Here is a 62,525-nt window from a genome sequence, read left to right as displayed (position 1 = left end):
ACAACTCTCAAACTACTTCCATCTCTCCACCTGCAAAAGTTTTATTATTACATATAAATAGTGTTTATAGTATCAAGATAAGCTATGATATTGTCCATGGATACTTAATTGAGTCTAATAAGCCATTTATGACCATATTGGCTTATATCAACATCGATTGGCCTTTTATTGGTGTTGCTGATAAGGTGTTGAATAGTATGTCCTTTTGGAATCATCTTATGCTTTGTTTCGTAAAATCAATGATTTTGATTTGTTTTTTGTTAATAAATAATGGCCATGGGATATGATGGGCCCATTATGGTGTATAGGAGGCGATGTCCAAACTAGTTGGATGTTTAAGAAGTTTGACTTCATCAAAGTCATATTATAGCAAAAGTAGATTGTAGGAGTTACTTGTTGATAAATAAACCTTGTACAATTGCCCCAAAGAGATCCCTCTATAATAAGAAAAGTGACACAAGTTACACATGAGTTGAAAATTTTTCATGCATGTGATCTACGAGTCGCCTACGATTTATTTGTTTGGTTCTTATGTTGATTGAAGATTTCGATCAGATTGAACAATTTTTGCCTTAATAGTGGGCTCCACGGGCCTCAATTCAATTATAGACCATCATAAGTGATCCATCCATTCAAACATTATCTCAATGTGTATCCCTCATGCACTTGTTTCAAACCATCTAAAGGCCCGAGTTCCCATGGACTGTCAACAAATTGCTGATTATGATCTCCGTGGGCCGTCCATTGCCAACAATGGGCCCTATGGCAGACGAGGACCACTTCACGTCAAGAAGCCCAAACTCACACTATAACATGGGTGTTGAGAAGGAATTTTGCGTCAAGCTTGCACTGAACTTTTCGAACAGGCCACTTTGGATTCTTAGATCTCTCTCATTTCACATCCATTTGTGATGATTTTTACGACATTATGAAGCTCACATGGAAGAGAAAAGAAGAATCATATCTGCATATGATGAGTGGGCCCCACAAAGTGGTGAAGATCCTGTAATGTTTACCAAAATTGTAAGTTTCTTGCTGGTATAGCTTCCTAGATGACGTGCGAAGGAGGCTGGCCTATTGACAAACATTCCACCACCTTCTACATGAACATCTTCTCAAATCTCTATATGATTTTGAAGACCATGTGGCAACGTGTTAAGAGGATGTAAGTATTAAGGTTTTGGTGTGGCCCATGTAGATAATACAAAGTAGTAAGTTGAGAGAAGAAAATTACAACGATTTAATAGATGTTATTTTTCACAAAATCGATGGCACAACCTTAATTCTTCCTAATTTTCTTGAGAGGAGGCATCTCCATACACTATTTCGAATCTCTCTTTGTATATGTGGGGCATTTCTATTGAAAGAGAGAACATGAACCTCATATGGAGCCAAATCCAATGAAAACTATTACGTTTCCTCACTGAAAACACAAATATTATCCTGATTCAAAACTTTTGTGGACCCACAAATATTTTAACCATGGATGTTCAATCCTCACGTTTTCAGCCCACTTGAGTATTAAATCCGGCTCATTTATCGTTATATGTCCTAAAATGAGTTCACGAAATGGATGAATGAGGTGGATGTCTCACACATATCACATTGGGCCCACCTAGGTTCCACGGGAACTTCCTGCCAAAGCCTTTAGCAGGAAACGTGTCCCCACATGACAAGAAGCAATGGGATTGAATCAGCCTAATTTTAGGCCATGCCCTAACAAAACGATTGAGTGACACCACTAAAACATCATGGGGCCCACTTTGAGCATTGGATCAGCCTCATTTTAGGCCCATGCCCTAACATATTCCAGGAAAAGAAAAGGATGGGGTGGATTTCTTACAAACATTAAGGTGGCTCCACTTATGGTCAGGGTTGGGTCCCACATCAATTATTCATTAGTCTTTGGCAGCGACAGATTAATTACATTTTAAATGAAGGGCATTTCGGTCTTTTAGAAAATAGGATTCTAAAACCTAATATAATTGACATGGAATACGACGTAGCCATTCAAACATCCAATGATGGAAAACTTAGGCGAGTTAAAGGCAAGCGGTTATATAAAAAAGAATACAGAATTATACACTACCTTCTTGTTCTTATTATAATTCCCCTTGTGATTACATGATTTTACATGCACGCTCACGTAACAAATTAGTGACATGTCAGACGTGTGCGACACTCAAATACCAATGAGCGGTCTTCATTTTCTACAAAAAAGAAAAAAGAAAAATTGTAGTAGAATGTGTCATGAACTAAGAAGAATCTCGCTATGTTTGGAACCATCCTCCATCCTAATCCATGATTTGAGGGAGAAGGGTTGTTGAGTCATCTCAATGATCCTTGCACCCCTCGCCCAATTCCCATAGCCTCCATAACCAGTATGGCGTGCAAAGCACAACCAAAGCTTCTTGTAGGGACAACACCAGTCCAGTCCATGATTGTGGCCCACAAACACTGCCTGCCCAATGTCAAGTAAACACATAATATCTCAATAATCTTTTATCAGGTAGTTAAATAATTATCACGCGTAAAAAATTATATATCAGTTACTCAAAAAAATTAAACCATATAATATGAAAGGATATGTAAAGGATTTTTTAAACAATTAAAATGATATTTAAATAATTTTTGATACAGCTATGGCATGTTCTTCTCTATATCAAAAATGATATACTTTTACAGGAAAAATTGTTTCTCTAATAACTCTCCCACAACTCTCAAACTACTTCTATCTCTCCACCTGCAATAGTTTTATTATTACATATAAATAGTGTTTATAGTATCAGGATAAGCTATGATATTGTCCATGGATACTTAATTGAGTCTATTAAGCCATTTATGACCATATTGGCTTATATTGACATCGATTGGCCTTTTATTGGTGTTGCTGATAAGGTGTTGAATAGTATGTCCTTTCGGAATCATCTCATGCGTTGTTTTGTAAAATCAATGATTTTGATTTGTTTTTTGTTAATCAATAATGGCCATGGGATATGATGGGCCCATTATGGTGTATAGGAGGCAATGTCCAAACTAGTTGGATGTTTAAGAAGTTTGACTTCATCAAAGTCATATTATAGCAAGTAGATTGTAGGAGTTACTTGTTGATAAATAAACCTTGTACAATTTCCCCAAATAGATCCCTCTATAATAAGAAAAGTGACACAGGTTACACATGAGTTGAAAATTTTTCATACATGTGATCTATGAGTCACCTACGATTTAGTTGTTTGGTTCTTATGTTGATTGAAGATTTCGATCAGATTGAACAATTTTTGCCTTAATAGTGGGCTCCACGGGCCTCAATTCAATATTATAGACCATCATAAGTGATTCATCCATGACCATCATAAGTGATCCATCCATTCAAACATTATCTCAATGTGTATCCCTCATGCACTTGTTTCAAACCATCTAAAGGCCTGAGTTCCCATGGACTGTCAACAAATTGCTGATTATGATCTCCGTGGGCTGAGCATTGCCAACAACGAGCCCTATGGCGGACGAGCGGACCACTTCACGTCAAGAAGGCCAAACTCACACTATAACATGGGTGTTGATCAGAAGGAATTTTGCATCAAGCTCGCACTGAACTTTTCGAACAACTTTGGATTCTTAGGTCTCTCTCATTTCACATCCATTTGTATCGACATCGATTGGCCTTTTATTGGTGTTGCTGATAAGGTGTTGAATAGTATGTCCTTTTGGAATCATCTTATGCTTTGTTTTGTAAAATCAATGATTTCGATTTGTTTTTTGTTAATCAATAATGGCCATTGGATATGATGGGTCCATTATGGTGTATAGGAGGCGATGTCCAAACTAGTTGGATGTTTAAGAAGTTTGACTTCATCAAAGTCATATTATAGCAAGTAGATTGTAGGAGTTGTTGATAAATAAACCTTGTACAATTGCCCCGGAGAGATCCCTCTATAATAAGGAAAGTGACACAGGTTATTCATGAGTTGAAAATTTTTCATGTATGTGATCTACGAGTCGCCTACGATTTACTTGTTTGGTTCTTATGTTGATTGAAGATTTCGATCAGATTGAACAAATTTTGCCTTACTAGTGGGCTCCATGGGCCTCAATTCAATTATAGACCATCATAAGGGATCCATCCATGACCATCATAAGTGATCCATCCATTCAAACATTATCTCAATGTGAATCCCTCATGCACTTGTTTCAAACCATCTAAAGGCCCGAGTTCCCATCGACTGTCAACAAATTGCTGATTATGATCTCCGTGGGCTGTGCATTGCCAACAATGGGCCCTATGGCAGACGAGCGGACCACTTCACGTCATGAAGCCCAAACTCATACTATAACATGGGTGTTGAGAAGGAATTTTGCGTCAAGCTTGCACTGAACTTTTCGAACAGGCCACTTTGGATTCCTAGATCTCTCTCATTTCACATCCATTTGTGATGATTTTTACGACATTATGAAGCTCATATGGAAGAGAATAGAAGAATCATATCTGCATATGATGAGTGGGCCCTACAAAGTGGTGAAGATCCTGTAATGTTTATGAAAATTGTAAGTTTCTTGCTGGTATAGCTTCCTATATGACGTGCGAAGGAGGCCGGCCTATTGACAAACATTCCACCACCTTCTACATCAACATCTTCTCAAATCTCTATATGAGACCATGTGGCAACGTGTTAAGAGGATGTAAGTATTAATGTTTTGGTGTGGCCCATGTAGAGAATACAAAGTAGTCAGTTGGGAGAAGAAAATTACAACGATTTAATAGCTGTTATTTTTGACAAAATCGATGGCACAACCTTATTTCTTCCTAATTGTCTTGAGAGGAGGCATCTCCGTACACTATTTCGAATCTCTCTTTGTATATGTGGGACATTTCTATTGAAAGAGAGAACATGAACCTCATATAGAGCCAAATCCAATGAAAACTATTACGTGTCCTCTTTGTTTTAGTTGTCTTTCTTTGATTTTATTGTGGTTGGGAGAGTGATGCAGGACATGGAAAATTAAATATGATATGCGAGATTTCAGGCTTAAGATCATGTTAGTTCAGAAACAATCACACAAATTTCATTTCCCACATGAAAATCCAAACATTCAATTAAAAAAGGGAAATCTATGTGGGTCCAAGCCGACACAGGTTAGGACTGGACCAATAAAAATTATAAACCAAATGATGTTAAAGGGAAATAAAATCAACTACTCATGCATAAAAATCAGTCCCTAATCCAAGGGATTCCCTAATTTCAATTCGAGGAATCCTAAGGTGATAAAAATGGACAAATCAATTAGGGATCATGTAATCTAGGGTTAGGATTCATGAAAAATGGCTATGAGAGGATAAAAGAGGATAAAAACCTGAACCAAAAGATAATCCTGCGCGTGGACAGCAACAATGGCCCAGACGGACGTGCGTGTGATCCCGGCCGCACGTTTGTGGGGGCCACTATTCAGAAAAAGGCCACCTTGGCCCTGGTCGGCCACGAATGGACTCCAAAACCCCCAAATCTCAGCTCGATCCGATGTACGGTTTGTGCGTGGTACTCCGCCGAAGTTTCAGCTCGCCTGCGGGCCGAAATTTGGAAACCTGCTGTAATGAAGAAATCTGATGTAACAAAAGGACAAATTCGAAGTACGGATGGTGGGGGAAGATGGAAAAAAAGATGATGGAAGATGGGGGTGAATTGAGATCGATGTGGCTTCGCACCACGGTAGCTAGCCCTTCGAAAAGGGAGGGCTTCGCACCCACTTTTAAATTCTTCCACAACTCACGAAGAGAGCAGAAAAATAAAGTAGGAATTTTTTATTAACTTCAATGAATCAAAAGAACTACAAGGGGTGCCTATTTATAAGGAAAATCTTATACCCCAAAACTCGCACCATGTGCGCAACCTATTAGTTGGCGATGAAGTAAACTAAAATAAAAACCAAACAGAGAAATCTAAAGCGTTCATAATGTTCTAAATAATAACAATAAGTAAAACCTAAAATATGAAATCAATCCGACGAGTAGGCCACGATCATGAATCCCATAATGGGCTTTTCTTGATTATCGGGCCCAATCTTTTGAACCAAACTTCGTCTTCTAGGTAGGAGGCCCTCCCTGGACGTCGTCATCGAGACAGATCGATGGTGGGGCCCTCCTACTCCGTGCGTACGTGCGTAGGTGAGGCGGCGTGCGTGCCCGTATGCGCGAAATGTCCCCATCAGAGAGCTGTTAGACTGTAATTGGTTAATAGTTTTAGGAGATCTTATTGGTGAGTTGATAGCTTATATATATATATATATATATATATATATATTTCATGACAATGCAGATGTCTTTTTTAGGAAGATTTTACTGGTCTGATTATAAAAGGAGTCCTTAAATGAGGTACACCCCAGTTGATTGAGTTAATGTAATTTTATATTTGCTCTTAGTGAAAGATAGAAAAGTGAAGGATTTATATCTTCTTTTTTTTTTTTTTAAATTAATTAATTAATTACTTTAAAATAAAGTTTTCAAGAGCACGTTGCTTATAGGATCCCAAATCTAAATCCAACCGTTGTCGACCGAATATGCAGAATTTGTCTATCAATTGACAATTTCTATTGTCAATATTCGCCATCATCGAAGATTCCCGCATATGTCGCATCGACAGTACAAATGGTCATCATAAAAAAACTAAGTGGCAGTGAGCCACAAGTTTAAAATACAAGTAAGCTAGGAAGTACAAAGTTCCATAACCCTGAATAGCTTCCTTTCCACATTGAGTAACAAAAAATCTAGGCGTGCTAGTTGCAGTGATTATAGGAGGAAGAAGAAAAGGTACTGAGTCAATCATCTTCTACGACCTTTAAGGTAAGAGAAATTTTTTCCTTTTTTCTTTTTTATTTAAGCTAAAATAATGCATACCTAGAAGTAGATCTCATTTGATTTCACCATGTTTAACCAATGATATATCAGTGTATTTTGGACGATACGGACCAATATGGCCCATTTATTGAAATGGAACAATTAACTCCTGTTTTGCATCAGTGTTGGATATGGACCCATGAGGCCCACTTATGGGCAACCACTAGTGGTTGGTTCCCGCATGATTTTTCCTTCGAAATTCCTCTTTCGATTTCCTATTAGATTTAAAAATTGAATTTTAAATTTAACGAGGAGAGAGAGAGAGAGAGAGAGAGAGAGAGAGGAAACATAATACCCTTTTGTCCACGAGGTCCATCTCTAGGTGATCTAAACAATTGATCGTAATTTGATGTCCATCTTAACTATAGAATCAGGTGAGTGATTACTTTCTCTATGCTCTTGTAGTGGTTTGGCGAATCATTAGCCATAAACTGTCCATCTTCAGTTTTGTGTGTAGTTCTCAAGATCATATAGATATCATTAGAGCCCACCCATCCAGGCCGCTTACCTACGACAAATCTCTAATTTTGTGTGGACAAAAATTGAGGTAAGTTCCCTCTTCCCATTTAATTCAAAAAATTTATCATTTAATGCCTTTTATTTAATATGTATATTGATCATGATTGTCATAAGAGATCTGGAGAATTAATTACCACGCCATCAAATAGATCTCGCTGAAAATCCTATAGTTACTTTTCAAGTCATGGCTAGGATCAACTCACAAATGGCTGATTAAGGCCCTCACTAAGATTCTCTCAATCTTTAATGGAGAAGGATAATTGGCATAACTTGGGTCCATTACATTTTTTACACAAATGTAGGGCCCACCTGCGCTATCTAGATGCTCGTGAATAGTGAACTATAGTTCTTACATTTTGGTATAAAAATGAAATTAGATGGTATCATCAAAACCATCAAAATGCCCGTTAAGCATTAAAGGGCTTGTGCTACTTGATTAAAAGAAACATGGAAAGTATTTAAACAAAAATTAATGTTATCCATGAGTTTTACTAAGTGGGGCCCACAATCTACTACAGTTTTAGGATGTTGAATGGGTTAAAAACCCACTCCAACAATCATAAAATCAAGTTAGGCCCACCAAGCCCAACACCCATGCCCATTCCCATTAGTTCTTATGTTGGAGTTAACTGGCCCTCATCTCACACCACTATAATGTAATTCCGAGCCACAACAAACTAGATCAACCGTTAAGCATTAAAGGGCTTGTGCTACTTGATTAAAAGAAACATGGAAAGTATTTAAACAAAAATTAATGCTATCCATGAGTTTTACTAAGTGGGGCCACAATCTACTACAGTTTTAGGCTGCTGAATGGGTTAAAAACCCACTCCAACAAGCCTAAAATCAAGTTAGGCCCACCAAGCCCAACACCCATGCCCATTCCCATTAGTTCTTATGTTGGAGTTAACTGGCCCTCATCTCACACCACTATAATGTAATTCTGAGCCACAACAAACCAGATCAACCATAGGTATTAAAAATTTGAAAATAATACCACCATTAATTCGTGCACTTTGTGGAAGCACGTTCAACAAAGATAGAATAATTAAAATAACCAGAATAACTAAACAAGTAATCAAAAAGACAAAACATAGATTTTATGTGGAAAATCCTAGCAGAAAAAAACCACAGCATAAAGTGGAGAAATCTCTACTATAATCAAAAGCCTTAGAGTTTACACTACTCATCTTCTCTGATTATAAAATTACCCGATCTCCCATTGCGATGCACGCCTAAGAAAATCCTAACCTCTTGGAAAAATCCCTACCTAAGCCCTTAGAAGTGTAGAGAACCCTTTCACCTCGTAAAACCCTTCCCCTTAGAGAGGAAATATTCGCCTGTACCAACCCCTAATCATATTAAACCTTAAATACTCCGACTTACGCAAAACTATGTAATTAAGTCCGTATCATTGGTCCCTATCAGTCGGATTGATGCCAGCTGTCGGTTGGACCGACAACATCTTGCTCTACTTCGGGTTGAGAAACTTTGCACTCTATTGGTTAAATTGACAGAGTCCTACTTTGCATCCCAAACTGTGCATAATCAAAGGCATCCTCACAACAATCTCTACCTTGACTTTTATTCTGCAAGTCACCCTGAAAATCTCCTGTGCTAGCCTCCACCTTGAGTGTAAACCACTCCCTACATCCTCTACCTGGAACATAACTCTATCCGCACCCCTGTGCCAAGGGTGCCTAATCTTATCAATGGCTAGTGAGATTGATCAAGCTCGAGCAGTGTTTGAACTTGTTTGTGGCCACCGGCTTTATCAAAATATCTGCGGCATTCTCATCTGTATGAATCTTTTGAAAATGAATCTCTCTTGAAGTAATGAGTTCCCGTATCGTGTGGAACCACATATCATTGTACTTGGTTCTCACATCATACACCTAATTTAACACTCGATGGATAGCACTCTGACTATTACAATGCAACCGAATCGCCTCCTGCTTCAACCTGAGTTCTCCAATCAGACAATTCAACCATAATGCAACATTTGATACCTCCATTTCAGCCATATATTCCATCTCGGTTGTAGGCAACACTATCGTATACTGTATTTTAGATCTCCAATATATCGGTTCGCTTAATAATTTCAAAATATATCCCGTAGTGACTTCCTGTTGTCCGGATTTCCTACATAATTCGAATCCACATAGCCTACAAATCCACCTGAAGTTCCATGTCCCCCGAATATGATCCCATTGTCGACTGTACCCTTGAGATACCTAAAATTCTACTTAACAACATTCTAATGCTCCTTTTTTGGATTTGCCATATATTTGTTGACCACACTAACTGCCAGTGAGATATCCAATCTTGTACAAACCATCGCACATATAAGACTCCCCAATGCACTCACGTACGACACCCGTGACATGTCTGAAATTTTCTCTTATGTGCTTGGACACGACTTGGTTGACAACTTAAAGTATCCTGCTAGAGGTGTGATAATTGGCTTAGCACTTTCCATGTGGAACACGTCTAGCACTTTTTGCATATATCTCTTCTGAGATAGCTACAACTTCCCAGACTCTGTCTCTATGAATATTAATGCCTAGGATCTTCTCCATAACACCTAGATCCTTTATATCAAACTCCTTGCTTAATAGAGACATAAGCAAGAGTATCTCTTTCTTTCTGAATCCACTTGCACTCTATAGCCCTATGACTTTTTGGAAGTTCTCAAGAGGTCGACCTTAGAATACTATATATATATATATATATAAAGGCCACATTATCCTTGGTTGAAGTTGCAACACATATTAGTTTCCTTTTAAAATCTTAACTTTATATCTTTCCCTTCCACCAATTGGATGGGTAAAAATGCCCAAAGTTACACGCAGTATATACAGCTGGGATGTAGTTGTCTACTTACCTTGACGGAAGGCCTCTGTACTAGGATATCCATAATACCCCATTCAGCTTCCTGAGCAGCAACCCTCTCCTTGTTAATCGAACCAATGCAAGGCTTGTGTATTCTGAATATTGGTGCGACTTTCCTGTAAGCCTTGCTTGGTATATGCCAAAATATTATCTCAGGAATCCTGAAACAAAGATAATAAAATAATTATAATAAACCCTTTATCTCTAGATTTCAGTTTAGGACAACATAACAACCATTTGATCTTTGGTTAGGCTCACCAACTAAGCAGGTACAACTAATGTGAAGCTAGGCCGTCACAGGATTACTTTGAAACATAGCTCAAAACTCGAAAACTCGACTTAACTCGAATCTAGACAGGTTGAGTGAACTCGAAAACTTTTATAAGTCTTTACTTGATTTGACTCGCTAAAACAATGAAGTTTAAAAGCATTAAGCTTGCATGGAAATTTTGATATATTAAAAAACAGTTGTAGTATACAAATTATTTACAATTAAAGATAAATATGACGTTGCCTTGAAAGAAGTTTCTTGATTGACTTTCACCTCCCTCCCTTTCTATTTTGAGACAAAGAACATTGATTGGATGAGTTACTTGATCAAGTCATGTCGAGTCACGTTTCGGTTATAGGGTTCAAGGGGACCTCTGACCTGACCCATTAAAGAATGGGGTCAGATTTTGAACCTAGACCTAACAGGTTATAATTTGGGTTGGGTCTAGGTCGGCTCCAATGCGAAAATAGCCTATACATTAATTTAATTGGTTGGGTCTAGGACCTAAACTTGACCTATTTATCACATGGGTCAGATTTGGGTTAGGACAGGGTCAAGTATAGAAATAATATTTGAGTTTTTATAAAAAATAATGCTCCAAACCATCTAATTAGTGGGGGCCACCTATTGTGTAAGAGAAAATGGCTAGTGGTCCAAATTCAATAAGGTAAAATCAATCGGTTATTGTAGTTCGATTAGTGTGATTTTTGGTATATTACCCACTGACGATTGGGCCTAGGATCTGGACAGTTCAAATTGTCATAAGTTGTGAATGGATAATCACATTTTAGAAAAATAAATAAATAAAAAGGTAGAGAATTATTGCTAGTCTAGCCCAAAAGATTTTTAAAAAATCACATAATTAACTACTTTTAAACTTAGATGTGCCCCAATCCATTCTTCAGATGTGCCTCAACAAGAAGAAGGAACAGACAAACAATGAGACTGTTCCAAAACTTGGATGGGTCACACTACATGAATATAATGGATTTAGGAATGATTTTAAAACTGTTCCTTGTAGTGTGGCCAACATGTGTGTTGGATGGGACTGATTTTTGGATCCTATGGCGAACATGAGGCATTGTAAAGGATGGATGGAATGGATGTCATGCACATGAAGAAACCTTATCGTGTGGAAACTATACAATGTGGACTCCATAGAGATTAGACACAAGTATCAATTGTACCTTGAATCTGGATTGATCTCCTGTGATTTGTTTTGAAACCATCTGACTTGAGCAGCAGAGATGACTTCTGGGTAGGACCCACCACCAGAATCTAGAAAATACAAAAGCGCCACTGCATGTTTGGAATCGTTGGAAGATGAGATTTGTAATACAAAGTTAGAAACACTGGGCCAAAGGTCCTTGGGCCCATTTCTTGAATGAGATAAGATGTTGTTTTCAATCTCTTTCTTCATAAGTTCGAGTCGGCTCGTCCCTTTGAAGCTGCACATTTCTTCATCTACCATTGTAATTACATGCATGGAAAAAGAAAACAAATGTCAAATTTCCTTTCCATGTTTCATTTAAGCTATTTCACATTAACCCAATCAAGCAAAAAGCATATGCACTGAAAATTGAGTGTATACAATGTATGGTGATGAGTATGGCCCACTGCCCATGTGGGGTTACAAATGCAAGATTGAGTGGATGGGGCTCATTTGACTCATGTGCAGGACTCATTGAGATAGTTGCAACAGAGAGATATCAAAGCTTTGGACTTTAAGGAGAGAGTTGGAGTTGAAATGGGGTGTATACTTCAGAAAATACAAGGTCTTGGTGTAGTTGTTTTCAAACTCTTGAAAAAACCTCCTTATTTTGCTTCACCTGCAACAGTTTAGTTCCACATGGGTCTGAAGATTGCCTTATAAAGCTTTCCACTTCCTATTGCTTTTGAAGTCAGCTTACACAAAGCTCTAGCCCATACATGTGCACAAGCCCTGCTTGAGCTGAGCCGACCAGAAAATCGGAGTATGGCTGTTGTGCAATATGGGAATATAGGAAGGGCTGTATGCACCCTTGAGGGTCCTCCTCTGCATGTGCGTGCATGCATGCATGCGTGTTTGTGTGTGTGTGTAGAGGAAACTGCTTCTAAATTTCATCAGACTCCATACAAGAGAGAGAGAGAGAGAGAGAGAGAGAGAGAGAGAGAGAGGGAAAAAAGTTATACTCCTTTTCCAATACATCTCATCAATGATCAAGTTTGACCATTCCCAGTGACTACATAACAGTTGGATCTAAGAGATGATGATCTTATTTCCATCCTGTTGCAGTTGGCTTGTCGATAAATGGATGCTCCACCATTTTGGATTGATTTAGCGGTCCATGTTGAATCATTGTGGTCATATGCATACTGTTATGCTTCCCTAGCATTTTAGTGCATGAACCTATTTATATATGGCACACACCAACATAGCAGTGTTGGATAACACACACAATTTTTTGTATAGCTATACACTAGGTAATTACCATGCAAGGATATTTTAGCCATTGCTTCTTTTAATTATCCACTTTTGCCTTTTTACCTGAAACTGATGATATTGGTGCTGGGCACTTGAGTTGAGGAATTCCAGTGGGGGAAAACCAATCAGATGGCCACTCAAATGGTGCATCATCATGGTTTCCAAAGATAGTAGCCCAGGGAATCTTTCTTCTTCTTGTGGGAGAAATGGCCTGATCCCAATAGAAGCTCGCATTTGGAATCGGAACATTGTTCGCTGTAACGACATCTCCCAAATAAATTACAAAATCTGCAACAAATTTTTCATTATTCTTTGTAAGAATTAATATAACTAAGAAGATAATAATGTACATTTCATTCACTCTACATACAATCTCAATTCTTTTCACAATTACACTCTTAAACCTGACTTAGTTGTCAGTGCGGAATCGAGTTGAGCAGATTTAAAGACCCAGTTCAAATGACTGAAAGACATTACTTAATATTAACATTCAAAGAGTTATTTCAAGGTAGAACAATCATTTCCTTGACTAAATAATAGGGAGAAAAAATAATAATAGTAAATACGAAGACAAAATATCATAACTTTCAAACATCAAAGCTCGCTAGTGCTAACATGTGACATACGATAGCCACCTGTAGTTTGTTGTGATATGTCGCTTGTGCATGTGATTGGCTTTGGATTAATGTTAGAGTTAGTTCCTCGATGGCTAGTTTTTCAAACGGAGGGCTTTTTTAGTTTGGTGTTTGTATAATCGTAGATAAGTGCTCGTTTGGATGCCTATAAATTTTGTAAGTGGTAAATGATTTGCAGCTAAAAGCTGTAAATGATTTACAAGCATTTTTCAGCATCCAATTACTGCCTCTAAATCATTTACCTGTATTTCGTTTACAGCTAGCTCAATTTATAACATCCAAACGACCCCTGAGTGATTATGGAAAGGGAAAGGATTTATTTTAGTACTCTGCTGAAATGTGATGGTTCATATGAATGCATTCAGTAGGCATTCATATGGCATGTATTTACAAAATTGTGAGAGTGTTGACTCACTTGGGATTATGGAATGAATAATTAATAAGAGTTAAAAAAAAAAAAAATCGCAGAAAAAATTCCTTTAGAGAATTCTATTACCATACTACAAGCCCTTAATTATATCTCTTGGAGAAAACCCTTGATTAGAAGGGAAAAAACAATAATATGCTCATGTATGATAATGTAGTGTGTGCATTGTATGGAGTGATCTAGCTGATTCTAGTCTGCTCGTTTTGTAGCTCAGCAAATCGAAGATATCTAATGATGATACTTAAAGATTAATCCCTTGCTATAGTTGGTTAATATCTGCTAAGTGTCTTGGTAGCTATTTGAGGATCAAGGAGACCTAATTAGCTACGTATCTTGCCAACTGTAACATTCACACCCTGGCAGGGTAACGAATGATCTTAGGATGCATCCTAGGTGAGAAGATAAGAGGCAAGTCCGGGAAAACTTGTGTATGCACTCCATTGGTGAAGCTTGTGATCTTACGGTTGCATAAGGTGAAGCCTCTGTTCAGGCACCGAACCTGTAGGGTGTGACAAGCGGGTAGAATGCCTGTGTGACTCATTCAAGAGCGCTACTGTAAGCACAGGCACGTCTTGTTTCGTAAATGGGATTCTTTACCCAGGCATTGTAGTTTTGCCTAACCCTTCATCCAGAAATGTTGGATGCTTATTATTTAGCCACTCGTTGTATTGGTTTGCCAGTGTGGTTAGAAACTGTTCGGTATTATGTCCTGGAAAGCCGAATCGCAATCAATTCATGTGTTGAACACATTGCTGACATTCACTATTTTAGAGGATATTTGATCGTCAAGCATTCATTTTCGGTTACGCTTAATTATATATTATGTTGTGGCTCATCCAAGGTTAAATTTCATCTTGGTTGGATGATTCTAGTCGTATGATCGAGGAAATGTAAAATGGATAATTAGGGAATAAGTATTTTTATCATTTGATAATATTATGTGGGTCTTTTCTTCATTTTGTAATATTATATGGGTATTTTCATCATTATTTAGCTGTTGTTAACAAATGAAAAACTAACACGATGTGATTATTTAAAATAACGGCGAATTAATAATATAGTTATTTACAAACTAACTTTTTACATGAAAATCTACAAAACACCCCATTTTTGTTGTGGGATTATGCAAAAGCCCTAGTTTTTCTAATACTATTATTCTCCTTCTCATCCTATTTTCTGCAATTCCCCTTCTTCGTTCCACCATTTTCCCTCCTCTGACATGAGCTCGTGATAGTTGAAGACCAGTTAGAAACTTGTATGGTAGTTTTTATTAGATTGTAAATCTATATAAATCTGTAATTAGATTCTTAGAACTTATAATTAGCAATTATATAGCTAGGAACTTGCCTGATATAGTTTGTAACTTTTCTATAAGAGGACTATTCCTCTTTTCAATGAAATCATCAAGTGAAATTTCTTCACTTTACATGCTCTTTTTCCATGGCTTGTAGGACGAAGTGCTCACACGCCAATGGTTACGACCATGCTTATGCCACATGATGCTTTGCCAACAAACATCTAAAATATTCTAGAATTATCATACATCACCATGACTTAAAGAGTCAAAATTCTAATCGTCTCTTCGAAAAAAAAAAAAAAAACATAAAAAAATAATAATTTGAAACTCAATGATTCTAAGTCAACTCGGCCACATTATAGGTCCACACAGCGAGTTCGTAATAACATCGGGCTAGTTTGCTTCTTATAAAGTTATCACACATCATCTCAATTTTCCTATGAAGTTTGAGGGTTGCACTTGTGCGTTGTTGTATTTGAAGTGTCTACATATGCTCCTCTCAAAATCTATCTGAGTTGCCTACACATGCCCCTTTCAAAATTTATCTCAAAATCAAAGAATATGCTCAACTAAAGTTTTAAAATAATACTAAGCATAATACTATCTTTGAAGAAAGGGTCTAGAGTACATGATGATCAGTCCACCATAGGAGGAGCGCATTGGTGGGATCTTATAACGGGCATCGAGAATTTTCGTAGGTTATTTTTCAAGTTTCAGAAGCATTGTTCTCTCTTATAGTACAATGTAACTAACATAAAGCATTAAAGAGGTCAAGCCATAATTCTAAAACTCACTGACTCAACTCGGTAAGATTTCGAGCCGAGTTGCTGGGAAACTTGGGTTTGGCTGTGACACGATCCACTTGAGATAAGTCGCTAAATCTAGAGTTGCTAGGAAACTCGGTCTTAATTGTAACTCAGTACTAACTCAGAAAGACTCATCGAGTTGACTTGAAGCGAGTCACATGGTTTGTTGTGATTATTAGGAAATCATAAAAGGGAAGGGATAACCAACATCTACCACAACTGGAGACGCACTTAACAAGCACACTACTCATATAATGTTCATTTGCCATCTAACCAGTCGATAAAGTTACACAGACCTGGATGAAAGAAAAAACACAAATAGCAGCTTGATACAAAAATTGTGTCACCCAAGAAATTTTCAGTAGGAGGAATTCAATCCTACTGTGTGGTCCACCTCAGATTTGTATCTCCATCATTTTTGGGACTATGGCCTAAAATGATCTACAAACACTGATGGATGGTGTGGATATAACCACTAACCTATTTTTGAAAATGACTAAAATATCTTTAAGAATAGGAGCCGATTAGGTGAGGAAGCTGGGGTAACAGTGGGTGAACCGTGACCGTGGGGCCCACCATCATGTCACGTGTGTATACCATCTGGCCCATGCAAAAGGTGGTCCCCACCATGAAAGTCAATGGTAACTAGAATTAGGCCGAACCACTCATTAGGTGGTTCACACCTTTACTTTGAGTCAGTGCCATTAGCCATCAATTGATTTCAACGGTCTAACCGGCCCGATGAGTGCACCAGCCTGCTCGTTGCAAGCGATGGTTACCATTCGGATGGCTCAGATTGACAAGTTGGTGAAAAGGACGGGCTTCGTGCTCACCACGTATGCCAGTGGATAAAACACATACATCAATCATCACAGTGGATAAAACACATACATCACGGTGTGGGCCCCATCGACTGTCCCACCACGGAGGTGGGTGGTGGCTTGACTCTGTGGGCCGAACATGATGTTTGTGTTTTATCAACCCGTCCATCCGTTTTGCCAGCTCATTTTTTGCCATGAACCTAAAATTGAAGTATACCAAAAGATCAAGTGGACCACACCATAGGAAATAGTGGGGATAATCCGTCCATTGCTGAAACCTTTTTAGGTCCGTTGAACAGACCTGGATGAAGTGAAGCAACAAAAAGTTATGTGGCCCCTAAGAATTTTTTAATGGTAGGCATTCAATCCCCACTGTTTCATGTGATGTGGTCCACTTGATCTTTAGATATACTTCAATTTTGTGCTCGGGCTCTACAATTGTTAGAAAAATTCAATACATAACGGAGGATAGAAGAAAACGATCAGATCTATCGGGATCAAGGCTCGACTTGAATAGTCGATTTCTCAAGACAGATTTGCTATCCTTTTTCTGAAAATTCCAGCAAGTGTAAACGAAGGAAATCTGTAAATTGTTTTTAGGATACAATGAACTCTCAATCCGTTTTTCAACACGAAAATTTGTACATTTAAGTGTTGAACAGATCTCTAGTTTTGACACTGATATGCCTTAAGACGTTCAGAAAATATTCAGCAAGAGATTAGATCGAGAGTAATTGCACAGAAGATGATATAATATCAAGGATTAAGAGTGTCTATACTTCTGGATTATAGTATCCAGGATTTATATCAACTGAAGGGTCATGGATTTCTTCCTGAAGTGGTGCTTAAGAGCCTCTTCAAGAAATCCATACCCATTCACAACAAATTATTGCCTTTCCATGAAAGGATATGACTCTATGTCATATGGCAGTTATTTCTGTACCCATTTAGACAGGAGCAGTTATTTCTGTACCCATTCAGACAGGAGCAGTTATTCCAACAGGAAAAACTGTATCCACATAAGCGACACATGTACAATCATGTCACAATTACTCTCAATTAGTAAAAAAAGGTAATAAAACATTAGGGTATCATGGCCCAAAAAATTGAACCGTGTGCCAAAAAGACTAAGGCTCTTAGCTCCTTGTGTGCTAAGTGCGCTTAAGCAGCCCTACAACCCTTGAGGAGATTTGAACCCTGGTTGCATAAGCAAAAAGCCTCTTCTCTTACTAACCGGCTATACACATTATTTATGAAAAGTTTAAATAATTAATATATTTATTTATTTTCTAAAAATAACTTTTATTTTTAAAATTTATTTTTTTTAAAAAACAAATCACAACGACAATGAGTTGGAAAAAATGGAGGTCGGTGGTGGCAGGATCACCACGTAATCCGCCTCCCTAAGTCAGTTGGATGTAGGCCACTAGTTTTCATTATTAAACAAAGGAGCCGATTAGGTGAGACCCGGATCCACCAAGGTGGGTGGATCCCTGACTGTGGGGCCCACAGTGATGTATTTGACTACATCCACGGCGTCCATATGTATTGAAAGCTCATTTTAGGGCATGATCCAAAATATGAAGCAGATCCAAATCCCAGATGGGCCATGCTACAGGAAACAGTAGTGATTGACCATTAAAAACATCTTGTGGACCACAAAAGCTTTGGATCAAGATGATTTTTTTATATTTTTTTTAACCTCTTTATCCTGGTGTCTTATAACTTATCAAGTGGTTGGATGGAAAATAAATATTCCGGTAGAATTCATGAAGTTTTTAATAGTGAGGATTCAGTCACTGATGTTTCCTATGGTGTGATCCACCCAAGACTTGATTGAGCTTCATTTTTGGGATCATGCCCTGAAATGATGAGCTGTCAAAATGGTTGGACGGTGTGGATTTAAGGCAAATACATCACTGTGAGCCCCACAGTCAGGGGTCCACCCAACTCGGTGGGTCTCCCCTAATCTGCTCCCATTAAGTACTCTTTGGGCCCACAGTGATTATGAATCCACGCCGTCCATCCGTTTTTCCAGGTCATTGTCGACCATGATCTCGAAATTGAAATCACTTTAGCCTTAGGAAGGTTTCAATGGTGTTGTGGTCTACTTGGGCTCACGGGTAAAAATGGACGGCGTGGATAAGACAAATAAATAACGGTGGGAGCACGCTGAGTTACATCGTACGCAATCCGAGTCCCTTAAATAAACAGAATCTTATAAGTGGATATAAAAGCCAGAAAAAACGGACATTCGAATATGCGTTTTGATATCCAATAAAAGTGGTCCTCATGTGAGAGAGTGAACACGCGTAAGAAATCCTACCGATCAGTACACGTGTAAAAGATCCAGGCCATTCATCATGTAGTATGCACTGTAAACATGCCATGTACCATAAATCAGAATGGCACAGTCATCAAGGCCATTCATTCATCATAATGGGCGAAACGTGAACATTCTCAATGCGTTAAAAAAAAAATAAAAATCAGAGTGGCACATAAATCTAGAGCCACACACGTACGTTGATTTTGGACCGATGAGACCTTTATCCAATCCATCCACTTATCTCCCAAAAGTCTGTATCATTTTGTTTTTTCGTCCATGGCTTTTTCAGTGCGTACCTTATTGGATGAACGGTCTGGCTCTCTGACACGTGTTCCAGACCTTCACAAAAGCCGCTGTTCATTGAATCAGGACCCTTAGATTTTTTGGTGGTGACATTACCTGGCGTTTCTGTGTCGAGTATGTTGGACATGACTGTATTGGAATTAACATCCTGTTGAGGACCCCAATCTGTCCACGCGTTCTCTCCGTAGTGTAGATCAGCGAACAATGCAATCTTGAATGGAGAATCGGAAGAGAATCGGAGGGATTCGTCCGAAGATGCCATGCGAAGAAAGATCTCGTGGCCATGGGAGATGAGGACGATGAGATGAAAGAGGAGAAGGAAGGATGCTAAAGACATTGAAAGATGAGAAGGAAACCTTCCGAATGGGTTCCAGACGTTACTATACATCGAAAGATTTCTAATGAAGCCTTGTAAGCAAGCCCGGTGGTTTGTACTTTGATTGTCACTATGAAATTACAAAAATACCCTCTGAAAGTGTATCATTCAAGCACGGGACTCGGATTCGATAGTCACACTACCAGTACCCACCTCGGTACTGGTCGGTGTTGGAAAACCTATGTGGGCCCACGATGATGTTTCTGTTGGATGCGGATTGACTGCTGTGCCTCACACCAGCTATATAGCTGCTGTAGGTACGTGTCGTGACAAGACGAGCACCGACGCTCCTCGAGCTCTTCGTAGGGCCGACCCAACGTAACGTTTACTTTCCATCCAATCGGTTCACTAGGTCACAAGGACCTAGAGGAAGACGGTAAAAAAATTTCTTATTGTTCCAAAACTTCTGTGAACTGCGAAAGGATTTCATTGGTAAAAGTTCAATTCCCACTTCTTTTTGCACTGTGGTCTAGTTGATCGTTAATCTTTCTTAGTTTTTCATCTCAAGACAGCTTGGATATAACATATACCTTGTTATGGGATCAGAAAACTTGCTGACGCCGATACACCAACTATATAGCAGGTGTGCGACCACAAAACTTGCTGACGTCGATATACCAGCAATATGGCGGGTGTGTAGTACACCAGCCAGATGCCGATTGCGAACTACCCCCGCCCGTCCCTAGCTCCGAACGGGCAGCTCTGTAGGCGGGCCCACCGTGATGTATCTGTACATCCAAACCTTCTATCCCTTTTCTCATATTATTTTAAGGCATCAAAACAAAAAATGAGCCAGATCCAATGATCAACTGTACCACACCAAATAATAAGCTTAGTTGTATTAAAATGCACAAAGCATTAAATGTCAATTGCATTAAAAACAAGAGTCATCTGTGGTGTGGTCCAATTGATCATTGGATCTACCTCATTTTTGTTTTAATGACTTAAAATAATATGAGAAAAGGGATAGAGGGTTTGGATGTATCGATACATCACGGTAGGCCTGCCTATAGAACTGCCCGTTCAAAGCTAGGGAGGGGCGGGGTAGTACGCAATCCGCGTCCCTAAAAGGTGGGTCATGGCAGATGCAGATTTCCTGCTAAAGCCTTTTGCGGAGAGTTCTTGTGCTGGGAACGTGGGTGGGGCCCATTGGAAGTTTGTGATAAATCCTCACTATTCATACGTTTTGTGAGATCATTTTAGGATATAAGACTAAAAATGAATTGTGTACAATTCTTAAGCGGGCCGAAAACGTAATGATTAAATGTCCAAAGTTGAAATATTCATGGAGCCACAAAAGTTTTGAATCATACTAATATTTACATTTTTAGTTCATTCCTAGTAAGAATGACGTTATTAACAGTATGGATGACATGTAAACATTATTGTTGAACTTAGGAAGTTTCAACAATAGAAATTTTCCTAACTACTTTTTCTTTTAATACAGCCCATTTGAATTTTTGATCCTATTCGATTTTGGTCTTATCTCCTAATATTAGCTCATAAGACGGATGGACGGAGTGGATTCCCAACAAACATCACAGCGGACCCCAACTAAGTTCACAATGCAGGAACTTCATGTGAAAGGCTTTTGCAGGAAATCTGCGTAGTCATTGGCAAGAAAATCAGGCTGATCCAGTAATGACATGGCCACACCATCAAATCAATGGACATCGAACTAGCTCTCCCATCCAACATAGGTGTGACCCACAGATAGTTGGATTCGTCTGAAATTAGAGACACACGATCTTCCACGATCCTCATACGGTCACACCTGAGGAGAGGGCCCGACCAGATGCTAGTGATATATATATACCCACGGAGAATTACTTTTTTGAAAGTAAAACCGATGATGTCCTAGAGGGATATATATGGCTTGTTCATGTAATCCATCCATTTTACGGGGTGATTTTAAGACATGAATCTAAAATTAAGATAGATCCAAAGCTCAAGTGGGCCACACTATCGTTAAAAACCTTTCATGACCACAATTTTCTACCGTGTGAGCTCCTTGAGCTTTGGGTGTGCCTCATTTTTTAGCTCATACCCTAAAATGTTAAGGTAAAACAGATAAACGGCGTGGATATGTCACATATTTTTTGATAGACTCCACATGTATATATCAATCTTTTTTGAACCAAATTTAAAATAATAATACCCTGAAATTCAAACGGGCCTAAATGACAATAACTAGTAATTTGCAATTATTTCCCAGTATTTACGGATGAATGAAAAATCAAACACCCTACATTTAACATGTGCAAATGACAAATGACTGGCAATATACACTAAAAATTTACCGTATACACACCCTCGACGGTGGGATGTGTGATGGAGATAATCCCTTTATGTGTGGACCATCAGTTGCCCACTCTCAGGCCATGATGGGAGTACAATCATGTAGATATATTCTCCAGTACTGTAAGAGCACTGTTTGTTATAGTGCTCCTAGTGGTACCAACCAGTTCACTTGGACATTCCAATCAATAGATCTAAACCATCCATCATGTCCAGTACACATTTTTATACGCTAGAATGCAAAAATCATAGTGATCGTATGATTTAATCCACCCTTGATTTGGCATTATTTTCTACGGCCATTCTTTTGCAAGACATGGATGGAATGGTTTCGCTTGCCTAAAATATGTAACTCTTTAGAATCATAAGCAATGCATGATGGCCTGGACCAAATTATTAATTGGAATTATTTTTGTGTAAACGATCTTGACCATCCATGTTAAAGAAAATTGATCAAATGGTTAATATTTGTGGGATCGGTATGATGTTTTCATGATAACCCATGTAATCTACGTTGGACCTAATGAACAGTCTAGATCAAACGGATCAGATTTTCAAAGTGTCCCAGTGTTACTAGGAAACTATAATAAATAGGTGAAAGGTTAATTTCGTAATTATAAAGAGATCTTCGGGCCCTCGATGCCTAGCCTGAGAATATTCTGCAGCATATCCTAGGCAACAGAACTCGTGTCTAGGGTGTCAATGGGCCCGGTCGGTCCTGCAAATCAGAATTTTGAGAATCGCCAGCCCGATGGCCCGACCCGAAACAGTTCAAATCCGGGCCGAGACGTACCTCAGCTCGGCCGATTGACAGCTCGTGTCCCGCAGGGAGCGGATTAGGTGCGGTCCTGGATCACCGAACACGGTGCATCCCTTACCGTGGGGCTCACCTTGGTGTATTTAATGTATATCCACGCCATCCATCCGTTTGGGCAGATCCTTTTATGTCACGATCCCAAAAATGAAGCAGATCCAAATCTTAGGTGGACCACACCACAGTAAACAGAGTTGATTGAACTTCCACCATTAAAAATTCATGTGGCCCACCTTAATGCCCACCATAATGCTTATTTGCCATCCAATTTTTTGATAAGGTCACACGGACATGGATGAAGGGAAAAAATAAATATCACAAGTTTTTAAAGATAAATCATCTTTGTTTCCATTGGTGTGGTTAGGGTTGAAAGTTGGGCGGGTTCAACCCGACCGATCCGTGACCGACCCGACATTGGGTTTGGCTCGGGCAGGATATATCGGTCCGATCTCAAGCTTGGGCTATACAAACACCAACCCGATAAAACTTGGGTTGGGCTCGGGTTGAGGTCTTGGGTTGCCCGACCCAACCCGACCCGACTCGACCCGACCCGAACCCAATCAATATATAAGTTATAAATTATAATTAAGTGTGGATCGTTTGTGTTGAAGGCACACTAGTGATGTCGGGTCTCATTTGTCCAAGTCATTTCCAAGGACTTAAGCTAACAAGATACGCCGGATTTGTCTCTCCCAAATAGATTGCGCGCTATGCTACATAACTTTTAAATGAGTAGTTGTCCTATATTTTAGCTTGTTTTTTAAAAGGAAAAAATAAAGTTCTTTATGATGAATAATCACATATATAATTAATAAAATCATAGTTACAAAAAATAAGTTCTATATTGAAATATAATAAACTAATGTAATAACGAAAATATTAGCACGTATACACCCGACCAACCCGATCAACCCGACCGAGCCCGCTTGGGTTGGGCTTGGGTTGAGAATTCCCAACCTGAGATTGGGTTGGGTTGGGTTAGGGTTGAGGTATAGGAACCTTGGGTTGGGTTAGGGTTGAGCACAAACCCGACCCAACCCGCCTGACTTTCAGCCCTAGGTGTGGTCCATCTGAGATTTGGATCTACTTCATTTTGGGGCTTGTACACTAATGGGTCGTTTGGACGCCCCTAAAGCCCTAAACGTGTAAATCAATTAGAGGTAATTTGATTACATGGGTTGTTTGGATGTATATATTTGCTAATAAAGCTTTTACAAGGTGTAAACATATTACGGATCAAATCTTTACCGCTAAAAAAGCATCGTATATGTTAGAACACAGTAGTTAATATATATTCATGATACATAGGATCCATCATAATGTGTACGGTACATTTAATCTATCTATCATTTACTTCCCTTGATACTCTCTTGTTGCCCTGAAAAAATATAGTGTCCATTTTCAAATGGACCACACAGGAATGATGGGATGTCCACCACTAAAACTCCTAGATTGCATTTGGGGCCCATTGTGATGGGCGGAAGACATCCAATTGTGAGCATGCTTTAATGCTCTCTTAGAGCCGTACAAAAATCAAGTCCTTATGTGATTTGCGCATTTTGGAAGGTTCACTGCATAGGCTTTATGGTATAACTACCTACACACAATCTGTCTACTGGTAAATAGATTATCACTTAAAAGCCAAACCAAATAGCATGTAAACCAATTACACCTTAAACTCTTTTAATGTGTAATGTGTTTACAAAAAAAAAAAAAATACATGTAGAAATCTGGTTCACCCGCACCGAGCTCCGAGCTTGGACTCCGACCTCTGGATACCTACACAAAGGAAGGATAAAGGAGACCTTGGCTAGAGCAGGGGACCCTCCCGATGCTAAAGTCAAGCTAGGAATCTGGGTCTAAGTGGTGTAGTAGGGTTTTGGGTGAGAGATTTTGCGTACATGTTTCCTTGTATTTGACAACTATTTATACCTTTCAACCGGGATAGACGTGTCCGCAATGCTCGGCGTGATCTTAACCACTAACCACGACTGACAAGTATGTAGACATTGGCAGTTATGCAGTTATCCTGTTGATCGTGTGATAATGGGACACCATATCAGTCGCTCCACTCTTCCGATTGAGTCCGAGATGATGAGGACATCGCACCTCGGAGTTGATATTAAGTTGAGCAAGACCTCATTAAGTCTCGTTTCTCAGACGTCTACCTCATGCCTCGAAGCTCGGAAGACACTCCAAACCTCACCCCTCAGAGGCATCTCTCATTCACACTACTCGAATGTCTCTCAATACTTCGCTACTCGGAGGACTCTTCAGATCTCGGAGCACTTCAGATTTTCCTATAACAGAAGCCCCCTTCTCTCCAAGTTCGAACATAGACTCGTAGAGTAAATATATGGGGAAAATCGTACACAACCCCTCGAGCTATGAACCGTTGGTTCATTTAATGTGTATGGCTGCAATTATGACTTTGTCGTCGGGGAGGCATATCGCCAAAGCTCTTCGTCTGTAGATCTGTACGGGGTGAACGCGTGGCGATGGTTACGATTTCAAATCGTCATATTGATTATGAGTCCTCCACGTGGACTTAGGAGGATAGAATGGCGTTGCTCCAGCTACCCAATGCTTGTAGCACATGGCTCGAAGGTGCTCGACTAATGATCCATGCCACATGTCTTGCAGGAACAACTCATGACTATTCGGCTGCGGACGTATCGATTTGCCATAAATGCGGAGGGTGTCTCCAAGCTATATAAGTCCTCGTACCCCTCTCCAGGGGAACTCTCCTTCCACATTTTCTCCTAAGGCATTTGCTGTAGAGGTTTGCCTGAGCAGGTGATTTCTGGCAAACTGGGAGGCGATTTCTGACATCCTAAGAGGCGATTTCCGACGTCCTGAGAGGTGATTCTCAGTGGACTGATCAGAGGATTTCTGGTGAGTCTTTCCTACTCTCGGCCTGCTCTTGATCTTCTCATCATTCCCAATTCTTCACAATGTCGAACAACTCGGAAGGAATCCGAGAAGGATATGCCTATGAGGATGAGTCCGGACAAGAGAGCTCGGACTCCAGGCGAGAGGCCTCCGAGGGCCCCTTAGAGGCGGTACCTCTCTATCCTCTGGTCATCAGAGGCAAAGGATTGCTGCGGCCAACAAATTTTACTTCTGCGGCTACAATGCTTGCATTGACAATGTCCAAGAACTATACCCGGACCTGAGTCTCGATGCACTTACAGCTGGAAATGCCGAGGAGAGGCCAGTCGAAGGGAATTCCGAGGTTCCTCCTCCCGCTCCTAAGCCTCTCGACCCTAACCCTCCTGCCAAGTAGCTCTTAATCTTCTTCTTCTTCTTCTTCTTCCTTTAAAAAAAAAACTTTATTTATAGTTGATTTCACTAGATACTTTTGGTCGATGACTTCTGGATGATGATTTTTGGATGATTAATCCTTGGTTGATGACATGCTCTTTTATATGTTAATGGTCGAATGATGATGATTATTGATATATCGAATGCTTTGCCGAGTGGCGAGCTGACCTCCTCTATAGGAGTTTGCTCGCCGAAGGACTTTGCCTCTGCACGTGAGAAGCGGTCCTTCGTAGTATGCTTGGGAGATGAGTCGGCCATCCAATCAGACGACCGACCTTCCCATGGGACCTTTTCCCTTATGGGGGTCCCTGTAGATTATGTAGAGTTGGACAACTATTTGTAAAAACACTTTTATTACAATAGTAGACTTTCAACGACATGCCGACCTATACATTGCCCCCTTTAGGGGTAGTAGATTTTCAGATGCTCGACATTCCACGGATGCGGTAGAGGGCGTCCTTCCAGAGTCTCGAGTTGATAAGAACCGGGCTTCGCTGAGTTGACAACTCGGTAGGGACCTCCCCAATTGGGCCCTAAGGATCCTACCCTAGGCTCTGACGTGTTTTGGAACACACGACGTAAGACGAGATCTCCTGGTCAGAAACGTCTTGCCTTAGTCCTGGAGTTGTAGAAACGGGCAACTCGTTGATGTCGAGCTACGATCCGTAGTCTAGCGACCTCTCTCAGTTCTTCAACTAGGTCGAGGCTCGTTGTCATTTGATCCGTATTCTGTCCCTCGTGACATGATTGCACTCGGGCAGTAGGAAGCCCTATCTCGACTGGGATGATTGCCTCTGCTCCGTATGAGAGAGAGAGAGAGAGAATGGTGTCTCCCCTACAGCAGTCCGAGCTGTCATTCTGTATGCCCATAACACGAACGGTAGCTCGTCGGCCCATGCGTCCTTTGCCTTTTCCAATTTAGTCTTGAGATGACCCTTTGTTATTTTGTTCACCGCCTCTACTTGTCCATTCGACTGAGCATGTCATGGTGACGAGTAGGCGTTTCTGATGTCGAGCCCTTGACACATGCCCCCGAACCTGTCATTATCAAACTGTTTTCCGTTGTCCAAGACAATGGTATGCGGAATACCAAATAGGCAGACGATGTTCTTCTAAAAGAAGTCTGTCACCTTTTGCTTGGTGATCTTGGCCACGAGCTCGGCTTCTGCCCACTTTGTAAAATAATCCACTGCCATGATTGCATATTTTGTCTGACCCTTGCCCCGTGGTAGAGGGCCAATGATGTCACTGGGCGAATGGCCAGGGCCCACTCATAGGGGTCAATTCTTTTGCTGGCTGCCTAGGGATGACTGCGAACCTTTGACATCTATTGCACCTCCGAGTGAAGTCTCTGGAGTCGGCTTGGATAGTCAGCCAAAAGTATCCTTGATGGATGATTTTCTAAGCTAGGATTTGGCTCTCAGTGATTTCGCATATACCTTCGTGGATATCTCTGATCATATACTCGGCTTCATTTGATCGAAGACACCTCAGATATGGCTGAGAAAACCCCTTCTTATATAAAGTATCTCCAATGATAGTGTACTGAGCTGATCTAACTCTTAAATGTCGAGCCTCCACCCTATCCTCAGGGATCTTTCTGTCTCTAAGAAACTCAACTATTGGATCCATCCAACTCAGAATCATCTGTACGGGTTGGATGACCTCGTGTCCATCGATACTCGGTTTATCCAGGAATTTCACTAGGACAAACCTCTCCCTTCTGTTGTCGAGGCAAGCTTTGCAAGTGCATTGGCCTAAGAGTTCTCTGCCCTCGAAATTTGGCTGATGTTGCACTCCTGGAACTTTCCCATCAACCTTCGAGCTTCATTCAGGTAAGCTATCATCGTAGTTTCCTTTACCTCGTATTCTGAAGATATATGATTCACGACGAGCTGCGAGTCACATTTAACATTCAAAACTCAGGCTCCCAGGGTAGTTACTAATCTAGTCCAGTTAACAAGGCTTCGTACTCAGCTTCATTGTTAGAGGCTCAGAATCTGAGTTGTATGGCATATTAGACTATCGCCACGTCTGGTGCAATCAAAATAATCCCGGCTCCTCGATCACTTTGAATTCGCTGAATCGTCCACGAACAACACCCATCTGTCTTTAACCTCAGCCTCCTTCATACACTGGGGAATAGGAGCCATGATGGAATTTTCTGTTGATCTTACGAGCGTACCTGAGCTTGGCAGAACTGTTTCACTATTATGGGCGGTGAACTCCACTATGAAGTTGGCCACGACTTGACCCTTGATAGATGTTCTCGGCCAATATTCGATGTCGAACTCACCGAGCTCAACTGACCATTTGATCAACCATCCCGACACGTCCGGTTTTTGCAATACTTGCTGGAGAGGTTGGTCTGTGAGGATAGTTATGGAGTGAGCTTGGAAGTATGGCCGCAATCGTCGGGTTGAGACTATCAGAGCTAGGGTGAGCTTTTCCATGTCTGGATACCTTGTTTCAATCGAAATCAGCGCCTTGCTGACATAATACACTGAATACTGCTTTCCTTTAGACTCTCTGATGAGCGCCGAGCTAATAGTCGAGGAAGACACGCCTAAGTAGAGGAACAGTCATTCTCCTTTCTTTGGTTTGGACAGCAGTGAGGGCGATCCCAGATACTGCTTCAGTTGCTGGAAAGCTCGTTTGCACTCTGAAGTCCATTCTGCCTTCTTACTACCCTTCAACTGCTGAAAGAAGGGGAGGTCCATGGCTTGGGAGATGAAGCGATTGAGCATGGCCACTCTTCCTGAGAGACACTATATCTCCTTCAGGTTCTAAGGTGAGCTCATGTCCAGGAGAGCCCTTATCTTCTCTGGGTTAGCTTCGATTCCCCTCTGACTAACCTAGAAACTGAGGAACTTACCCGAACCCACACCGAACGCGTACTTGGTCGGGTTCAGCCTCATCTTATACTTTCGGATGATAGAAAAGGCCTCAGCCAAGTTTGAGGTGTGGTCGGCTGACTTGACACTCTTCACCAACATGTCATCAACGTAGACCTCCATGGTCTTACCAATCTGCAGAGCGAACATTTTGTTAACTAGTCGCTGGTAGGTTGCCCCTGCATTCTTCAATCCGAACAGCATCACCCAGTAATAGTAGAGCCCTTTGTCGGTGATGAACGTCATTTTCTACTTGTCCGAGGGGTGCATTGCAATCTGATTATAACTAAAGTATGTATCCATGAATGTTAGACGCTCGTGCCTAGTTGTACTGTCAACCAATTGGTTAATCCTCGGGAGGGGGAAACTATCCTTGGGACAAGCCTTGTTGAGGTCAGAGTAATCTACACAAACTCGCCACTTCCGGTTGACTTTTTTGATGAGCACAACGTTAGCGATCCAGTCGGGGTAGTTGACTTCTTCTATGAAACCAACATTAAGGAGCTTAGTAACCTCCTCGACAATCGTTGCATATCTCTTTGGCTCGAAAGGTCTTCTCTTTTGCTTAACTGGCTTGTACTCTGGATCCACGTTTAATCTGTGGGCCATAACTTCGGGGTTGATGCCCGGCATGTCCTGATGGGACCATGTGAAGACATCCCTATGTTGTCGCAGAAAGCTCATCATCTGATCTCGCTGCTCGGAATTCAACGACGATCTAAGCTGAACCGTCTTGGTCAGATCGGTGTCATCGAGCGGGAGAGTTAAGAGGTCCTCCATTGGAGAAATTTTTATTGAGGTGTCTTCCCTGTGGTCGAGCGTACCTATGGTTACAAGATCCTCACAGAGGGATTCTCGATTGAAACATCATCCGTGGATTTGAGCGTGCTAATGTGAGGGCTTGCTTCACCGAGCTCTTCCTAACTGTTGTCGAATAACATCTCTGAGCTTCTCGTTGATCACTTCTAACATAACCCACCCCTCCGATCGTAGGGAATTTCATCATGAGGTGGTATGTGGAGACTACCGCCCTCATGGCATTGAGAGATGGTCGGCCGATGATGATGTTATGGGTGGATGGCACGTTCACCACCAAGCAGTCCACTAACAGGGTGACTTGATTTTGTCCCTATCCCGCTATGATTGGGAGGGAAATTGCACCTTCCGAGATTGCCCAATCTCCTACGAAGCCATGCAACGGGGTCTTTGTAGGTCAGAGATGTGATTTGTCAATCCCCATTTTATTGAAGCCCTTAGAGTATAGTACGTCGGCCGAACTCTCTGTGTCTATCAAGATGCGATATACCTTATGATTGACTATCGTCATCGAGACTACCAGAGCATCGTCGTGGGGATGCTGAATCCTGCGGGTGTCATCCTCAGTGAACGTAAGGCTGCATGGATTTACTCGGAGTTCCTTTCTCGGCCTGTTGGCCAAGTGAATATAATGTTTAGGGTCGGTGCTCCGAGAATGAGCTTTACGAGCTTGGTTCAAGTCACTGCCCCAGGACAGTCCGCCGTAGATTGTTTGGATCTCCGTGCCTTCGTCTGCGGCTCAGCTTGGTGGGTCGTCCTTCCGAGGTTGCTTTTCTTCTTTTACATAATGACACAAATGGCCCTTGTGGATAAGAGTCTCAATCTCTTCCTTTAGGTCAACACAGTCACTGGTATTATGTCTGTGGTCGCGATGAAAGCGATAATACTTGCGCTTGTCTCCCTGACCTGTATCTGTCTTCATGCATCTTTGCCAGTTCAACAAGTTTCTGTCTCGGATCTCCAACAAAATTTGTTTTAGAGATGTGTTGAGAGGGGTATAAGAGCTGAATCGGCTCTCGGGCTTTCTACTCGGCCTCCGATCATGGGACGAATCCTCATCCGCTCTCTTCTTACTCATATCGGGCTATGGTGGAGCATCCTTACGTTTCTTATCCTTGGAAGAAGGTTCCGAGCTTTAAGCATTCTTCTACGAGCTAAAGAATTCCTCGGCATCTGTATACTTCTGAGCTCGCCTTGTGAGTTCGCTCAGGGTAGTTGGGGGATTCTTCCTTATCAAGAAAAGGAACTTCCCATCTTTGAGCCTGCCGATCATTGCTGCTAGTGCCATTTTGTCGGAATAATCGTCCATTGGCCACGCTTCCTCGTTGAATCGAGAGATGTAATCTTTCAACGACTCTCTGCTTCTTTATTTGAGGGTAAGCAGATGAGTTGATGACTTTCGACTCCTCTTCCCGACGATGAACTGCGTCAGGAAGGCCCTGCTGAGTTCGTCAAATGTACTAATCGTCCTCGACTTGAGTTGTCAGTACCAGTTCCTCACAGCTCCTATGAGGGTAATGGAGAAAGCCCTTCATATCATTGCTTCTTATGCCGACTGAATTTGCATCCAAGAATGATACGACTCTATGTGTTCTGTCGGATCTCTGGACCCTGAGTACTGGATGATGGGGGCATCCTGAACCTCGGAGGCATTGTTTCCTCCATAATTGCGTTAATAAACGAAGGCTCGGTCTCCTCCATCATCGCTTCTACTGCAGTTGGAGCTTGCATCTGCTGTATATTCCTGATCTGATCTCGAAGCTCCTCAAGCAGAGTCTCCCACGGGTCCCTGTTCTCTGTAACCGCCTCTCGAGGAGTATTGACCTCGGGTTTCCTCCCCCTTCTTCGCCTTTCTAATTCATGGCAGAGGTCTATCGGGGTTAGAGCCAAGGTCTCAGATATGTTTGTCAGGACTCGGGCCGCTACATCTCATGCATGAGTTGGGGCTCAGGTTGATGTGCTCCGAGATGGTCCTGCTTGTGACCCTACGAGGATGGGTCGATTTGCAAGGACTGGAGCAACCTCTTCTCGATCGGGAAGTGGATGGTGACTTGTGGCCTACTGTCGCTTTAGTTGATTGATCTCTTCGACCAATGTTTGCACCTAATTCTGCAACGCTCGATACTTGCCACCTTGGCTTCGAGTTCGTTGAGATGGCCTTATTGGGGCCGACTCAGCATTGAGCACCGAAGATGAGTGTCATTGTCCAGCGGGTTCGGGATCCGTTGACTACACCTCAAGTGCCTTCCTTTTTCCCTAAGCCATTTATGGTGGAGTTACAAAAGACTTTTTGTCCAGAATTTCCACAGACGGCATCAAAATGTTGATGCAAAAATCTGGTTCACCCGCACCGAGCTCCGAGCTCAGACTCCGACCTCTGGACTCCTGCACAAAGGAAGGACAAAAGAGACCCTGGCTAGAGCAGGGGATCCTCCGATGCCAAAGTCAGGCTAGGAATCTGGGTCTAAGTGGTGTAGTAGGGTTTTGGGTGAGAGATTTTGCATACCTGTTTCCTTGCATTTGACAACTATTTATACCTTTCAACTGGGATAAACGTGTTCGCAATACTCGGCGCAATCCTAGCTACTAACCACGACTGATGAATACATAGATATTGGCGGTTATGCAGTTACCCCATTGATCGTGTGATAATGGGACACCGTATCAGTTGCTCCACTCTTCCGATTGAGTGCGAGACGATGAGGACATCGCACCTTGGAGTTAATGTTAAGCTAAGCAAGACCTCATTAAGTCTCGTTTCTCAGACGTCTACCTCATGTCTTGAAGCTCGAAAGACACTCCAAACCTCACCCCTCACAGGCATCTCTTGATCACACTACTCGAATGTCTCTCAATACTTCGCTACTCGGAGGACTCTTCAGATCTCAGAGTACTTCAGATTTTCCCATAACAGTCTTTTTTATATTTTTTTTCTCATTTTATTTTTCTTTCTAATTGTATTTTCGTTTTAGTCTCCTAATTAATTAGAGATTTGATTAGAGGATTTATTAATAACCCCTCTCCTATATACTCATTAATATCTTAATACAAACATATACAAGAAAAGAGGAGATAAAGTAATCTTCCCAAAATTCATTTTTTCATAATATAGTAGTAGACTCTATGACCCAACCCAACTCATTTAGCCATGAGGCGAGTCTCAGCTCATGCAATTGGGCTCTTCCGAGTTTGAAAATCATGATCCCTAAGCATCCGCCTTACAATATCTTGGTCAATCTAAAAGCAAGTTATCACACGGATTCTAACCATTCAAATTATGGGTTCCATTCTGGATGAAAAATATTTCTAAAATCAAATTGATCAACCAATCTTAACCATTCAAATAATAGATCTCAAATAAATGTTTGAAAGAAAAATATTGAGTGGGAAAATTCCAAGGAGAAATAAGATCTAGATAAGCCTCAAACAACAACAAGTAGCCTTATTCTTGCCATGCCCAAATAGGTTTTAACAAACAATAGACAAGACTAACTAGAAGAATATCAGCCTTAGCCAAACATGACCAAGACAGGTCCGACTTCATCTAATACATGGGTAAAAGAGCTAGTGACTCGGCACAACTTGTTTAATATCGAGTCGAGTTGGGACTTACTTGAGTCGGGGCTGAATTAGCCTGACTAACTCGAGTTAGGTGTGTAATATCAACCCAGATAGGTCTTCAAACCATGGTTGAATCATTTCTCTATCAATCGATGATACATAAATGATGCAAGACAATTAACCACTTGCTCTAAAAGCTCAAACTGTTAGAGTATGGTGAATTAATCCATTTATCTCATAGCCCAGGCCCCACATCGCATGGGTTAGGACCTCGACCGAACCCCCTTCATGGGCCCCAACTCACATGGGCTGCCCACCCCAAGTGTGTCCCCGCATCCCACGGGCTACCCCACTCGAGTCTGGTGTAAAATGCGCATTAATCACCCCTGGCGAGGAGTCTCGAACACGAGACCTCCTCCGTGGGCCGCACCCACTTCGAGTGTGCCCCTTCATCCCACAAGCGACCCCACTCGAGCCCGGTGTGAAAATGCCCCTGCATTAAGAAAGGTGGAGCATGAAGGACCTCATAGGGTAGAGCAATCTCTCTATGGTACGCATTGTAGGGTGAAATGCAAATAAGACACTCTCATACGTAGGGCCCAAGCATGGGTGGTTTACGTCTCTCTCTCTCTCTATATATATATGTATGTGTGTGTGTGTGTGTGTGGGGGGAGAGGCATCTTCCCATGAGGTCGAGCTGTGTGGGCCCCATCGTGATGCGTGTACAAAATCTACCCCATCAGTCAGATGCACCATTCCATGGTGGACCTTGGCCTCGAGATTAAAAATCAAGTCAACCCATGACTTTTGTGGGCCACACCACATGTAAAAGTTGAGAGGGGTTACCCTCCCATTAAAACATTCATAATCATTTGTTGGGCCCACCGAGATGTGGTTCACAAATTCAGCCCATCCATTATGTGTGTCCCACTTGGATGAGGGGTCAGGCCAATTTTTAAATGCATCCAAATTTCAGGTGGGACCCACCAAGTGCTTTTATATGTTTTAGGCATGTCTTCACATAATTTTAGATGGTATATATGGCCCACTTGAGTTCTGTATTCGACTGATGTTTGGGATATCCCATAATTTAAAGGGGACCCATCAAATGCATGGTGTTGATGTTCGACATACATCATGGTGAGGCCCACACAACCTGACCTCACGGGAAGTTCCCATGAGCTTGAGTGCATAGAACCTTTTCACACACACACACACACACACACACACACACACACACACACACACACACATATATATATATGAAACACTCAGCTACGCACCATTGCGCACATCATTACGTGTGAACCTTGCTATTCACCGTCGGATAAGACAGACGGTCTGGATGAAGGCGCTCTTATGCGTGAGCTTGAAAGAGCGAGTTTCTTTCTCTGGTATGCCTCTTCACCATATTCTCTAACTTTCCAAAGGATGCAGCCATTGCCCTTCACATGAAATTCTTCCGCTGAGATGCTAGGTGGGTCCTACCAAGATGTTAATGATAAATCCACGCCGTCCATACATTTTTAAAAATAATATTATGGTATGAACCCAAAACTGAGGTAGATTAAAATCTCAAGTGGGCCACACAGTGTTGATTGAATTCTCACCATTACAAAATTCCTAAGGCTACCAAAATTTTGGATCAAGTTGATATTTGTTTTTACATCATCTAGGTTTGTATGACCTAATTTACAGGTCGAATGTCAAATAAATATCACGGTGGGCACTAAAAAATATTTACTGGTGAGAATCATTATCATCGCTACTTCCTGTGGTGTGGTTCACTTCAGATTTGGATTTGCCTCAGTTTTGGGATAATGCCCTAAAATGATAAGGAAAAACGGTTGGACGGGGTAGATTTCTCAAAAACATCATGGTGGGCCCGACCTAAGTTTCCAGGGCTCGAAAGGCTTTCGTAGGAAATCCGCGTTTGAAAAAACCGCATTGCGTATTTTATGCGAAAGCCTTTCACATGAAGTTCCTGCGCTGGAAACCTAAGTGGGACCCACCATTATGTTTTTGAGAAATCCAATCCGTCTATCCGTTTTATGAGATCATTTTAGGACATGCATACAAAAATGAGCTGAATCCAATACTTAAGTGAACCGAAAATGTGAAGATTGAACTTGCACAGTTGAAATATTTGTAGCTCACAGAAGTTTTAAATCAGGATAATATTTATGTTCTCAGCTAATTCTAGTAGGAATAACATTATCAATGGTATTAATGGCATGTAAACATCATTGTCGACCTAAGACGGTTTCAACGGTAGGAATTTCCCTACCCCTTTTCCTTCAATTCGGCTCAATTGAGTACTGTATCCCACTCACTTTTGGTCTCAAGTCCTAAAATGAACTCAAAAAATAGATGAACGGGATAGATTTCTCACAAACGTCATGCTAGGCTCCACCTAGATTTCCAGCGAACTTAGCAAATTGCATGTGTCATTAGGGGACGCAGATTGGATACTGACAGAGGTTGAGTATCCATACTCGCTACTGAAGTGACGTCACCAAGTTATGTGGGCCCCACCATGATGTATGTGTTGTATCCCCACTACCCATACATTTGGAGAGATCATTTTAGGATATGGTCTAAAGAATGAGGTAGATCCAAGGCTGGGGTGGACCCACCATAGAAAATAGTGGTGAGAGTGACGCCCACCATTGAAACCTTCAAAAGGTTCACCATGATTTTTATTTGAGATCCAATTTATTCACGTGTTAATGTAGACATGAAAGAAGGGAAAACACAAATATTAGCTTAATCGAAAACTTTTGTGGCCCTTAGAACTTTTTAATGGTGGGCATCACTCTCCCCACTATTTTATGTGGTGGGGTCCTCTAGATCTTTGGATCTCACTCATTCTTTGGATCATGCCCTAATATGATCTTTCCAAATGGATGGGCGGTGTAGATACAAAACATACATTAGGGTGTGGTCCACAGAACTTGGTGATGTCACTTCATTATAGGGAGTCTGCTTACTCAACCCATCGGTAGCTAATCCGCGCTCGTCATTAGGGAGGTGAGGGATGCATATTGAGTCCTACCTCCACCTGTCTCTGGGAACAGGTAGGAGCTTTGAGTGGCCACCATGGTGTTTTCTATGGCCTTATCCACACCGTCCATCCATTTTTTCATCATTTTAAGCTATTAGCCCAAAAATGTGGCAGATCCAAGACAGATGTGGGCTACATAGTGGGGATTAAACCCTTACCGTTAAATAATTCATGGGGGCCAAAGAAGTTTTGGATGGAGCTGATATTTGTGTTTTCTCTTCATCCAGATCTATCTAAATTTATGAATAGGTTGGATGGAAAATATAAATCACAGTGGGTCTTAGAAAATTTTCAACGGTGAGAATTATTATCACCACTACTTCCTATGGTGTGGTCCACTTGAGCCTTGTATCTGTCTAAATTTTGGTTCTATGCTATAAAATGATGCTGAAAATGAATGAACGGTGTGGATAAAACCTATACTTCACGGTGGCCACTCAAAGCTCCTGCCCACCGTGATAATAATTTGGTAGCCCCATGAAGATTTTAATGGTGAGAGTTTAATCAACACTGTGTGGCCCACTTAAGATTTTGATCTACCTCAGTTTTGGGTTCATATCATAAAATTATTTTTAAAAATGTAGGGACGTCGTGGATTTATCACTAACATCTTAGTGAGACCCACCTAGCATCCCAACGGGATAATTTCATGTGAAAAAGCTTCCGCCGCTTCTTTCGGAGAGTTAGAGAATAGAGTGAAGAGACATGCGAGAGAAGGAAACTCGCTCTTTCAAGCTCGCGCTAAGAGCGCCTTCATTCAGACTGTCTTTCTTATCCAATGGTTGATAGGAAGGTTCGCACATTATGACGTACGAACCAGTGCGTAGCTGAACGTTCCTATATATATATATATATATATATATATATAGCTCACTAGTGCACGTTCTTACGTGAGCACCCATGTGCAGATTTGCACACGTATTATGGACACAAAATCTGAACAGTCCACGTGATGCGTCACCACTTGAAACCCTGTTGGCATAAATTTTAGCCCGATACAAAACTCTAGTGGGCTGTAGCAAAAAGAAATGCAAATCAACGGAGGAAACTGTTTCCTTTTTCCATAGCCCACCAGAGTTTTGTATCAGGATGAAAGTTGGATTCGCAAGGTTCCAAGGAGTGCCGCATCACATGGACCGTTCAGATTTTGCGTTCATGACATCGTGTGCTCACTTAAGAAGGTGCGTAGGTTAGCATTCCTCTCTGTATAATATATTATATTTTGTTTTAAAATAGTATTAAAATTTGAATTTTTAAATTTTCGGTGATTTCCCTCAATTTTTGAAAAGTTATGGCATTTTTGAGTTATGGGTTTTGTCTCACATCGGATTTGACAAAGTAAACTATCTTGTATATAAGATAGTCTTTTTGCTGCCTAGGGCTGAGCCCCTTTCAGGGGGCATGTGAATTTGGTCCTGGGGGGGGGGGGGGATGCCAATAACTCTAATCTATGCCATTGACAACACGCGCGCGCGCGCCGAGCCGAGTCCGAGTCCGAGTCCGAATCCGTGTCCGTGTCCGTGTCCGTGTGCATGTATGCATGCGCGTGCATGACGCGACGGGATGGGACGGGCTGGGCGTGGGCGCGGGTGCGGGTGCGGTGTGAGTGTACTTGCGTGGGTGTATGTATGGGTACTCGCAGGACTGTATCTGCGAGAGTGTATTCGCACTTGCACTTTTTCATTTTAAACCAGAGAGATGCATCCCTTCCGGTTGGTCGCCCCTGTTGGGTTTAAACCCAATGGACCTAACCTTTTCTAAAGGGTGCTTATGCACCACTTCGGAGTCTATATAAAGATTACCGATTCTAGTTTCTAAAATACGAAAAATTCTTCTCTTAAAAAATGCTTTCTGATATTCGGTTTTAAGCATTTTTCTACTGAGTTCATCGCTGAGTCAACTCAGCACTTTCGGATTAAGCTGCAAGTGGTTCGAGCTCGTGTACAGTGAGTGCATCGCTGGGACCGGGTCATAGTCGTTGTATCTTGGAGGTCGATTGCTCTAGAAATCTGTTGCACTTGGGACGCTGTCTAAGGGGAGCAAATTCGATTTCAAGCCGAGTGACTCAGTCACGCCTCGACTCAATTCAATAAGTTCTTTTTTCTCAAAATTTTATTTTCCTTTTTTGGTTCTCGATTTTAATAGTCTATTTAATTCAACCAAATATTCCAACATAATATTTATTAAACAATCCTATCCATCTGATCAGTGGCCTAAGATAACAGTGTGGTGGTTTGCGAGTTCGTAGCTTTGCTTTCATTTCCCAGCAAGGCGAGTTTCCCTGTGACTCGGCTCAAAATCCCATCTAGTTGAGTTGACTCAGCCGAGTTGGAAGTTTTAGTCACCGAGTACTGTGAAGAGGTTGCTATATGATATTACGGTTTTTCCCGCTCTACCGTACCGAATGTTTTTCGAGGGATCACTGGCTTTATGACTGTTATAACGGTCTTGACTGGCCATTATCAGAACCGTTAATGGCCTTGGAGTTACGCACCTGGGTTTTCTTTCTCAAGCAAGGTGGTCATGGTCCTGGTGGAGTTGATGTCTTGTTGGGGACCCCAGTCTGTGGAAGTAGCTTCTCCATAGTGCAAGTCTGCAAACAAAGCAATCCTGAACGTTGAATCTGACGAGAATTTGATGGGATTTTCTTGGGTGTCATGGCCGTTGGATTGGATGGCCAAGATGATGGAAAGGAAGGAGAATAGAAGGGCAATAATACAACGGTTTGGAGAATATGCAAATGGCAATTTCATGGTTTTTGTTGATGAGATCTTTGCTTAGATTGATGAGCCATTGGAATTATATAGAAGAAATATGGTCCTCGACCAGAGGATATACGCAGTGTACAAGGATTTCGGTTTTTATAAGAGGGCCCCACAAAGAAATTATTCATAGGACAATCCTAACCGTTCAATCGGTGGCAAATAATAGTTGGTTACCAGGATCACCAGTAACAGTCAACTTTTGACTGAAAATCAGTGGATGATTAACGGTTATGATATGGCCGTATCAAAGGGATTACCTGGGCATCGTCCATTCACCTCAAGGCCAAATGGTCTAAGACCAACGAAACGTAGGGACGCAACTGTGCGAAGGCGTGTCTTCTCAGTCGCGACTGAGGCTCAAGCATCAATCGCTCATTACTGGCCGTGGGAATAGAAAAGTAATATGAGATTCTCCCTTTGCCGGTTTCTATAACCGACTTTTTAATAATAATAAAAAAAAATCTTCCCAATTCTCTCCATCCAATTGACTTTATCATCCACATTTATTATACCTCATCTGGTTGGTCTCACCGAAAACGCATGTTTTTTAGTAGGATTACGGTTGTCACTCAGTTCCGGATTTTTTTCTGTCATGTGTGTGAGCTCAAAGGTGTGTTAAAATCGATAAAGCAGCTTAATTAAAATCAAATCAGTTTTCGACAAATGTTGGAATAAGCAGAAATGTCCCTTGAGAATATAAATGATTAGATTTTAAGAAAATTGGTCACTTATTCAACTACTTGTATAATTTTGCAATCATCAGGTAATTATTAAATGGTGGGGTTTTTCCTTCAAAGATGGATTGTACTTTGTTTTAAAAGAAAAAAAAGAAAAAAAAAAAAAGATTTTTTAGAATACCAATGCAATCCAACAAAAGGAAAAACTCACAATTTGTCGTTGGGAGCAACTACAAGAATGTCTCTTGAAAGAACCAATTGATATTAAAGAGGGCTGGAGATCAAGTCTAATGTATGAGCATATACCTGAATTACAACTAAGACCTAAAAATTACTACTATTGGATCATCGCTACTCGTAGGATACTTGATATAAAGATAAATTTTGATTAGTATTGCATTGGTTATTGTTTTTGTTAAGTTGTATATTTTCTCTTTAGATTTCCTCTCCTATTTATAGATTTCTACTGCATAACTTATTCTTCCAAATATTTACATCATTACTCCAGCAGTTATGGTAGTTGATAAGTCCTCCAGATCAATCGTTTTGATACGTTTATTCTTCATGACATTGTTCCTCTTCTCTCGACCAAACTCTGTTTTTTTTAGTCGCTACTTGTTCATCGGCCACAAATCGGCCACATTACTTTTGATGGTCATTTGATGATGTGTAGTATTAATCCCCTGCTAATTAAGATTCCGTAAAAAACACTCCATATCTTGAAGTTCTTTTCGTTTATACCTCTTTATCTCTCTTATAATGCCACATGTCGCTCTCTCATTGGCTATAATGGGGATTGCCATAAATAGGGTACAACATGCACAATAATAATCTCTAGGGGCCCACCATGTGGTCTGTGTGACATCCAATCCTTTTATGCAGTGCATTTCCTTGGAGCAAAAAATCAGCTTGATCACAACTCAAGTCCACTACACCATAACAAACAATGGGATGGAATATTAACCATAGGTTTATGTGTGTGGCTACCATTATGTTATATCTTTCATCAATAATCCATTAATCAAGTGTTACTCACAAGGTGAAAATAAAATACAAAAATCAACCTGATAAAAAATTTCAGGCAAAGTCACATAGGCAAAAACATTTAGGCTCAATTTTTTATTGTTTCCATTCGTATGGCCAATCTAAAGAGGTTTGCTAGAATACACCAAGTATTGCAATAATACATGAAAGGACTCTACCAGCTTGATTTGGGTATTTCTAAAGCCACATTGGGGAGCTTAGATTTGGAATGCATTGAAATCCAAATCACAATTACAAGGGAATCAAAGTAATTTTGAATTCTCATTTGTGTTTGGTTAAAATGCAAAGCCAAATCCTTCATTAATTTGGAAGCTTGTATTTGGAGGGCATTGGAATTCTTAGGTATAGTTACATGCCTCACTGATGCTTTTTGACTGTCTCACTGATGCTTTCTGACTGTCCATTTAGATATCCAACATTTGGATGGTTCAGATAATTCTATAATGTGATTTTAGTGTTGCAGTCGATAATTGAATAATTTTGAGGTATCATCGCATGCCATGCATCCAATGGATTAGTAACTTTGAGACACATTTATTACATGGGACTCTCCTACTCTTAAAAAGAGGCAAAAAAGATATTTTCTCTCTTGGATTATATATACCCTAAGATTTCAAAACATACCAAAAAGGTAAATTTTAAATAGCTTTGATTCCGTTTACCTCCAAATCCAATGCTGCCAAATACAAAAGGCAGCTATTTGAATTTGAAACACACCCATTTACCACTAAAACAAACGTGTCGAACGGGGTATAAGTGATCCAAACAGTACTTCTCTTGGGTTGCATATTCTTGAAAAAGCTTTTAGAATGAATATTTGGACCCTTTTAATTTATGCAGGCTATGATGATCATCCACATTGAAATCAAAAGAACCAAAGTATTGAGGGATTGAAATAATTTGATTAAAAGCTTTTACTTGTTTTCTATCCACCTTACAAAGTTACATATAATTTGACTGAAAAGCTTTTACTTGTTTTCTATCTAGAATGATCAATATTTCGGCCCTTTGATTATATGCAGGAAATCAAAAGAACCAAAGCATCGAAGGACTGGAATAATTTGATTAAAAGCTTGTACCCGTTTTCTATCCACCGCATCTTATTATTGGGATGTATTCAGCATACCTCTCATTTGGATTCCCAGTGTGGTTTTATTTCTCTCACCTACCACTTTTTTGTCTTTTGGTGATTGGTGGAGGTTTGGATTCTTTTCTCTCACCTGCCTTTTTTGTTTTTGTCGATTGAAATGTGCTGGAGAACATTAGCACGTCCCTATCACCATCCCAAAATTCTCCATCTACAATCTTCCTAACCCCATTGTGATATACAACTAACTTCATAATGGGCTATAGCTCAAAAATCACACAAATGGTTTTTTCTTGTTGAAATATAAATATGAACGTAGTTGAATAGGTGGGACTTTTGGGCCTCATACATTAAAGACCCAAGGCTCAATACACATTTTGTACACGGTAAGATAGAATATAAAATTAGGGTTAGAGGACTGCAACCTCTCTCAGCATATCATCTTTTTCTTCGTTCTTGCATTGATTGTATAGATTCCACAATCATTGCTGCAATTTTACATGGTTCAGAGTAGTAAAATGGTTTAATCATTCTTTCTGAAGTCTTGATCCTCATCGTAGTCAAGAAGAACCAAATTCAGTCGGTTTACAATCATAAATAGGTTCATTACAGATCGGTGTTTTGATCGGCTGAAGTTGTCATCTCTTCTTATCTTTCATCGAGAACCAGTTGGGTTCTATCCTCCGTTGTGTACAAAAAACTCTTACATTTCTAACACTTGTCATTGTAATGCCATAAGAGGTTTACCATTATCAGCTTTGGTGTTCTTGGATGAGTTAGATCCAGTGTGAATCTAGTTCATTTTGTTCATATTGGTAATTATGAGGCATACATGACATTCCGCGACTGAGTGTGAATGTGGTCGGCTTGGATCATGTGATGCATTTGCGGTGAGGCCAACAAGTGTATGACATGTACAGCCTCTTAATGCTCCACCAAGTACCATACTAAGGGTCTATTTGTTAATGCTGAAATTTTGTACTTGACACGGAATTCAAAAAATATTCCATCTTTAGTGGTGTTTGTTAACACATGAGAACGAAAGTGCTCCACGATTTTATATTGAAATTTATCCCTGATGGGAGTCCTTTACATTGAAAATTTTCCATGATGAGAGTTTAGCTTAATGGGGAATGAAGAATGCGCTATGTGATTATTAGTTTTTTAATCCAAAATTGTCCTTTGGATGAGAGATTTTCTCCCTTATACATATCCCAACTTTTAACAATATGGGGCATATCTCTGAGCCCACCATGATGTATGTGTTTCATCCATTTTTAAAGATCATTATAGGGCTTGATACTAAAAGTGAGAGGAATATAAATCCCAGGTGTACCACACCACAAGAAAACAATAGTGATTGGATATCCACAATTAAAATTCTTCTAAGGCCCAACGTACTATTTATTTGACATCCAATCTGTTGATTAGGTCATATAGACCTAGATGAATGGAAAAATAAAAATAAAGATCAGATTGATCCAAAACTTTTATGGCCCCCAAAAAGTTTTTAATGGTCGACATTCATTCAATACTATTTTCCTGTAATGTGGTCCACTTGAGATTGGGATATACCTCATTTTTGGTCTCATATCATAAAATGATCTAGAAACATAGATGGATGGCATGGATGAAACACATACTTCATGGTGGGGCCCACATATCACCAACCACCTGCAAGTGGCTGGTGGCAGGGGAGTAACCAATCCGTTTCCGCGGACGCGGATGGGATTCCGATGGGTTTCCTGCTCAAGTATTCTGTGTGGGGCCAACTTAGATGTTTGTGAAAAATCAAACCCCTCTATCCATTGTTTAAGCTCATTTAATGACGCGAGACCAAAAATGAGGAGGATCCAAAACTCAAGTGGGCCACACGAGAGGAAATAATGGAGATTTAGTGACCACTATTGAAACATTTATATGTCCATAAAAGTTTTGTAATAGTCTATTTTTTTTGGTGTTTTCACTTTATCTGAGTGAAAATGACCTTATAAACGGTTTAGATGGCATATAAACAATAAGGTGGAGCCTATGAAGGTTTCAATGATAAGCATTCCTTTCCCCACTATTTCATCTCCTATGGTCCACTTGAGTTTTGGATCCTCCTAATTTTTGGTAACATGTCTTAAAATGATGTCAAAAAACAGATGAACGGGTTTGATTTCTCACAAACATTGCAGTAGACCCCACCCAGAATCCTTGCGTAAGAACTTTGTGCTAAAGGCTTCCGCAGAAAATCCGCGTCCTAGGTTGAGTAGCGAGACTCGCTACTGAAGAGACATCACCAAGTTCTATGGGCCCATCATGATGTATGATTTGTATCCACACTGTCCATCCATTTGGAAAGATAATTTGAGGTAAATGTTCAAAGAATGAAAGCTCCACTGGACCTCACCAGAGAAAACAGTGGGGAGAATGACGCCCACCATTAAAAACTTAAATAGGCCACAAAAGTTTTTGATCAAGTTGATATTTGTTTTTTCCCTTATTTCATGTCTGTGTTAACTTGTGAACATGTTGGATTTCAAATAAAAATCATAGTGAGCCTTAGGATGGTTTCAACGATAGGCATCAATCTCCCCACTATTTTTTGTGGTGGGGTCAACTACATATTTGGATCTGCCTCATTCCTTAAACTCATGCCCTAAAATTATATATCCAAATAGGTGGACAGTGTAGATAAAGCACATACATCATAGTGGGCCCACAAAACTTGGTGATGTCACTTTGGTAGCCAATCTCACCATTGTCTCATTAGTTATGTGGGCCTTATTTGAAGGTTTTGTTGCTACTAGTGCTTAAGCCTACAGGACACATGGTGACAATCTTCCCACTAAGAGGAATTGAGGGCCTTATGAATAATGATATTTTAATTTTCTATTAAGTATTTTAGTTTATTTGAATTAAATATAATGATTTTATTTTCGTTTAATAAAAAATAATAATTTCTTTATAATGTAAAACATTTCCAAATGGGAGATAATGGCAAATGTATTGAAGGTCAAATATTGCATATTATACCCCAGTTATTACTTGATTTTATGCACATGGCAATGCTTAACGCCCTATTTTAATCATGTTTGTGTTGCAAGGTGAATTTAGGAGCTTGGACTGAAAAATGATGCTAAAAGCATGGATTTGATGCTCAAAAATCACCATGGCAAGGGACGGATCTTAGGGGACCGAGATCGAAGAATTCACATGCCAAAGATCCGAGAAAATCAAGTGATTAAAGTTAAAGGGGCTTGAAAATCATCCTAAATGCAAGCTCACAGGGTTCCCAACATCCATTTAGCTCAAAACTTTATATCTGGCCTGAGAACCTTAAATTAACCGTACACGTCGAAATTCATCCCTTGAATCATTGTGGAAGTGGCCCAACGGATAGATCAGCTACTAAATCGTTGATTTGGGGCCCGCCTGATATCTGGATATGCTTCAATTTTGGTCTCAACCCCTTAAATTAGATGAGAAAGAGGATGGATGGAATAGATTCATCAAAACATCACTGAGGACCCCACCTTGAGGGTGTGCTTGTGCACAACACATGTGCATAGGCACCACACCGGATCGGGAGTCCAGTCAAAGGTCCATTGACCCGACCCACGCCCGGGTTCACATCAAGCGTCCACATGCTGGGACGTGTAGTAGGCCACCACTATCGTCCTGATGGACGATTTGAACCATCCATTTGATCCAGGGGGTGCGACCATACCCATGGAGTCCATATGCTACCATGCACACACACACACACGTAGATCACATTCAAACGCAGGATAAACGGATACAGTGGGCCACATCAAACTCAAGCAAAACTGACCATTCCTAACTGAAATTTCACCACGAATCCAATGGACAAGGTGGATTTCTCCGATAACATCGATCATGGGCCCCACTGGTTACGCAAAATCCAATTTCGCATGCAATACGCGTCCGGACGCTATCCAGTTTTTACGGGCAGTGTACGAGCACGATCACGGCCTGATCTGTGATCCGGACCATCCAGAAAAGAGAGAGGGTGGCCGCGACCCTAGCCATGATGTCAGATCCGAGAGTTGGGATGATCACTGTCCCAAAAACTCGACAAAACGCAGCTGTTTCCACGTAGGTTTCGCTGCGCACGTGGTTGTGGTTTCGTAGAGTTGCATAAAAGCTCTCCACTAACTAACTCCACCCAGCCGACTTACCTTAGGCTATAAAAGGAGAGAGAGAGAGGGCATGTAGAGCATATATGTTAGGACATGTGGAGCAAAGGAAGAGGAGAGAGAGAGAGAGAGATCACATGGAAGTTACCGTTCCTAAAAGGGTTTTTTTTTTCCCTATTTCTGTTATTGTTTATTTATGTTTTTTTAAGAGATTATAGCTATATCATGTCTATGATTGGCTAAACCTCTTAGTTAGGGCTAAGTGGTGAAGCTTGTAGCATGATGGAATCTCTTCTATGGCTTTGATTCATGTAAGTTGAACTGCCTTCTAATTTAGTTTGATTATAAGAAATATTCATAGTTTTTAATGGTTTGTTGTGACTTAAATTACAATAGATCTACGATAGCTTTGAGAATGTTCTTTTCATTATAATGATTGTGAACTTGGGAACCCTGTTGTTCACCATCGTTGTAAGACCCGTGTCCTAATCCGTACTGTTCCGTTGGCTTCCGCGGTCCTTCCGGTCAAATTCCGGCAACCTTCGCACCATATCCGGTGTTTGCGCACGATCCTAAGCCAGGTCCTGCACATTTACATCGGCTCGATCCGAAACTTATGTTTTGGCGATCGCGTCGTCGCCGCGGTTCCAACGCCGTGACTTGCGCACCGAACCGATACCCAGGCAAGAAGATGCCGATCAGCGTTTATTCCGAAGAAACACCGCGCGTTGCGGATTTCGAGGGAATCTCTACACAATAAGTCCCATCAATCAACATTTAATGCATTCCATACATCAAGTATTACACCCATTCCCTCTTTTTCCAAAAGTCCACCATTCTTTCCACCTCACCACTCCTCTTTTCCAAATTTCAACAACAACCATACACCTTTTACAATTTTTCAACCCAACCCATCACTCCATCACCTCACCTCACCCATCCATATCTTCTTTCTCTCCCTCATTTCTCAAAATCTCCAAGCAACCCCCAAGCCTCAAACGTCCAAGCTTCCTCTCCCTCTCAAGTGTGGTCCACCTTCCATCTTCCATCTACACCCTCCCATCTCTCATCCACACCATTAATCCCCCATCATCCACCATCCAAGGCATAGGCAAGGTGCATTTGAAGCCAATGGATCAAGGAGGAGGCCAACGAGGTGGCTGACCCACCGTTGAAATCTTAGCTTTAGGGCCCACTTATTGGTGGGACCCATTTTGTTGTATTTGATTTAATCAAGAGGGGCCCATAGTGGCGGGGTCCCTCTGTCTCACCGTATCTCTCTCTCTTTCTTTGTAATGGTGTGGATCCCACCAATATGTGTTACATCTACCCCGTCCATCTACATCAGACGGTGTGGCCCACTCTATTGCAGGTGATGATCCACACCATCCATTGTTTAGATGGCCCAATGCTTTTTTTTAAAATATATATATATATATGTATATACATATATGTTATATTTTATATAATATATATATAATATAATATGTATCATATATATAACATAATATATATTATATACATATATGATGGTGGGCCACATCTACGTGGGACCCACCATAGCAATGTGTTTAGGAGTTTCGCCCAGCGTCCAGGGGACGCTGGACGTTGGAAAGTGAAGTGTGTGCACTGACGTGGATGTGTACCAGCAAACAAAAAAAAAGGGGTTAGTTGCCTTTTTGGGGTGGGCCACCTATGTAGGCCCCACCTTGATGTATGTGCTCAATCCAATCCGTCCATCCTCCTCTCCAGCTCATTTTAGGCGTTGAGCCGAACTTTGAGGGTAATCTGATTCTCAGGTGGGCCATACCATAAGAAATAGCGGTATCACCCTTGAAAACCACCTAGATCCCTGTATTCGCCAAAAACAGGCCGTATATTAGACTCATTTGATCGGTCTTGGACCGTGGAATCCGATGGCTGGAGTGGATTCATCCGATGTGGGCCCCACACAGGAGTTTTTGCAAAAAAATGATTTTCTTTATAAAAAAAACAACAAAGTTAGGCAGCAGCGCCTGCTGCTGCCATTGTCAGGGACGCCAGAGGGCGGGCGGACGGGCTGGATCCACGTCCAGCCGTGGGCCCCACCATGATGTGTATTTTGCACATCCACACCGTCCATTCGTTGACCATCTCCCTGGCCGTGGGCCATTCAAAAAATCAGCCTTATACGGAACTCATGTGGGCCATACTATTTAAAATCATGTGAAGACATGTCAAAACATATAAAATCACTTGGTGGGGCCTACCTGAGTTTTGGATGTTGCTGAAACTTGGTATGTACCGTCATTTAGATGGGACCCACATAATGGATGGGCTGGATTTGTGAACCACATTTCGGTGGGCCCCACATCCGCCCCAAGGTCCAATGACCTTATCAACAGGTTGGACGTTAAAATAAACATCACAGTGGGCTCCCTGCCCACGTGACCGGCCCACAGGTTAGATGAAAAATAAACGTTATGGTGGGCCCCTTCACCACGTGGCCTAACAGGTTGTATAAAAAAAATAAATAAATAAATCAATAAATAAACATATCAGTGGGCCCTTGGTCCACACCACCCTGTCAACGGGTTGTATGGAAAATAAATATTACAGTGGGCCCATTTTGTGTGGCAAATAAACATTGCAGTGGGCCCTATTCAGGCCCACGTGACCTTATGAATAGATTGGATGATAATAAATATTTTAGTGGGCCCTACCCTAGTCCACATGATCTTATGAACAGTTGGGTGGAAAATAAACATTATAATGGGCCCTAAGTTGGGTGGAAAATAAACGTTATATTGGGCCCTAGGCTGGGTGGAGAACAAGCATTATGGTGAGTCCTACTTAGGACCCACCTATGTATGTATTGTAAATCACGCCCTCTATTAGTGTGGGCTCCATCATGATGTATGTGTTTCATCCAACTGTCCAACTGTGTTGGAGATAATTTAAAGCCCATTGTGGAGGCCCATCTTCATGTATTAGTGGTCCTTGTTGAGGCCCGCCTTGATTTGTATTAGGCCCGTATTATGAGGCCCATTTGATGTGCTGGAGGCCCACGGGTCAAGGCCCAATAGGAAGAACATAATGTCCCTTATAGTGTGACTCCACCATAGCATATGTATTGACACTTATAACGGGCCACGCCTTGGGAGCAATGCTGGTTTGACGTCCATATTGATAATGTTGGTTAAATGTCCGCATTATAGCTCTCCCTAAGGCCCATTGATAGGCCCAAACTTGTGGTAAGTAGGCCGTCTAGGCCCATCTCCATTATACCTAGAACCCATCTCTTATTACATGTTTAGTATAGATGCATGATTCATGATCATTCGCACCATATGTATGCCTGATGTGAGGAATGACCGATCATAGCATATACCTTTGGATAGATTGTTTATGGGCTCCCTGATAGGCGGAGTTGCCTCATATAAGTGCATGGTATATACAGGGCTGTTGCATGATTGATAGTGTGATTCATGCACTTGCATTTGTGTGATTGTAGTTACTGTATGCCCTAGCCACATCAGGGCCATAGCCTCCACAGACACATCGTGGATGGCAGGATTGGAAACCGGAAATATTTGGTTCTAGGATACGGGCGCCATAGACGTCCCTGGGTGAAAATCCCTAAACCCGATGGTACCAGAGGATGACTCCAATGTCGAGACCGAGTGGATATATGAGCGCATGAGGGCCGAATACCAGGAGGCCGCGTCTCCCACTGTGTCGTGGTCGGTTGGAAAGGAGTGTGGCCTTACTCGCCCGAGGGTAGGGGGCAATACTAGGCTGAGTTTGACCAGCTCGCGAATGGGTCCGCTATCGACGTGCCAGATAGGTATTGACAGACTATTGGCCAGGCGGATAGTGAGGTTTCTTACGCTCACTTGGACTGTGCGGCTAGGAGAGCGACAGTGTCATTTAGAGTGTATTGAACCCCGGTGATTATCCAGAATGAGAACTGTACTGATACATGATGAAGATTGGCATGCTTGAGTTGCATCTCGCATCGCATGGCTGTGTTATGACCGATAGTATTCATATCTTGCACCGCATAGCTTTGGTACGGCTGATTGCATTCATGTGCTCATCACCATGATTCCGCATCACTCTGACCTTGCATTTTGAGCACGTTTATATTACGCACACACTTACACCACCCTCTAAGCTTTACATAAGCTTATGCACGATTGATGCGTGCAGGTGACGCCAGGACGCAGTCGCAGTGATAGTCTCGCTGTAGTTAGAGCGTACAGCCGAGCTTCTGGAGTTTTGTTTCTTTTATTACATTGTATTTTCCCTTTCTATCGCATTGTACTAAAAAGTTTTTGATCATAGTGAATTTTATAGTGGTGTTCTTGTGGTTATTGTTTGTGGGTTATACTTTTGTTATGCTCATTATGAATCAGACTGATGATTTGAAATCCTCCTTGTAGTATCCCAGGATCGGAACCTGGTGATTGGGTGCCGAGATCCGAAAATGGGGTTCTACGGAGGCTGTCGGCACCGGATTCGGCAATCGGGAATTTTGTGAGCCCGGTTTCCGAGTTCGAGGCGTGGCAATCGTCCCTTGGGCATGGTTGGATGATGGAATCCTTCCTAACATTCATAATTCGCTCATATTGGTTGTGGATTGGTAAATTCTATTATTTACTTTGTCTCATGGGCATGGTCTTGTGATGGAATCAATTCCAGTTCTCATACCTCTCTTCCATTGAAAACTAGATTAAAGGAAGTTCATATTTGAGTTTTAATGAATTATCTTCCAGTTGAATGAAGATGGGACTTTGATTCCAGTTGTGTTTATGAATCAAGCATAGATCTCCCTGTACTTTACAAGTGGATCCTTGGAAAGCCTAGTTTCCCACCTTTAAATTTTATAAGTTTTAGTTAAAGTAGTCCATCATTATTCTCTTAAATTGTCCTGATTTAAATTACATCTTCTTCTAGTTCTAGTTCTAGTTGCTTTCAGAATACGTACAAGGTTCAGTCCCTGTGGATTCGACCTCTGTCTTACCGAGATTATTACTACATCGCGACCCTATACCTGGTGTGGTGAACAAGTTTTTAGCGTCATTGTCAGGGACTGACAGTTGCATTTTTCTGAGATTAACCAGTTGTAAAATTAGGTTAAGATTAGTGTTTCTAATTTTAGGATTAGGTTTTTCTCTTTAATCTTTAGAAACTAACCTGACCTTCCTATTTTTTAGGATCTTGAAATAAACTTTCTAAATTGGTAATCTCTTTTTGACTTCCCTATTTTTCTATTTTTAGGACTAAGTTTTATTTTTTCTATTTTTAGAAATTTTCTAAATCTAGGATTTCTTTTATTTTTTTAGAAATTAACTTACTTTCTAATTTTAGGGTTTAGAAACTTTACTTTTTAGGAATTTTCTTTGTTTTTAGAAGCTTTCTATTTTTAGACTTTCTATTTTTAGAAACTGACTTGTTTTGTTTTGTTTTATAGGTTTTTAATTTAGGAACTTCTAACTTGGTAACCTCTATTTCTATTTATAGATTTCTATTTCCTTTCTTCCCTTTTAGGCTTAGGTTAAAATCTGAGATTGAAGGCTGCGAGTGTTTTATGCTTAAGTGGGTATGTGACAACACTCGATGTCTCTTGACTGAAGGAGGATTGGTTGAGGGGTTAACTATCCATCGCAGGACTAGACATCGCTGGAGATCCCCGAATTTAATTGAGGTTATGGCCACAAATCAACTGGCCAATCAACCAGAAGGACTACCTTAACCAAGGGTTGGGGAAGTCCAGGATGAGAATGAGGTGCATCAAGCACTCATGCCTCGTACTTTACGAGATTATTTACAATTGGCGGGGGTGAGCACACCCTCATGCATGGTTTTTCTAAAGAATACGGTACACATGGATATCAAGCCAGGGGTGATCTAACTCCTTCCAAAATTTCATGGGCTTGAGTTAGAAACTCCATATTAACATCTGAAAGAGTTTGATGAGATTATAGCCACTCTATACTTTCCTAACGTGTATAATGACACAGTCAGGCTGAAACTCTTCCACTTTTCTTTGAAAGAGAAAGCTAAGACATGGTTACATTCACTACGCCCTCGATCTATTGGTAGATGAAATGACATGACAAGGGAGTTCATAAAGAAAAATTTCCCATACCATAAGACGAACACCCTCCGAAAGTCGATCATGAACTTCGCCCAAATGGAAGGTAAAACATTCTTCCAATGTTGGGAGCGGTTCAAGGATCTTGTCAGTTCATGCCCATAACATGGTTTTAAAATGTGGTGCAACAAAAACTTTTTCTATGATGGACTAACATCTCTCATGCGCCAATAAGTCGAGATGATGTGTAATGGGGAATTCATGAATAAAAGTATCGATGATGTGTGGGACTATTTTGATAAGCTTGCTGAAAACACACAATCATGAGACATCTCCCTAAAACCCAGCACCATGTCCAGGCCGACTCAATCCAAGTAAAGGGGTGGAATGTATCTCCTGAAAGAGGACGTTGATATCAGTGCTAAAGTGGCTAATCTTACCAGGAAAGTCGAGGCCATGGAATTAAAGAAGGATAAGGCTAAGGAAACTGTTTGCGATATTTGTGCTTGCAATATTCACACAACTAAAAATTGTCCAACAATACCCGCCTTTTAAGAGGTGTTGAATGAGCAATCCAATGCCGCGAACAATTACCAAAGACCTTTCAATGGACCTATCTCTAATACATACAATCCTAGTTAGAGAAATCATCCAAACTTCAGTTGGAGGAATGGACAAACTGCTACGCCTCAAGGTTTCTTCAATCAAATTCCACATCAACAGAAACCTCAAAAGGATCCGGTTCTAAAACATCTTCAAAAGCAAGAGCTTTTTAATCAGGGTATGTTACAAGCCTTTCAAGACCTCATAAAAGCCATACAAGGCATGATACTAAAAGTGCGATTGGGAAAAAGGGGAGCCTTCTAGCTCAACCTCTTCCTAATCCAAAGTCACAATATGAAGTTAGCGACGCGAGCTCTTCAAACCAAATGGAACAAGCTAAATCTATCACCACTCTTAAGAGTGGGAAGACCATTGTCAAAACCATTCCAGTTAGGGCAGAAAAGCCTCAGGACTTAGAAGAAGACAACAAGGATAGACCTAGCTTTGCTCCACAAGATTTAGAATCGGAACTTCAAGGCAATTTAATTGCTCCATTTCCCCAACGGTTGGTTGCACCAAAACCTCTCTCTAACTCTCAGGACATTGTAGAGGTGTTGAAACAAGTGAAGGTCAATATTCCTCTACTGGATGCGGTTAAACAAATACCTTCATATGTCAAATTTCTGAAAGACTTGTGTACGACCAAAAGACGGCAAAATATTCAAAAGAAAATCTTCTTAACTGAGAGAGTGAGTGTCATCCTAAAGCAAGATGTGCCACAGAAATTCAAAGATCCCGGTAGCCCAACCATACCTTGTGCAATCGGGGACTACCAAATTGAGCACACACTTCTTGACTTAGGAGCGAGTGTAAATCTGATTCCCTACTTAGTGTACAAATAGTTAGGCAATCGTAAATCTGATTCCCTACTCGGTGTACAAACAGTTAGGTTTGGGTGAATTAAAACCCACCTTAACCATATTACTAGTCGCCGATCGCTCTATTCATGTACCGAGAGGGATAATTGAGGATGTATTGGTCCAGGTTGACAGATTATACTACCTTGTAGATTTTATCGTCCTAGATACTGAACTCATCAGTAACATGAGCACTCAGATTCCCGTCATTCTTGGTCGCTCATTCCTTGCCACTTCAAATGCAATTATCAATTGCAGGAATGGAGTCATGAGTATGTCTTTCGGTAATATGACATCGGAGTTAAACATCTTTTTCAACGGTTAGAGGATGGTGACGATTTCCATGTCATTAACATGATTGACTCTTTTGTGGAAGATAAAACATCTTTGACCTTATCCTCTGATCCTCTAGAGATGTACCTGGCCCACTCTCATGATTTTAATGATGATATGATTAGGGAGATATGTGTCATGCTGGATACTGTGCCGGTACTTAAAGTTAACTAGTGTTGGCCACAATTTGAAGAGTTTCCCCAAACTGATGAAGTGCCTCTACCATCTAACCTCATGCCACCGAACCTTGACTTAAAACCTTTGCCCTCTGATTTGAAATATGTCTATTTAGGTCAAGATGAGACATACCCAGTGGTGATTTCCTCTCACATTGAGCAAGAACAGGAGAATATGCTCATATCCACTCTCATTGAGCATAAGGGAGCCCTTAGAAGGATAATTGCGGACCTCAAGGGAATTGACCCTTCGATTTGTACTCATTGCATTTTTCTCGAGGATAATGCGAAGACCTCGCAACAATCACAACGTAGACTAAATCCAAACATGAAGGAAGTGGTTAAAGCTGAGGTTCTTAAACTATTGGATGTGGGTATCATATACCCTATATCCGATAGTCAATGGGTGAGTCCAACTTAGGTGGTTCCTAAAAAGGCCGGAATCACCATCATATCCAATGCCAACAATGAACTCGTGCCAACTAGAGTTACAACTGGTTAGAGAATGTGCATTGACTACACGAAATTAAATACCGTCATGAGGAAAGATCACTTCCCTTTACCCTTTGTTGATCAAATCTTGGAAAGGTTAGCTGGTCATTCCTATTACTGTTTTCTTGACGGATATTCGGGCTACAACCATATAGAGATAGCCCCTGAAGATTAGGAAAAGACCATGTTTACATGTCCCTATAACACCTTTGCTTACCGAAGGATGCCATTCAGACTATGTAATGTCCTTGCCACTTTTCAACGATGCATGATGAGTATTTTTTCTGACATGGTGGGGCAATATCTAGAGGTCTTCATGGATGACTTCTCTGTCTTCGGTCCATCTTTCAACGATTGCTTAAAGAATCTTAAATATGTGATGAAAAGATGTGAAGAAAAGAATTTGGTACTTAATTGGGAGAAGTGCCATTTCATGGTTCGTAAGGGAATTATCCTCGGACATCATCTCGTCCAAGGGAATCAAGGTACATAAGGAGAAAATTGATCTTATCTTTAACCTACCTTCACCTAAGAACATACGAGATGTGCGATCCTTATTAGGACACGCCGGTTTTTACAGAAGATTCATAAAGGATTTTAGTCTCCTCTCTTATCCTTTATGTAATCTATTTCAAAAGGATGCACCATACGAGTGGACTGAGCAATAATGATTGGATATCCACCATTAAAATTCTCCTAAGGCCCAACGTACTGTTTATTTGACATCCATTCTATTGATTAGGTCATATAGACCCAAATGAATGGAAAAAAAAAGATCAGATTGATCCAAAACTTTTATGGCCCCCAAAAAGTTTTTAATGGTCGACATTCATTCAACATTGTTTTCCTGTAATGTGGTCCACTTGAGATTGGGATATACCTCATTTTTGGTCTCATATCATAAAATGATCTAGAAACATAGATGGACGGCATGGATGAAACACATACTTCATGGTGGGGCCCACATATCACCAACCACATGCCATTAGCTGGTGGCAGGGCAGTAACCAATCCGTTTCCGTAGACGCAAATGGGATTCCGATGGGTTTCCTGTCCAAGTATTCTGTGTGGGGCCAACTTAGATGTTTGTGAAAAATCAAACCCCTATATCCATTTTTTAAGCTCATTTAATGACGCGAGACCAAAAATGAGGAGGATCCAAAACTCAAGTGGGCCACACGAGAGGAAATAATGGAGATTTAGTGACCACTATTGAAACATTTACCTTATGGGACCCACCATGATGCATGTGTTGCATCCAAACTGTCCAACCATTTTTAAAAGCTCATTTTAAGGCTTGAGATCAAAAAATGAGACAGATCCAGTTAGTGGACCACACAGCAAAAGTAGTAGGGATTGAGTATCTGCCATTGAAACCTTGGTTGTCACAGAAGTTTTGAATCATTAGGAAATTTGTTTTTCCTCTTAATTCAAGTTTGAGTGACCTTATGATTAGATTGGGTGGTAAATAAATGTATGTCCATAAACGTTTTGCAACAGTCTATTTTTTTGGTGTTTTCACTTTATCTAATTGAAAATGACCTTATAAATCGTTTAGATGGCATATAAACAATAAGGTGGAGCCTATGAAGGTTTTAATGATAAGCATTCCTTTCCCCACTGTTTCATCTCCTATGGCCCACTTGAGTTTTGGATCCTCCTAATTTTTGGTAGCATGTCTTAAAATGATGTCAAAAAATAGATGAACGGGGTTGATTTCTCACAAACATCGCAGTAGACCCCACCCAGAATCCTTGCCCAAGAACTTCGTGCGAAAGGCTTCCGCAGAAAATCCGCATCCCAGGTTGAGTAGCCAGACTCGCTACTGAAGTGACATCACCAATTTCTATGGGTCCATCATGATGTATGTTTTGTATCTACACCGTCCATCCATTTGGAAAGATAATTTGAGGTAAATGTTCAAAGAATGAAAGCTCCACTGGCCCTCACTAGAGAAAACAGTGGGGAGAATGACGCCCACCATTAAAAACTTAAATAGGACACAAAAGTTTTTGATCAAGCTGATATTTGTTTTGTCCCTTATTTCATGTCTGTGTTAACTTGTGAACATGTTTGATTTCAAATAAAAATCATAGTGAGCCTTAGGATGGTTTCAACGATAGGCATCAATCTCCCCACTATTTTTTGTGGTGAGGTCAACTACATATTTAGATCTGCCTCATTCCTTAAACTCATGCCCTAAAATTATATCTCTAAATAGGTGGATGGTGTAGATAAAGCACATACATCATAGTGGGCCCACAAACTTGGTGATGTCACTTCAGTAGCCAATCTCACCGTTGTCTCACCAATTATGTGGGCCTTATTTGAAGGATTCATTGCTACTGGTGCTTAAGCCTACACGACACATGGTGACAATCTTCCCGCTAAGAGGAATTAAGGGCCTTATGAATAATGATATTTTAATTTTCTATTAAGTATTTTAGTTTATTTGAATTAAATATAATGATTTTATTTTCGTTTAATAAAAAATAATTTCTTTATAATGTAAAACATTTCTAAACGGGAGATAAGGGCAAATGTGTTGAGGGTCAAATATTGCATATTAGACCCCAGTTATTACTTGATTTTATGCACATGACAATGCTTAACGCCCTATTTTAATCATGTTTGTGTTGCAAGGTGAATTTAGGAGCTTGGACTGAAAAATGATACTAAAGGCATGGATTTGATACTCAAAAATCACCAAGGCAAGGGACGGATCTTAGGGGACTGAGATCGAAGAATTCACATGCCAAAGATCTGAGAAAATCAAGTGATTAAGGTTAAAGGGGTTTGAAAATCATCCTAAATGCAAGATCACAGGGTTCCCACCATCTGTTTAGCTCGAAACTTTATATCTGGCCTAAGTACCCTAAATTAACCGTACACGTCGAAATTCATCCCTTAAATCTTTGTGGAAGTGGCCCAACGAACAGATCAGCTACTAAATCACTGATTTGCGGCCCACCTAATATCTGGATATGCTTCAATTTTGGTCTCAACCCCTTAAATTAGATGAAAAAGAGGATGGATGGATGGAATGGATTCATCAAAACATCACTGAGGACCCCACCTTGAGGGTGTGCTTGTGCACAACACACGTGCATAGGCACCACACCGGACCGGGAGTCTGGTCAAAGGTCCATTGACCAGATCCACGCTCGGCTTCGCATCAAGCGTCCGCATGCTGGGACGTGTAGTAGGCTACCACCATTGTCCCGATGGATGATCTGAACCGTCCATTTGATCTAGGGGGCGCCGACCATACCCATGGAGTCCATATGCTACCATGCATGCACACACAGGCAGATCGCATTCAAACGCAGGATGAACGAATACAGTGGGCCACATCAAACTCAAGCAAAACTGACCATTCCTAACTGAAATTTCACCACGAATCCAATGGACATGTTGGATTTCTCCGATAACATCGATCATGGGCCCCACTGGTTACGCAAAATCCAATTTCGCATGCAATATGCATCCGGACGTTGTTTAGTTTTTATGGGTGTTGTACGAGCATGATCATGGCTGGATCTGTGATCTGGACCATCCAGAAAAGAGAGAGGGTGGCCGCGACCCTAGCCATGACGTTAGATCCGAGAGTTGGGACGATCACTGTCCCAAAAACGCAATCAAACGCAGCTGTTTCCACGTAGGTTTCGCTGCGCATGTGGTTGCGATTTCGTAGAGCTGCGTAAAAGCTCTCCACCAACTAACTCCACCCAGCCAACTTACCTTAGGCAATAAAAGTAGAGAGAGGGCGTGTGAAGCATATATCTTGGGACGTGTCGAGTAAAGGAAGAGGAGAGAGAGATCACGTGGAAGCAGTCGTTCCCAAAAGAGTTTTTTCTCCCTGTTTCTATTCTTGTTTATTTATGTTTTTTAAAAGAGATTATAGCTATATCATGTCTGTGATTGGCTAAACCTCTTAGCCAGGGCTAAGTGGTGAAGCTTGTAGCGTGATGGGATCTCTTCTATGGCTTTGATTCATGTAAGTTGAACTGCCTTTGAATTTAGTTTGATTATAAGAAATATTCATAGTTTTTAATGGTTTGTTGTGACTTAAATTACAATAGATCTACGATAGCTTCGAGAATGTTCTTTTCATTATAATGATTGTGAACTTGGGAACCCTTTTGTTCACCATCATCCCTTGGGCATGGTTGGATGATGGAATCCTTCCTAACATTCATAATTCGCTCATATTGGTTGTGGATTGGTAAATTCTATTATTTACTTTGTCTCATGGGCATGGTCTTGTGATGGAATCAATTCCGGTTCTCATACCTCTCTTCCATTGAAAACTAGATCAAAGGAAGTTCATATTTGAGTTTTAATGAATTATCTTCCAGTTGAATGAAGATGGGACTCTGATTCCAGTTGTGTTTATGAATCAAGCATAGATCTACCTGATCTCTACAAGTGGATCCTTGGAAAATCTAGTTTCCCACCTTTGAATTTTACAAGTTTTTGTTAAAGTAGTCCACCATTATTCTCTTAAATTGTCCTGATTTAAATTACATCTTCTTCTAGTTCTAGTTCTAGTTGCTTTCAGAATACGTACAAGGTTCAGTCCCTGTGGATTCAACCTCGGTCTTACCGAGATTATTACTACATTATGACCCTATACCTGGGGTGGTGAACAAGTTTTTGGCGTCGTTGTCGGGGACTGACGGTTGCGCTTTTCTGAGATTAACTAGTTGTAAAATTATGTTAAGATTAGTGTTTCTAATTTTAGGATTAGGTTTTTCTCTTTGATCTTTAGAAACTAACCTAATCGTCCTGTTTTGTAGGATCTTGATATAAACTTTCTAAATTGGTAATCTCTTTCTGACTTCTGTATTTTTCTATTTTTAGGACTAGGTTTTATTTTTTCTATTTTTAGAAATTTTCTAAATCTAGGATTTCTTTTATTTTTTTAGAAATTAACTTACTTTCTAATTTTAGGGTTTAGAAACTTTACTTTTTAGGAATTTTCTTTGTTTTTAGAAGCTTTCTATTTTTAGACTTTCTATTTTTAGAAACTGACTTGTTTTGTTTTGTTTTACAGGTTTTTAATTTAGGAACTTTTAACTTGGTAACCTCTTTCCAACTCTTATTTCTTTCTATTTCTAGATTTCGATTAACTTTCTTCCCTTTTAGGCTTAGGCTAGAATCTGAGATTGAGGGCTGCGAGTGTTTTATGCCCAAGTGGGTACGTGACAACACTCGACGTCTCTTGACTGAAGGAGGATTGGTTGAGGGGTTAACTATCCATCACAGGACTAGACACCGCTCGAGATCCCCAGATTTAATTGAGGTTATGGCTGCAAATCAACTGGCCAATCAACTAGAAGGACTACCTCAACCAAGGGTTGGGAAAGTCCAGGATGAGAATGAGGTGCATCAAGCACTCGAGCCTCGTACTTTACGAGATTATTTACAACTGGCGGGGGTGAGCACACCCTCATGCATGGTTTTTCCAGAAAATACGAGATACATGGATATCAAGCCAGGGGTGATCCAATTCCTTCCAAAATTTCATGGGCTTGAGTTAGAAACTCCATATTAACATCTGAAAGAGTTTGATGAGATTATAACCACTCTATACTTTCCTAACATGTTTGATGACAAAGTCAGGCTGAAACTCTTTCCCTTTTCTTTGAAAGAGAAAGCTAAGACATGGTTACATTCACTACGCCCTTGATCTATTGGTAGATGAAATGACATGACAAGGGAGTTCATAAAGAAAATTTTCCCATACCATAAGACGAACACCCTTAGAAAGTCAATCATAAAATTCGTCTAAAAGGAAGATAAAACATTCTTCCAATGTTGGGAGCGGTTCAAGGATCTTGTATCACGAACTTTTTCTATGATGGACTGACATCTCTCATGTGCCAATTAGTCGAGATGATGTGTAATGGGGAATTCATGAATAAAAGTGTCAATGATGTGTGGGACTATTTTGATAAGCTTGCTGAAAACACACAATCATGGGACATCTCCCCAAAACCTAGCACCATGTCCAGGCCGACTCAATCTAAGGAAAGGGATGGAATGTATCTCCTGAAAGAGGATGTTGATATCAGTGCTAAAGTGGCTAATCTTACCAGGAAACTCGAGGCCATGGAATTAAAGAAGGATAAGGCTAAGGAAACTGTTTACGGTATTTGTGGTTGCAATATTCACACAACTGAAAATTTTCTAACAATACCCGCCTTTCAAGAGGTGTTGAATGAGCAATCCAATGTTGTAAACAATTACCAAAGACCTTTCAATGGACCTATCTCTAATACATACAATCCTAGTTGGAGAAATCATCCAAACTTCAGTTGGAGGAATGGACAAACTACTACCCCTCAAGATTTTTTTAATCAAATTCCAAATCAAGAGAAACCTCAAGAGGACTCGGTTCTAAAACATCTTCAAAAGCAAGATCTTTTCTATCAGGGTATGCTATAGGCCTTTCAAGACCTCACAAAAGTCATACAAGGATATGATACTAAAAGTGTGATTGGGAATAAGGGGAGCCTTCCAGCTCAACCTCTTCTCAATCCAAAATCATAATATGAAGTTAGTGACTCGAGTTCTTTAAACCAAATGGAGCAAGCTAAATCTATTACCACTCTTAGGAGTGGGAAGACCATTGACAAAACCATTCCAGTTAGGGCTGAAAAGCCTAAGGACCTGAAAGAGGACAACAAGGATAGACCTAGCATTGCTCCACAAGAATTAGAACTGGAACTTCAACGTAAGCTAATTACTTCATTTCCCCAATGGTTGGTTGCACTAAAACCTCTCTCTAACTCTCAGGACATTGTGGAGGTGTTGAAACAAGTGAAGGTCAATATTCCTCTACTGGATGCGGTTAAACAAATACCTTCATATGCCAAATTTTTGAAAGACTTGTGTATGACCAAAAGACAACAAAATATTCAAAAGAAAGTCTTCTTAACTGAGAAGGTGAGTGTCATCCTAAAGCAAGATGTGCCACAGAAATTCAAAGATCCCGGTAGCCCAACCATACCTTGTGTAATCGGGAACTACCGAATTGAGCACACACTTCTTGACTTAAGAGCGATCGTAAATTTGATTCCCTACTTAGTGTACAAATAGTTAGGCAAGCGTAAATCTGATTCCCTACTCGGTGTACAAATAGTTAGTTTGGGTGAATTAAAACCCACCTTAACCACATACTACTAGTTGATCGCTCTGTTCGTGTACCGAGAGGGATAATTGAGGATGTGTTGGTCCAGTTTGACAGATTATACTACCTTGTAGATTTTATCGTCCTGGATACTAAACCCATCAGTAACATGAGCACTCAGATTCCCGTCATTCTTGGTCACCCATTCCTTACCACTTCAAATGCAATTATCAATTGCATGAATGGAGGCATGAGTATGTCTTTCGGGAATATGACATTGGAGTTAAACATCTTTTTCAATACAGGCAGATGGTTAGAGGATGTTGACGATTTCC

At 40.7% G+C, this 62,525-nt stretch overlaps 1 protein-coding gene across 2 annotated transcripts; it reads right to left on the bottom strand.

Moving 5' to 3' along the window:
• Positions 1-2,107: 2,107 nt before the first annotated feature.
• LOC131227637 (probable inactive purple acid phosphatase 16) lies at positions 2,108-39,557 on the bottom strand. Of its 2 annotated transcripts, none has more exons than XM_058223440.1 (5): positions 39,292-39,557; positions 13,099-13,323; positions 11,759-12,035; positions 10,293-10,461; positions 2,108-2,461 (listed from the first exon to the last, which is right to left on the bottom strand). In XM_058223440.1, the coding sequence occupies exons 1-5, from the start codon at positions 39,548-39,550 to the stop codon at positions 2,249-2,251; spliced, it is 1,143 nt and encodes a 380-aa protein (XP_058079423.1). In that variant the 5' UTR covers positions 39,551-39,557; the 3' UTR covers positions 2,108-2,248. The 2 variants fall into 2 exon arrangements, with proteins under 2 accessions (XP_058079423.1, XP_058079422.1); XM_058223439.1 differs by lacking the exon at positions 39,292-39,557 and adding an exon at positions 19,747-20,052.
• Between the last annotated feature and the right edge of the window lie 22,968 nt (positions 39,558-62,525).

The sequence above is a fragment of the Magnolia sinica genome, chromosome 15 (assembly GCF_029962835.1).
Source record: "Magnolia sinica isolate HGM2019 chromosome 15, MsV1, whole genome shotgun sequence".
Classification (NCBI taxonomy): domain Eukaryota; kingdom Viridiplantae; phylum Streptophyta; class Magnoliopsida; order Magnoliales; family Magnoliaceae; genus Magnolia; species Magnolia sinica.
Note: the sequence above shows the minus strand (reverse complement) of the source record. Positions and strands in the feature narration are given on the sequence as shown.

Excerpts from the sequence above, each read along its gene's own strand:
- LOC131227637 (XM_058223439.1), bottom strand. The coding sequence starts at position 20,038 with ATGTATAGTAACGTCTGGAACCCATTCGGAAGGTTTCCTTCTCATCTT. Across the intron at positions 13,324-19,746 it reads ACTCGACACAGAAACGCCAG|ATTTTGTAATTTATTTGGGA; the intron begins GTAATGTCACCA and ends AATTTGTTGCAG. Across the intron at positions 12,036-13,098 it reads ACCAATATCATCAGTTTCAG|ATGAAGAAATGTGCAGCTTC; the intron begins GTAAAAAGGCAA and ends TTACAATGGTAG.